Source organism: Jaculus jaculus, chromosome 12, assembly GCF_020740685.1.
Source record: "Jaculus jaculus isolate mJacJac1 chromosome 12, mJacJac1.mat.Y.cur, whole genome shotgun sequence".
Lineage (NCBI taxonomy): Eukaryota > Metazoa > Chordata > Mammalia > Rodentia > Dipodidae > Jaculus > Jaculus jaculus.
Window position 1 is genome coordinate 30168397 of NC_059113.1, and position 71334 is coordinate 30239730.

The following is a 71334-nucleotide window of genomic DNA, read 5'->3' on the forward strand; positions in this document are numbered from 1 at the left end:
CCATTGCAGAGCTGGGACGGGCTAGTGCAGGCAAAGCCCGAGAACTCTGGTGTGCAGCATGCAGGTCAGGTGACCTGTCATGAAGATGGCTTGAACTCAAGGCCTAGCTGGGTGCCAGCTAGAGTGTCTTCCAGTGACTTTGGTCAAGTCTTTAATCTCCTAAGCTTTCTCTAACATGAAGTAAGGTTACCACTGGGTCTGCCTACCAGGGTGTGCCCAGAATCCACAGAGGCTTTCAGGGTCTACACTAGAGCCCAGCAGATGCCTAATCTGAGCTTCACCCAACCCAGCCACACTTATCCCAACGCAAATTCCAAGGTGGCTCATTTCGTCCTTGGGGAAGCAGGAAAATAGGCTTGGATTCCAGTATAGAGTCTCAGGAGACCTCTAAGACTAAGGGAAGGGAGGGCCCCACCAGACTAAGCCGTAGCTCCAGCAGTCCCCTACTCTTCCAAGCCTCCCGAGGGGAAAGTTCCTCCAAGACCATGGTGAGTGAGACCAAGGTCCCCTACACCCAGACACCAGAGACCAAAAAACACTGCCATTCCTCTGAATGGCAGGAGCTCCCCATCTGCTCATCTGGAATGCTCTATGTCTACTGAATGAGGGGCACTGGGCCACGTGCTGGGGCACAGGGTTAGAGAACTATCCGCTCAAGGAAGCAGTTTGGGCAACTGAAGGGTCAACAGAGGCTTTGGGGCCCTACACGTCAGCCTGGCGGATGTCCAGTCACTCTCAGGTCCAAGCTTCGCCCAGCCCTTCCTCACAGGCCTTGACCGTGGAGATTTAACATGAGCTCTTGACGTAATGAAAGTTTTTCTTTTCTTTTCTTAGAGGCTAGGATAGTTCAGTTGGTAAAACACTTGTCACTCAAACATAAGGACCAGAGTTGAGAGCCCAGCACCCACATAAACACATGGCAGTGCACGCTGTGATCTCCATGCTCTGGAGCCGGGGACAGGCAGAGCTCCAAGGCAAGCCACTCACTAAATCACTGAGCTCTGGGTTCAGGGAGAGAGCCTGTCTCAACAAAGAAGGTGGAAAGTGATTGAGGAAGATGCCCGCTTCTGGCCTCCACATACACACACACACATGCGTGCAAGCATCCCCACTGATACAGACATGCATACTATCAACACACACACACACACACACACACACACACACACACACGATTCCCATAAAACATGCTGGTGCCTCCTCCACCAGCAACAGTGCTTGTCCGTCCTCTGTCCCCCACTCCAGCCTCACCCCAACCTCATGACATCATCCAGTCATTCAGCCAAGCTCAGGCTTCCTTGGCCCTTTCTCCTTTAAAAGATTTCTTTTTCTAGTGTGTGTGCATGGTGTGCATGTTGGATATCTTCCTCTTAACTCTCTGCGTTATTTATTGGCACAGAGTTTCTCACAGAACTCAGAATTCACTGCCAGCTTGTCTTAGGGATCTGCCCATCTCCACCTGCCCAGTGCTGGTATTACAGGTGTGTATCACAACACCCAGCTTTTACATAGGTGCTGGGGACCAGAACTCAGGTCATGTGCACCAGGTACTTTACCCACTGAGCTATCTCCCCAGCCACCCTCCTCTCTTTTTCTTTCCTTTTTATTATTATTTTTTAACTTATTTATTAGAGACATAGAGAGAGAGAGAATGGCTGCACCAAAGCCTCTAGCCACTGCAAACAATCTCCAGATATATGCACCACCATGTGCATATGGCTTATGTGGGATCTGGAGACTCAAACCTGGGTCCTTAGGCTTTGCAGGCAAGCGTCTTAATTGCTAAGCCATCTCTCCAGGCCCCTCCTCTCTCTTCTTGAGGTGGGAAGAGGGATGCCCATCTCAGAGCTGGTCCTCCCCCTGCAAAGGAACCCTGTGAGAGTCGCGGAAGGATTCCTGCTCTTGGCACACACCCGCAGGGCCGACTGCTAAGTGCTCCTCTGCAGAGAGAAGAAGGGCAGGTCGACACAGACCAGAGAGCAAGGCCAGGGGGAGGTGGTCTGTGGTAATGTGTGTGCAGGCTGGAAGACCACCCCGGGGTCTGCACGCTGTGTTCTGTCCCTTCACCCCAATGTTGCAGCCCCGTCCCACTCTGCCCCTGAAGACAGACCCCAGGGAACCCCATGATCCGGCATGCAGGGACCAAGGACTTGTGGATGCTCAGCCCATGGCAGAACCAGGCAGGGGACTGACCGTGAGACACACACCCTGACAGAGTGCCAAAGAGATCAAAATGCATTTAATGTGGTCTGGTCTCATCATGGCCTCCATCTTTAGACACGGCTATGTATTGAAAATAACACGACAATTCTCTGGTTTCACCATTTAAAATAGATTTGACATTCTATGACCTCACACAGGGCAAACACCCATAGAAGGGGTCTACGATGGGTCCTTCTTCACGTTCCCCCAGCTCCCGGCCCTCAGCTCAGCAGCACCAGCATGGGCTCGGGGCACCCACCAAGTTCTGCGTGGCTCTCACAGGCTGTGTGCAGCACCCGTCCCACTGGCACTCATTCATGCCACACACTCCAGGACCCACACCCACATTCACATGCACCCATGGACAAATACTCACTGTCAGATTCCTCACACTAGCCTGCACCAGTGCACAGCCTATATAATCAGGCCAGGGCAGAGACTCAGGTTAAACTGACCACATCCACGGCCAGCATCTGGCCTGGCCTGTCCAGTTGATGAACACTGAACCAGTCCTCCCGCCCCACAGTAAAGACACACACACCTGTGAGTAGACAGATTGCCTGTATAACACACCAGTACAAAACACATGTGTATTATCAAGTCAGGGAAACAACTGTGTGCACACTCTGTGCGTTAAGTGCACAAGCACCCCAGTGTCCCCTTCTCACTCACTCCTCAGGGGCCAAGCTTTCCTGCTTGGCACAGGCACATGGCTCCCCCCAACAGCTTCCTCCATTGGGTGCACTAAAGAGGGGGGACTAGTTTGGTCTTTAGCACAAGCAATAAATAAATGAACAGACACATACAGAAGAAAAGAGGAGAGGAGAATTAGAAAAGGCAGTATTGGTCTGCCTTTGGTGAGATTAAAGGCAGCTTGGCCTGTTCTCCCGCAGTGTCCTACAGATTAGACCCTTCTGGTGGGCCTGTGCCTAGGAGGAGGATGGGCCAGAAAGCCAAATGCATCAGGCCACTGAGATGGCCTGGAACAGGCCTTGCGGGGTGGGGGTGGGGGGTCAAGGAGTCCTTAGACTCTGCTCTGGATTCAAGGAGTACAGACCCACTAACCTAAAAAATAGCAACAGAAGCTCAGGCCCCCACAGTGGCACCCAGTGGCCATGGGCCACATTTGGCCCTCCCCAACCCTCAAGTTGGCAACTGGACAGGGGTGGGTGAGAGCCAAGCACCCCCACACTGAATGCACCCTCCGGGCCCCAGGGCCAATGCTGCAAAATCCTGTGGAACCAGATAGAGGAGCAGAGGCCTGTGCAGCAGGTCCCGGGAAGAAAGCTGCCCTGGGTTGAATCTTTCAGGACAGAGATGAGCAAGGCCACCTCCGAGCCCCCTGCACAGGTACTCTAGATGGTGGAAGAAGCCGTCACAGCCAAGAGCTTCAGGGAGCAGGGGCCAGGCAGGGGCCCCACCACAGGCTCCTGAAGGCTGAGCAGGAATCCTTTCTGCTGTGACATTACCCATCATGTGGACAGGAAGGAGGAAGTGACAATTCCTCTCCTGTTCTAGACTCTCTTCGGCAAGGTGCCTGGCTGGGCCTCAAGGATGGTCTGCCCTGTTCTGCTCTTGGTGGGTGCGGGGAGGAGTGGCAGGAAGGGATGTGGCTGTGAGGCAGGTGGGCTGCAGCCTCTGTGCCTTCTGAGGGCAGGCAGAGGGGCTGGAGGGGACGTCGACACTGGAATCAGGAGCGCGAAGGAAGGGTGCGCACGCACTCCTGACCAAATAAAAAAACACAAACAGACGATTGGAGCCAGACAACCCGGAGTCTCTAAGGCACGACTCATGCCCAGTGGGGGTGGGGCTGACCCACTTCCTCTGAGTATGGGAACCAGCGTCTCTTCCCAAGGAGCACCCACTCCGGTGTTTCTAACGGCCTCTCACTGCAAGGGGGCGGAGGTCTTGGGCAGAAAATGGAGAGAAAGAGAGAGAGAGAGGCAAAACAGGAGCATTGGTGGGGAAGGGGTGACCCTTGAGGGCAGGTCCTATGCCCAACCCTGATGCACCGCTGCGGGGTCCAAAGTCAAATTCAAAACAAGCAAAGTGGGTTCATCCCCACCCCTCCCCCACCCAGCCACACCAAGAGCTTTATTAGGATAACTAACATGGTCACAAGCAGCCTCATTCACCCCTAAGCACACGTGGGGGAAGAGACCAGACCTCCGAGAACCTTCAGGGCCCTTGATCCAGCTGCTCGCACCGCGGCCGATCAGTAGAATTCTAATTGTCCCCTCCCCCCTCCCCGATTTAAAAAAAAATTGTTTCCAATCACGTGTCAGTGTTTTGTTGTTGTTTTTTTTGTTTGTTTGTTTTTGTTTTGTAAACAGTCATATCCAAGCTAAAGTTGAGAAAGTCAAAATCCAGTGTTTCCCATCCAGTTAAAAACTAGCGAGGTATGCATTACATAGCCTTCGACTGCAGGGACTACCAGGTCCTCTGCTGAGCGGGGCCACTGCAAGCCTTCAGCAGAGCCCCGGGGACATCCTGTGGCTTGGCCGCCCTTCCTCAACCCCACCGGGAGGCCACTCTTCTGCTCGAGCCTCTAAAACCAAAGGTCACCCACTCTCCCACCAACCTCCTGAAACTACTGTGAAGAAACATAAAACTACTAAACGCTACTGAGTCTGCGACCCTCGGCACCTGGCCGGCTTTGCTCAAACGGGCCCTCCCCACCCCCAGGAACACAGGGCCTCTCCCTGTTCAGGGTGTCGCGGCACCTAAGCCAAGGGGTGCTCAGATCTCCGACTCTCGCCTATAGGGTCGCTGTTCAAGGGTGCCACTGCTGGCCTGAAGCCTGTCAAAGTCATGCCGGGGCTGGGGGCTGAGGCCATCCCGACTGTGGCCGTCCTGGTCCACAGCCACCTCGTCCTCCTCATCGCGGCTAAGGAAAGCCAGCTCGTTCTCGTAGCAGAAGGAATTGGCACTGGGCAGGAGGAACTTGTTCTCCACGAGGTCCTTGGCGCTGCAGCGGGGTGTGGAGGGCACCTCATAGGTCTTGTGGAAATGGGAGTAGTCGATCTTGTACTGGTTCTTCTCCTCAAAGAGCACGGGCTCGAACCGATGGCCCCATAGGATCTCATTAGCCAAGTAGGAACTACGGGCCTGTGTGGTCATGGCCGTGGCCTCCACCATACCTTCCAGGATGACCACAATCTCAAAGTCATCTGTCTCCAGGTCCTGCCTGCTGATACCGAACAGTGGACTGGCCTCGTCGATCTCGTGCAGGATGGTGATGGGCGACACCAGGAAGATGCGGTCCAGGCCCTTATCAAAGCCCACGTCGATGTCGATCTGGTCCAGGGGGATGTACTCGCCCTCCTCGGTGACCCTGGGCTTGATGAGCTGGGCCCGCACGTGAGCCTCCACAATGTGGCTCTTGCGCAGGTTGCCCACGCGCCACATGAGGCACAGCTTGCCATCACGCAGCGCCACCACGGCATTGTGGCTGAACAGCAGCGTCTGCGCTCGCTTCTTGGGCCGTGCCATCTTAGCCATGATGGCACCGATCATAAAGGAGTCGATGATGCAGCCCACGATGGACTGCGCCACCACCATGAAGACGGCCACCGGACACTCCTCGGTGACGCAGCGCAGCCCGTAGCCGATGGTGGTCTGCGTCTCGATGGAGAAGAGAAAGGCTGCCATGAAGCCGTGAACCTGCAGCACGCAGGGGGTGCGCCCGCGGCCCTCGGCTGGCTCCAGGTCACCGTGGACGACAGCAATGACCCAGAAGATGACACCGAAGAGCAGCCAGGAGGCTAGGAAGGCCAGCGAGAAGATGAGGAGCATGTAGCGCCAGCGGATGTCCACGCAGGTGGTGAACATGTCGGCCAGGTAGCGCTGCGACTTCTCGTCCATGTTGGCGAATTCTATGTTGCACTGGCCGTTCTTCTTGACGAAGCGGTTGCGGCACCTGCGCCGCGTGTGCACCTTGCCGTTGCCAAAGCCATTGGCACCTGACATGGTGACCAGGTGCAGCCCGTCCTCTTCTGATGACACGATGCTATAGGGGTTGGCCCGGCTGGCTGCAGTCATCCCGGGGTCTGGGGGACCCTGGCCTGCCTCCAAGCTGGCTCCAGGCAGGGGCACTCCTGCAATAGAGAGAGGACAGTAGGTCTGTCTGGGTAGGCAGCCAGGACCCATCCTCGCATGATGGTGACAGACGCGCCCAAGACCCCATTTACCAACGGCTGAGCCACCAGCTTCCCTCCCACCTGAAACCTGCTCCCCAGTCCACCTTCTCAGCTTGGAAAACACCCTCCCTCGCCTCCCGGCAGCTCCAGCTAGGAGCCCTGGATCCATCTCACTTCCCCTTACTCTACATCTAGGATTCTGCTTTCAAAATACATGTCTCTTTCTCCCATGCTCATTGCCTGACTGGGATCACCACGTCATCCGTCTTCCTACATTGGCCCTGCCACCAGTCGCCGTGGCAGTCACGGGATCCTGCAAACACTAGATCCGACCCTGTCCTTCCCCTGCTCAGAGCCAAAGGGCCCTGGGACCTGAAAGACCTTGGCAGGCAGCACGGTGACCCTCGCTTACCCGGCTTGACACCTGCATCCGTCCCTCCCCCCACAGCGGAACCGCTGTTCCACCTCCACGCTGAGGCCACAGGCCTCACTGCAGCCGTGGAGGACGGCATCCCCGGCACCGCGTGGCTCTCCAGCGTTTACTTAAGTGGGGCATTGATGACAGTAATAGCAATGGGAGTGGCCCAGGCCAGTTATCTCCGCTGAGACCATCAGCTTCTGGACAGCAAGGCCTTTCTGTCACCTACTGTCTCATCTCAAACATCATCACACCAGATATCCCAAGCTCACCCTGCCCTACCGTCACAAAACCCACCGCACCCACGGGCTGTGCCTGGTGACCTCTCTATGGGTGGCAAGGTGGGGTGGGTGGCCACCCAGATCAGATTCACTTCAAGTGGCCCAGTGGTCTTCTCCCATCCCTGCTGAGGACCACAGGGCCACTGAGTTGGCACATGGAGGCACTCACAAGTGTCACCTGTTCCTATTACCGCCTTTGGCTCCCCACAGGGGGGACCTACCTCCATGCCAGCCCATCAACACATACTTCTCCCAGAGCAGGCCCACAGCCTGGCACCCTGGTCAATAGAACAAACCTGGCTTTTAAGCCCACGGCACAAGCTGTGTACCCTCCCAACTGTCCCACACAGGCCCGTGCCAGGCTGGGCCAGAGGTCTTAGCATTGTCTGTGCCTATAGATGTCACCTCACCCTGACTCAGCTGGGGGCTGAGTTGAAAGCAGGGGGCACCAGTATAGCAAAATATTGAAGAGCTGGGCAGGTACCTCCCCATAATGGGGGCAACACGAGCGCAAGCATCACCCTGACTCACCCCAGTTTGGAGCCCAGCAGAGCCTCAATGCCCTCAATCACCTGCTGCTACATTGTTGGGAAGACACTGAGTTCTCAGGAGAAGGTTCCAGGGTAGAAGGGTACCCACAGTGGGCTGGATACTGCTCAGAGCTGCAAGCACACCCCTAAGGCCCTGGGGACAAGGTCTGCCCCATTTTTCAGACAGGAAGTCACTTGACTGAAGCCCCCAGGCAGAGGTGGCCATTCCAGACTCAAGTCTACCGGGCAGCGCAGCTCCTGGCCACATTCACAGAAGCCAGGCTTTTGGCGACACACGGCCTGTGGCCTCTGCACTCAGCATCTGACACAGGTGATGGTGGAGACCACAAGCCCAGTCAGGTTGGGAAGCGCTCCCAGGTGTACGCCATAAGCCACAGTACTGCCCAGCCCTGCCACCCTGCGACCTGGCAAGTACAAGACGCACAGCATGGAAGCCGGAGAACTACAGAGAGAGCCAAGGCTAACAGACGTGAAGGGTTCAGAGAAGTCAAGTGACTCCTTTCTGAGCCACACAGCCCCCAAGCAGGAGAGCCAAGATTCAGACTACTTGGATCTAAGGCAAGATCTCTCACCATAGAGTCCCAGGCTCTAGGGCCACCTGTCCTCACTCTGCCATCCTCCCCCACAGCCGCTCCAGCTGACCACCTCACCATGGATCTGTGGCGCTGAGGCCCAAGGCCGTAATGGTAGCTGTTGCTTCTGTCTGGGCCAGGAGGCAGGAGACTGGCAGGGCTGGGGAACCCAGAGGCCGTGCTGGGAAGATAGCTTAGCCCCAGGTATCTGGGCCCTCCTGGAAAAGGCAGCCAGGGTTGGGGCACTCAGACGCCGGTGGGAGGCTGTCCGATCCCATGGGCGGAATTTGTGTGACTTGGAGGCCTTGAGGGATGTCCAGCGGGTCATGGCTGCTCCAGTTCACACTCGGAGCGGCTCGTGGCCTGCAGGAACCAGAATCGTAATGATCAAAGGCGAGGGGCAGGGGTGGGGAGGACAGGCTCCTACTCCTGGCAGGCGGCTGAAGCCACTCCTGGCACTCCTGCTCAGGACCCACCTAGACAGGGTCACACAGACCTGGGAACTCCCACTTCTGTTGATGTTCCACCCAAACCACCGAGAAAATCAGCACAGTCAAGTTCACGCCTGCTCCCCCACCTCTCAGGGCCAGAAACCAACTCAGAAAAGTCACCTGTCCCAAAGCACTCAAGGACGGTGCGCATGAGCAATGGCTGGCTCACAGAGCCCTAGGGTGTGGGGAACCCCTTAGTAGTATTTAAGAATACAGCCAGAAGGACAACGCATAACTTCTGAGCAGAGCCCAGCTACAAACGGGCCAAGTGTCCCATGGGCCCTCCCACATAAACACAGGCATGCATGGCAAGAAAGTTGCACAACTGTATAGTGTTTAAGAAACGCAAGCAAGGCCTCGGCCATAGACACGCAGGCCTGCTAAGCTGTTGCCCAACAGGCTGCACGTGGTGAAACGAGGTTAGAAAAGGAATCGGGATTTGTTTTGCTGGAAGAGGCCTTGACAAGAAAGGAAGCCAGCACCCCATTTCACAGATGGGAAAACCAAGGCTGGATGGTGAGGGGCCTGGGCATCAATGGAAAGGAGAGGCATGCTGGGATACAGTACCTGAGCTAGACAAGGAGAGGTGACAATGGGATCAAAGCAAGAGCAGGCAGAGCAGGCAGCAAAAGGCACAGACCCCACAGGAGGTCTACAGGCTTGTGACCGGCTTCTGGCTAGTCCCAGCGCCTACAGACACAGCCTTCCAATATGCAGCTCACAGCGCCGGCCAGGACCTAGGCTGGATCTTTGGGAGAAGATATGGGAAAGCAGCTGCCACCTAACCCAGGGTGGGGCTGGGAGTCACTGGGAGGTGCCTCCGGATGGAGCAGGACACCTCATGCCAGTCCCCAAGGCTCTGGGCACCTCAAGTTTCAGTAACATCCGGGAGGAATGAGGCCAAGCAAGGCCTAGGCCTACAATCCCAGATGCCAGCAAGGTACTGACTGGAAGGACGTCACGGGGGCCACATGACCTGTGCAAAGACATCAGTCTTAGAAGGCGAGGGCCAGCGGGGCCCCAACCTACCCCCTATGAGGTGTTCTCCTGAAAGTTAAACAAGCTTATTCATTCAATCCATGCAGCCACACTGTGACGACTGACCGGTGAGGAAATAGATGTTCAGAGAGACTGAGTCACTTTGTTGAAGGCCACACAGCATTTAGGGAGTGGAGTTTCTACTCTGGGAAGAGAGCTAAAACCAACATCCATCCCCAGGCCCTGAGGCCTGCTGGATAGGTTATCTTACTTCAGTACCAGTTCTCCAGACCTCACAATCCCATTTGGTAATAAGACATACAAACTGTCCCCAAGTTGGTAGTCAAAACCAGACTAATCAAGCCCCCAACCCTGGGAGACTCCCGAGAGACCATTTTGTGCAGGGAAGGCCAGGGTGTGGTCTGAATGGGCCTCTTCTACTTGTGGCTGTGGCAGACGTGTCTAATCAATCACAGAACTGTTTTCCACTCAATCCAGGAATAGCCCCAGAATCTCTCCCAGTCCAGACGCTGCTCATCGGGATTAGCATGTGAAGCTCCAAGAGGGCTCCCTGGCTCAGTCACATACGAAATATAAGACTGGGTAGGCTATGGGGTACCGTGTTCTCTCACAGCAGGCCATGCTCAGAGAACGGAACCACAGCAAGGCTGGGCAGGCGGCGGAGAGGGGCTGTCACATGGATGGCATGAGAAGAGCTAGGGGCACACAGTCCAGACAGAACCAAATGTGGGGGCGCTGGAGAGATGGCCTAGTGGTTAAGCGCTTGCCTGTGAAGCCTAAGGACCCCAGCACGAGGCTCGATTCCCCAGGACCCACGTTAGCCAGATGCACAAGGGGGCGCACGCGTCTGGAGTTCATTTGCAGTGGCTGGAGGCCCTGGCACACCCATTCTCTCCCTCTGTCTCTCTCTGCCTCTTTTTCTCTCTCTGTCGCGGTCAAATAAATAAAAATAAACAAAAAAAAATTTTTTAAGAAAGAAACAAATGTGGGGATGGAGAGCTGAAGGGCTGAGTTTTTTTGTTGTTGTTTTGTTTTCCTGAGTCTGAGAAGGTCTCATGTGCCTAACCACCTTTCCAGATGTCTTAGCAGAATCCTTAGACCCTCTCTGCCCCTATGCTCACCCATGACCTCCAAACATATGGGCTGAGTGTAACGCTGGCTTCCTGCACCAAGCATAGACAGGAAATGGCCATGCTATGTTGGGGTGGGCCGATTGGTGCTGTGTTCCCACTCCCTAGCCCTCACCACTTCAGGGCCCTTACACTGACTCGAGTAGTCACGCCAGTGTCTCTGCCTGGAAGCCTTCTGGCCACTGGAACACACACTGCCCATGCACAGGGTAGGCTAGGAACCAAAGAATAGCTCCCTGCCCCAGGGATGGAATGGCTCAGAAAGTGTGCACTCTAAGATGTCACTCTGGTTAGGGCCCTAACGAGATCTAGCTCCAGTTGCCCCCACAGTAAACCCTATCAAGTCAAGCCTCTTTTTTTTTTTTTTTTTAATTTTTTTAAATTTATTTACTTGAGAGCGACAGACACAGAGAGAAAGACAGGTAGAGGGAGAGAGAGAGAATGGGCACGCCAGGGCTTCCAGCCTCTGCAAACGAACTCCAGACGCGTGCACCCCCTTGTGCATCTGGCTAACGTGGGACCTGGGGAACCGAGCCTCGAACCGGGGTCCTTAGGCTTCACAGGCAAGCGCTTAACCACTAAGCCATCTCTCCAGCCCAAGTCAAGCCTCTTATCACTCTCTTTCTGTTCCTTCTTTGTCTTGCTTCCCTCTTGTTTTCTGGGTTTGCCTTCCATGAAACTAGTTACACTGAGACTTTTGTTTCCTGGTCTCTCTCCATGGAGCCTCGGATGCCTCTCTTGTGCAAAGTTTCCTGAGCCCTAACTTCCGCTCCTGGATGTCCACACCAGCATGTGGACAGTACAGTTCTTTCTATTCCCCAAGGTCATCTCCTCCTTCTTCTCCCCTCCCCTGAGCTTGAAGCCCTTTGGTCCAGAAGCTCTTTCCACCTTGTTTGAGAGTTGATCTTGCCCAGACCCCATTTCTGACCTGCCTCAGAGGTCTGGAAAGGCGGTGCAAGCCCTGACACAGGTGAGGAACTGGGAGAAGCTCCTGCCCAGATGAAAGGCTGAAGGCGAGGGCAATGAACAGAGGGATGGGTGACTGCACCGTGAGTGAGGAGATAGGTGGGTGGTCAAGCAGATGGATGGATAAACCGGGCTGACAGGTGGGCGGCTGGAGAGGAGTGACCAGATAATGAATGGTTTGGTGGGTATAGGGGTAGGTAAATGGATGGTTAAGCAGAGAAACAGGTAGGGGAAATGAGTAATAAATAAATGGGAAGGGCAAGTGCACAGGTTCATGAATAGATGAATAGATGGGTGGGTCAGTGGGCAGATGAATAGATGGGTGGGCAGGTAGATGGGTGGGGTGAATGAATGAGTGGGTGGATAGGCACATGGATGGCAGGTGAATGGGGGCATCTGGAACTAGTTGATGGATAACAATTAAGTGAGAGGTCCAACAGGTGACTAAGTGGACAGAAGAGACTGATGAGGGGTGTGTGGATGACCACAGGATGTGTCTGGCTGGACAGTGATCTACACACGTTACACATCAGGACCTCAATTTCACCTAGAATTCAGTCTCTAAGTCCCATGACAGATGGCAGCGACTGTCTTCAGGAATAACCAAGCTGTCATCCGCTGACACCAGATGGGAGGGTTCTAATCCCTAGCAAGCCCTAAAGTGAGCAAAACAGAGCACAGCCGGGTCACTGCTGATACTGCTGCTCTTCTTAGGGGCTCAGAGGCCAGAACCTCCCATATGAACCACTGTCTGTAGCCCCTTTTAAATTTCTTTTTCTTTTTGAGAGAGAGAAAGGAGAGAGAGAGAATAGATACATGCCAGAGCCTTTCAGCCTCTGTGAACAAGCTCTGGATGCATGAGCCCTCTTGTGTGCATGTAGAACATTGCACACTTTTGTCACTGTGCATCTGGCTACGTGGGACCTGGAGATTTGAACATGCGTCCTTGGGCTCTGCAGGCAAGCGCCTTAACTGCTAAGCCATTTCTCCAGCCCATTTCTAGCCACTTATTCCAGAGCCTCCATCTTATAAGCTTTCACAGCATTGGAGCCCAATCCACAACACCACTCAGAACCAGACCTGGACCAAAAAAAAAAAAAAAAAAAAAAAAAGACCTTTGGAGAAAACCACCCCTGACAATTTTAAGTGCCTGCTGCATACCAGGCACAAGTTAGGTGCCTCACACATACTGTCTCACATGGTCTTTATGAGGCCACAGGACAGGCCCTTCCCACTCTGGAGAAGCAGCAATGCTCCTGAGGTAGCAAAGATGCTCAAGGGCTGGTGCCTGTGCTCCAACTACCCCAGCTAAGCTTTCCCAATGCCATCCCTGGCAGCTGTGGACAGCTGGACAGATGACATTTGGACTGCTGGGGCTGACAGTTGGTGTGTGGGTGGGTCAGTGAATGAGTGCAAGGGAATGGGAGTGGGGCAAGTGGCACAGATGGACAGAAAGGTGAGTGAATGGGGGCACAGTGACCATATGCAGTGGCAGGCAGGGACTTGCCTGGACACACACACACACACACACATCCCACATGGTGTTTACAATCTGCCAGAATCAATTTTCCCATCTGTCAGAGGGGCCCCTGACTCCCTGACTGACTCCCCTGGCTGCCTGCTGAGTGGAGCTGGGAAGAGGATGGCTTACCAGACAGGCTGGAGAGATGCTGGAGGTGAGCACCTTGAGAATGCCCTTGTCTTTCCCCCTCCCAGAGTCCATGGTAACAGCTTGTCCATGGAACGTTCAAGTCTGGTGTGTTGCACTGGCTTTTCTGCCTGGGGTTAAGGGAATAGCTGGTGAATCACCCCCCCCCCAATTATAAGCCTCTGGGGCAAGTGACAGTGGTGAGATTTGTGATGCATGGTTAAGTTCAAGTTCCAGCTTTGGGCTTGAGAGATAGCTTAGCGGTTAAAGCACTTGCCTGTGAAGCCTAAGAACTCACGTTCAAATCTCCAGGGCCCACGTAGCCAGATGCACAGTGACACCAGGGGGCGCACGCGTCTGGGGTTTGTCTGCAGTGGCTGAAGGCCCTGGCATGCCCATTTTCTCTCTCTCAAAACAAATAATAATGGGGCTGGAGAGATGGCTTAGCGGTTAAGCACTTGCCTGTGAAGCCCAGGGACCCAGGTTTGAGGCTCAATTCCCCAGGTCCCACATTAACCAGATGCACAAGGGGATGCACGTGTCTGGAGTTCGTTTGCAGTGGCTGGAGGCCCTGGTGCACCCATTCTCTCTCTATCTCTCTAACTGCCTCTTTGTCTGTCACTCTCAAATAAATAAATAAAAATGAAGAAAAAAATTAAAAAATAATAATAATAGTAATAAATCCCAGCTTGAATACCATAACCCCACTGAAGTAGGGTAAGGGGAGCAGGGTGAGGAGATAAGAGTATGACCTGATATAATATACATGAGATGAAATAAAGTTTGGGGGGAAAAAAAAGAAGACCTCAGCTTTGCCTGTTACAAATTGCATGACTCTGGATGAGGCACTGCCACTCTCTGCAAGCTTCCCTGCCTTCAACCCTGGCTCTCTCATTCCTCACCATTCCTCCCACACCATTCATCTCTCAGACCTTTCTCTCTCAAAAAAGAGCTGGGCCAGGCATGATGGCACATGTCTTTAATCCCCAGCACTTAGGAGGCAGAGGTAGGATTGCCATGAGCTCAAGGCCACCCTGAGACTACACAGTGAATTCCAGGTCAGCCTGGGCTACAGCAAGACCCTACCTCAAAAAAAGCCCCCCAAAAAGTGGTGGGGAAGCTGGGGAGATGGCTCAATGGTTAAAGGCAAAGCCTACTGGCCTGGGTTTCATTCCCCAGTACCTATGTAAAACAAGATGCACAAAATGGCACATACCTCTGGAGTTTGTTTGCAGTGGCCAAGAGGCTCTGGAATGCCCATTGATCATTCACTCTATTTCTCTCTTTTTTCATAAATGAATGAATAAATAAATAAATAACTTTTTTAATGATGGGAAGGAGAGGGGAGATGACTCAGCAGTTAAAGGTGCTGGATAGCAAAGTCTGCCAACCTGTATTCAAATACCCAGTACCCACATAAAGCCAGATGCATATGGTGCATGTGTCTGGAGTTCATTTGCAGCAAGAAGCAGCCCTGGTGTGCCCATTCTCTCCCTCTCCCTCCTTCGTCCCCATATTAACAAAAAAATGATGGGGGCTGGGAGAGATGGCTTAGCAGTTCAGGCGCTTGCCTGCGAAGCCTAAGGACCCAGGTTTGACTCCCCAGAAGCCACATAAGGTGGTGCACGCACATAAAGTCACACATGCGCACAAGATGGTACATGCGTCTGGAGTTCGATTACAGTGACTAGAGGCCCTGCCATGCCAATTCTCTCTCTCATACACACTTAATCTTGCTCTCGCTCTCTCCCATTAAAAATATTTAAAAATATGGCTGGAGGCATGGTTTAGCAGTAAAGGAGTTTGCCTGCAAAGCCAAAGGACCCAGGTTCCATTCCCCAGGACCCACCACATTAGCCAGATGCACAAGGTGGCACATGCATCTGGAGTTCATTTGCAGTGGCTGGAGGCCCTGGTGCTCTCTCTCTCTCTCTCTCTCTCTCTCTCTCTCTCTCTGTCAAATAAATAAATTAAAAAAACATATATATAGCCGGGCATGGTGGCGCACGCCTTTAATCCCAGTACTTGGGAGGCAGACGTAGGAGGATCACCGTGAGTTCGAGGCCACCCTGAGACTACATAGTGAATTCCAGATCAGCCTGGACTAGTGTGAGACCCTACCTCCAAAAAACCTATATATACATACATGTACTTAAAAATAGATGATGGGGAAACTGAGACTCAGGAAGCTGGAGTAGATTTCAAACAGCTGGCAATGTCAATGGCAGGGACATGAGTCCAGGCCTCTGATCTCATGCCTTTCCTGTGAGCCCACATTGTGCCTGACCTGTGTGCTCAGCCAGATGCTCTTCTCATTCCAACCTGAAGACCCACCGTGGGGGATTTTTCTTCCCATTGGACACAGGCAAATGGAGGCTGAGAGAAGTTAGGTCACCCTCAGTCACCCAGGCCAGAGTTCTGCAAACAAGGTAGATTTCCACGGGGCAATGGGAGGCAAAGAAGATTCTGGAGAAGTGACAGATGTCTTGCCCACTTCCTGTTGGGACCCTCCAGCCCCCGCCTTCCTCATTCCTGACTCCCTGCTGGGGCTTCCCCCAGGCTCACAACTCCACTCTACACCGGGAAACTGAGGCTTTGAGTAGACTCTCACAAGGTCACAGAGCCACTGAGTGGTGGTGTCTGGTTTGTGGAAGCCTTGTCCAGAGCTCCTCCCCACCCAGCAGCTGCCACAATAGTCCAGCACACGAGCTGACCCTTCTCATTCATGAAGCCCCTTCCCAGGTGGCAGCTGGCAGCCCAGACAGGTGGAGTGCGGGCAGCACTTCCTCAGAGGACCCAGAAGGCCAGGCAGGCCCACAGTGTCCAGTTCGTGAGGGCAGCGCAGGGCTAATCCAGGTCTCTTCCTGTGCCAAGCCCTATGGCCAAGGCTTGGCACTGGGTAGGCACTTCCCTTCCTGAAGCTCAGCTTCCTCCTCCGAAAAATGGGGATAGTGACTCTGTCAGGCTCCAGCCGGTGTGGCCATGAAACCCAATGTGAGGCCAGGAAGTATGGGCTGGGCACAGAGCCTGGCCTAGCAGGGTGTGGGAAGCAGCATAGCCAGCCACTGTGGCCCCGCTGGAGGGACTCTCTTCTAGCCTCGGAGCCTCCAGTTGCAAAACAAGGACACCTCACACATCTCAACAGGGTCACACAGAGTAACCAAGTCCTCGTCCTCATTCCTGACAGACAGGCAGTGGCCACACAGCAAGTGCGGTTCTTGCCCAGCATTCAAAGGGGCTGGTTCCGGATGTGACGCTTCCCCTGGGCAGCTGAGACTAGAAAGCTGAGGTTACAGGCGTGTGCCTGATCCTGCCTTGGAAGACTCCCAGATATTCCCCATGGCAAGGACCCAGCTGCCTTGACCCTCAGAGCACAGGACATCCGGACCACAGATAAGTGTTCGACAAGCCTGATTCTAGGAGCCTGGAGATAAGCAAGACTCACAGAGACATGCTGCAGTGGGTGGCCAGAAGGAGTGTCCAGTGCCCTGTCAGCCAGGATGAAGCCAGGGCAAAAGGTTCTGGCCCTTCCAGAGTGGAAAGACAGGCGTCAAATGGCAGGGAGTGTTTCTGTGATATTTTATCTTGAGGATGTTCTTTAAGGAGGAGGAACATGGTGTCCTTGGTGCCAAGACCCTGGGCATCCCTCTGCCAGGACAGCCACTGTGTCATAGTCCCATTTGGGTCTTCACTGAGTTCCAGAGCAGGGGACACCTGGAGGGTCTTGGGATTATAGAAGGCTCCAGGTCTGCCAACTTGTGATGTGCCCTGTTCCTCTCCAGGTATCTGACTTGCAATCCACCTTCCATGGGCCTGTTCAATGCCAAGCTCAGTGCTGGGCATCAGGGGCTTGAAGAGGACAGGGTGGACACTTAACTTCCTAGGACACAATACCCACTGGGGAGACAACCAGGCAGCTAGGTTAGAGCTGCCTTGGGAGATCACAGAAGGTCTCCCTCAGGGGAGACGGATGGAGAGCTTCCTGGAGAAGTGGTACTGAACCTAGAAACAGCATTGGGTGGGTGGGTGGGGCAAAGAGTCCAGCTTGAGATAGATAGATAGGCACAGTACCTTAGGAGGAGGCAAGAGCAGTCGAGTTGGCAGGGTGAGGGTCATGGAGGGGAAGGGTCAGAGGTACTTGCAGGCCTCAGAGTTCTGCAGATCTGGAAGCAAAACCCAGCTCTGCTGCTCACGCGGGGCCTTGGCAAAGCTCCCCCCGGCCCAGAACTTCTCTGTGCCTGTCCACAAATCCAGAGACCTTCCAACCCAGTAGCCCAGCTTCCTTAAGAACTTGGGGCAGGAGAGGTGAGTTACAGAATCAGACAGGTCACATCATCGTCATCCTAATTACCAGGGAAGGTGAATATGTCCCGACTGCCAAAGGAAGCAGGCCCAGGGCCAAGGCAATGCAAACAGATGAGAGAAAAACCAAGGTCAGAGAAGCCCTGGATGCCACCCTGACAAGCTTGGCCTCAATCCCAAGGGCTTTGGGGGATCTCAAGAGTCCTAAGAGTTCTGGGGCAATATGGCCTGGATTCATGTTCCTTGCTGTGTGGCCTAGAGAAAGTCACCCCACCTCTCTGAAGCTCAGTTTTCACACATGCAAAACAGGCTAATAACAGTGCATATTTCATGGGGGTGGGATGGCCTCTCAGTGAGTCAGCACATGCGGGTTACCCAGAAAGAAACCTGTCCACCCACCCTACCCATCACAGCCCAGAGAGCGCACAGGCTCCTTGTTAGGGTGTAAGCCAACCCGCACTCAGGCAGGAAGAAGGAGCTGAGGGACCCGGTGGCTAGGACTCACAGGAGAGGGGCCTAGGTGCCAAAGGCCTGTTGCTTCTAGTTTCCTTACAGGTGTCTTTTTTCAAGCTTCAACTAATCCAAGTCTCAGGCACTTCCTGAGCACTCAGAAAGAGACCAGAGAGCAGGGCACAAGGGGACACGCAGCAAACCACAAAGGAGAAGACTGGAAAAGTTGCCCACATAAAAATATTCCTGGTGTTACTTATCAGCCTATCTTCTGTTCAAAAAAAAAGGCACATGATGAACCCTTGATATACTAAGGACCAATGTGCTCAGTAGACATATAGTTCTTATAAATGAACAGGAATGACTAGACCTGGGGCTGGGCTCCCACCGAGGCTCTCATGACCTGCAGCTTCCCAACACTAGCCCTGACACAGCTCCAGTGAGGAGGTCCTTCAGGGCACAGTGCCCTCCTCTGCCTTCCAAAGCTCAGTGCATCCTGCAGGCTGAAGCAGTGCCTTCTCTTTGAAGCCTCCCAGGGTTTCCAGGGCTCTTCCACTCCCTCACCAGGTTCCCGCATGTTTCACAGGGTCTGGCTTTTCTTTGTTTGCAATTCTCCAGGTGGGATGGACAAAAATGTCTCAGAGGAGGAAAGGAGGCACAGAGAGGAAACTCCCCCCATCCCCACCCCCTTGGAAGTAGTTGCACCGGGCAGAGCCCCTGACTGAGAGGCCCTGGGCAGTGGATCAGTGTGTCTCAGAGCTGGGAAGGGTGGCGTGCTGGAGCCGGGCATGCTGGGAAGAGGGGAGAAGACAGAGAGCATGGAGGATGGCAGGATGAGAAGACAGTGGCTCACATAGGATTCAGTCTTCAGGCTTGACCAAGGACTCACAGCCTGCTGGAGGATGCGAAGCACTGGCTCTTCCATTCCTTGTGAGCCACTCCAGTAACAGTCCCTGTCTCAGAGTGACGCTCCAGGGACTAGCTTCCCACCCCTCCCTTGCCACATGCCAAAGCCCCACTTCCCCACTCAGTCTCAAAGTCCCACATGTGCTTCCACACCCAGGTCCGATGCCCCTGCCCACTCGTGCTACCCCCCACTTCTGGAATCACCCCTGCCTAGCCTTCCCAGGCTCCTCCACCAGGTCAGGGCCTCCTGAGGGCAAGGTCTGTGTCTAACTGCCCTGAACGGTCCCACCACAAGGCCACATTCCTGGAGTTGGTAGAAGATGGGGTGGAAACAAAGATTCTGCTCTATACCCCAAGACTGCCCTTAAGGCCTGCATGCAAGGCGAAGGCAAGGTCCTATTCATTCAAAGATGTCTGTCTAGCCACTAGAACCATAACGGGGAGAGGTTCTCTGGTGCAGGAAATCTTGTCAACTTGACTGGATTTAGAAACACCACTGAAAGTCATATCTGGATGTGTCTGGGAGTATAACATGGTGCTCAGGGTCCAGGAAAATCCTTGAACCTCAAACCCTAGGTTCATTTCTAATTTTTTTTTCTTTTTGTCTATTTTTTTAGAGAGAGCAAGAGTAAGAGAGAGCACATAACACAAGAAACACTAAAAAGCAAGACGATATAAATCCACCTAAAAGTATTAATGCATCATAAATGACCTCCAGTGAGAACGAGTTAGAGGAAATGCCTGAGAAAGATTTCAAAAGAATGATTGTAAATATGTTCAAAGAAGTCAGAGAACAAATCAAAGGAGTCAAAGAGGAACTTAAAGAGGAAATCAAAGGAATCAAAGAAGATGCAGGGCACCAATTTCATGAAATAAAGAAGGCAATACAAGACATAAATAAGGAAATAGAAATAATAAAGAAAAGCCAGTCACAATCACTAGCAATGAAGAACACAGTTAATGAAATAAAAAACTCTGTAGAAAATCTCACCAGTAGGATGGATGAAGGGGAGGACAGAACATCTAAGCTAGAAGACCAGGTGGCAGATCTAATACAGTCCAACAAAGAGAAAGACAAACTTATAGAAAAGTATGAGTGGGAATTTCAAGATATTCGGGACACTATGAAAAGATCAAACATAAGAATTCAGGGCATAGTAGAAGGAGAAGAATTCTACTCCAAAGGCATAGTAGGCGTCTTCAACAAAATCATAGGAGAGAGCACAAAAGAAAGAGAGAAAGAATTGGTGCGCCAGGACCTCAGCCACTGAAATCAAACTCCGGATGCTTGCACTGTCATCTAGTGCACCTATTCAACCTTGCACTTGCATCACCTTTTTTGCACATGGCTTATGTGTGATCTGGAGAGAGATCCAACATGGGTCCTTAGGCTTCACAAGCAAGTGCCTTAACTGCTAAGTCATCTCTCCAGCCCTCATTTCTAATTTTTTTTTAAATTTTTATTTATTTATTTATTTGAGAGCAACAGACACAGAGAGAAAGACAGGTAGAGGGAGAGAGAGAGAATGGGCGCGCCAGGGCTTCCGGCCTCTGCAAACGAACTCCAGACGCGTGCGCCCCCTTGTGCATCTGGCTAACGTGGGACCTGGGGAACCGAGCCTCGAACCGGGGTCCTTAGGCTTCACAGCCAAGCGCTTAACCGCTACGCCATCTCTCCAGCCCTCATTTCTAATTTTAATCAAAGAATTAAATAAGAAAAATACTAAGAATGATAATTACTAATAAGGATAATTATTACATTTATTAAGGGAAGTATAGAGCCAAGGAAAGGCACCCACATGGCTAGAGATCCCTCATGGAGGGCCTGGAAAAACTGTGGAAAGAGAAAAGAAAATTCAAGGAGCTCCTGCCTTGTGGGGAGCTGGAGGGGATAAAGAACCCATGTGAGTTGTAAGGGCTGGGGGCACTTTCCTCGACCCAACCCACAGCTAGAAGTTCCCAAGTGGTCAGGCAGCTCCAAGAGCATGCCCTTCCCTTGCAAAGGTATTCATAACTTTATAGTGGTGGGCTGTCTTTCAGCTCAGGTGAACCAGAGGGACAGCTGGTTGGTTAGGGTTGGAGGCCATCTCGGGAAGAGGCCCTTACACCAAGTTCCAGGGCCTGGACTTGACCAACCACAGTATTTACATCCCATGAAAGACCACCCTCCCAGGACAGGTCCTGGTTGCTTGTGGAAAAATGGGTCTAGGGAACTAAGCAAGAAGTCAGTTCATCTTTGATTTCCAGCAAGTGTAGACTTTCTTGCCTTTTTTACCTTCAGGAGTCCAGTCACCCTAACTGTGCTTCCCCTCATTCCCTCCCCCCTCTCAGGAGAATCCACTCTGACTGCTGTTGGAGGACAGGGCTCAGTGGCATCAGATCTCAAACTACTTTTGGCTGAACAGGGGTGTAGAAATGTGGAAGTTAGAGGGTCTCTCTCAGAGAGGGGAACTGTTCTAAAGGACCCCGAAAGCACATTGATGGAGTGCAGGAAGACAGTCTTGGAAGAAAATGCTGGGGAGAAAAAATAAAAGTAAGGCGTTAATGAGAAGAGGGCACACAGAAAACTGGTTGCCTTTAGGGTTTTTTTTTTTTTTTTTTTCTTGTGGACTTTTAGGCCTTGAGGAACATTCGAGGGAACCCAGGTGGAAGATCATAACCATTACAATCTTAGTAGTTATTTTGCTAATCTTTGGTCCTTGTATACTCAACTGCTGTTTTAATTTTATTTCTGCTTGCTTACAGACTGCTCACACCCAGATGGTTATACAGCAATCCAACTCCATCTATACAGGCCAGCTTGAACACCCATGTAGAGCAGAACGCTCGCCACTTCTAACGGGGCTACCTGCTCCCCCTACCTCACAATGATAGACACCTCTGTCTTTGAGATAGGCCCCAATACTTATGTTACTAATGTTTACAATTTTTATACCAGGCCAAAGAGATCTAAGTGATATGGTATCTGACTGACAGGTTTCTCCCTTGGAATAGTTACCCTTTCTGGGAAACACTCTAACTGCCACATGTCCATGCCCCATTCAGCAGGAAGTAGTTCAGGATCTGACATCATCATCCCTTTTCTTCTAACAGCAGAGTGTCTTCTCATGAGAGGAGGAAATGTGGGGAGGTGCCAGAGAAGGCAGTTAGATTCATTAGGCAGAACCAGCATGACCTTTAAAGGGAGGGGCCTTAGGATATCACACCCTCACCACACCTATCTCAGATTTCCCCACCTGCACCTGTCATGGAATTAGATCGCCTTCAAGTGCCCACCCTGCCCAGGCATGGGTGGATTTCCCCTCTAAGCCCAGGCCAATCGGCTAGGACACCTGGTGTAGGTGTGTCCAGGTAGGATAGTACAAACTCTATATTCTTCTGAATCCACGGAGAGAGTGGGCCATTTTTCCTCTCTCTCCAGAGCTGGCAGAAACTTTTTTGGGGTCTTCAGATGGGAAAGAGACACCTTTTTTTCTCTCTTATTACTGTCTTCACTTTTTCTTTTTAAATATTTTATTTTTATTTATTTATTTGAGAGAGACACAGAAATAGGCAGGTAGAGAGAGAATAGGTGCGTCAGGGCCTCCAGCCACTGCAAACAAACTCCAGATGCATGTGCCCCCTTGTGCATCTGGCTTACATGGGTCCTCAGGAGTCGGACCTGGGTCCTTTGGCTTTGCAGGTAAACACCTTAACTGCTAAGCCATCTCCCCAGCCCTTCACTTTTGATCTTCCTTGGGCACATATGTTTTTAAAATCCCTTCTCATGTTTTTGGGTTTTTTTCCTAAGACCCATGTTCAGTTACTTGGGCTCCTGGGCTACATGCAGCCTACATGTGCTTTTGGGCTCCATGTAGCATACTTCTCTTCTCCCCACTTTATCTTCCTTACCTCCCTGTTTTTTCCCTTTCCCCACTCCTTTATTAGATCTGAATAAAATGTAGTATTTTAAAAATCATTTTCTTGACCCTGGAATTGCCAATTCTTTAGTTAGTTTGCAGATAAGAACTTATGGTTTGGGGTTCCAGAAAGTACCCCAGAACCCCAGTTTCTCCTGTTATAGGAGGGTGTTTCCAGAAAGTGGGCAGTAAAGGCCACCTAACCATATATGAGTGGTTCCATTCCTGTGGGCTGGGGTTCAGGACCAAATGAAAGGAGAAGGCAAGCTGAGCACCGACCAGCATTGGTCACTCTCTAGAAAGCAATGTAACCAACTGCATCCCCTCCTCCCATCATGCCTTCTCCGCCATGATGGGCTGGACCCTCAAACTGAGCCAACATGAACCCTTCCTTCCTTAAGTTGCTTTTTTTAAAAAAAAAATTTTTTTGTTTGTTTTTATTTATTTAAGAGCAACAGACAGAGAGAGAAAGAGGGAGACAGAGAGAGAGAGAATGGGCGTGCCAGGGCTTCCAGCCACTGCAAACGAACTTCAGATGTGTGCGGCCCCTTGTGCATCTGGCTAATATGGGTCCTGGGGAACTGAGCCTCGAACCAGGGTCCTTAGGCTTCACAGGCAAGCACTTAACCGCTAAGCCATCTCTCCAGCCCTTAAGTTGCTGTTGTCAGGTGTTTTGTCACAGCAATGAGAGAAGTAAATAGTATGCCCGGGTGAGCTGATGATAACCTGTCAGTATCTTTCTATCACTCCTTAACTCCCTGATAAGGAACACCACTTCAAAACGATCAGTACGCTTTCTGCTCATTTCTTTCAGTCATCTTCAGCCTTGCTCTGTAACACCAGCTCCCCTCCCGGCTCACTGAAACAAGGACAGCGTCATGGAATGAAGCGTCACCCAATTCTAGAATCACAGATAAAGTAAAGGAAGACAAGATAAGTGACTGCAGATTTAGCAGATCTGATGAGCAAGAAAGGAACGGGTGCCTCCAAGGCTCCTGTCTCCCCTTGAGGGCCTAAGAACTATAGGCTAGAGCTCTCTCCTCAGTCAGAGCTGATAGAGTCAGGATCGATAGAGGCTGTCCTGACTGTAGTTCCCTCCCAACCCCGGCAGTGTGGTGGCTGCAGCCTCAGCCTGGTGCAGCTGGCATGTGCACCCATCAGCTCCTCCTGACAGAGGCCTTGCCAGACAGCAGCACAAGTCCACCAACACCTGAAAATGCCCGTGTCCTGCTAAGGTTAGCTCAGTTCTCCTGGCTGCCTCTGTAGCAAAAGCATCACAATGAGAAAGTGGATGTCAAAGGAACCCCATCTGTGAACAGCTCGGCACCAGGTCAGATTCATGAGGCATCAGGTAGCCTGGGACCAACGTCTGCCTGCCTGCTGCCTCATGCCTTCACCTGCTCATTCCACAGACAAGTTTTTGAGCACTGGCTCCACACAATAAACTGGTCCCGTGCATAAGACACCTCCGTTCCTGCTACTGTTCCTTGTTGTTGTTGTTGTTGTTTTTGAGGCTGTTTCATGCTAGCTCAGGCTGACCTGAAATTCACTATGTAGTCTCAGAGTGGCCTCGAACTCACGATGATCCTCCTACCTCTACCTCCCAAATGCTGGGATTAAAGGCGTGCGCCACCACGACCAGCTTACTGTTCCTTTTTACAGAGGTAAGAAACCGGAGAGAGGGCAAGTACCATGCCCAGACCCACGCAGCAGAGCAGGGGTGGGAAGTCAGGACTCCAGAGCTGCAAGTACGGAGACTCAGAGCCACTAGACTTGAGAAATCCCGGCCACAGGCCTGGCTTAGGAAAACCTCCTACAGGAAGTCTTCTCTGACTACATGGCTCCCAGCCCTTTAGTGGTATCTTGAGGATGTGGGTGCTACCAAAAGCCCAAGCTGGTGCTTTGGGGTGCTGTGTCCAACCCCTGCTGCCTGCTCTCATGTGAACCCGGCTCTTTAAGGATTAAGTCAATTGAGGGGAACAGGGGTTTGACCAACAGGTCTCCATCCTAAAAGCCCCAGGAACAGCCTATGCCTGCCTGGCTCAGGAAGAAAAGTGCTATTTATCATTTTTGTACCTACTATGTGTGCCTCTCAACAGCTCTGAGAATCACCACTCTTGCCACTCCCAAGAAGAAAGCCCAACGGGGACACGTTATATGTGAGATGAGCATCCGGGAGAAGCCACTGGGCACGCTGCTGATGTGGTGTGGGCGTAAGTCGGGCTGCTACTCTGTCCTCCTGCCAGCTCCATGAACAGGGCAAGGGAAGGGGTACACTCTCTATGTCTGGCCCTGGTCACAGCCTACTCTAGCTGGCGCACCTTCACCTCAAAGGTGCAATGTATGTGATCAGCTCTTGCCTCAGTTTCCACAGCTATAAAATGGGACTAAAGCATGCTGCCTTCCTGGCACAGCTATTGGGAGTTAATGGTACTGTTCTGTGCTCACTGCCCACAATGGGGTCCAGCACAAAACAGGCACCACTTGCTCCAGTTCTCAACACTACTGCTGTGTGTGGTATCTCTGCTGACAGTGTGTCCAAGTGAAGCACAGACACACAGCCTGAGACAGGACACAGGCTCTTCCAGACCTTTCCCCAAAGCCAAGACTGGTGTCAAGGGCTTAGGAGCAGGAAGCATATTCAACATGAGCCAGAAAAGGATGGCAGCCAGTAATGCAAGCACACTCAGTGGTCCCAAGGAGCCACGGGCCCCAGCCCCTTAGGCGTTCCCCCTAGGTTATCCCACCATGGGAAGGAAGGCCCTTAGAGGATCTTCAGGGTGCTGTGGGCGTCAAGGGCTGCAGTCCGGCCTAGTGCTGGGCACCATGAGTGGCCACGGGCAGTGGGGCAGGCATACTCACCTCCACAGTTGTCCATGCAGGTGGCTCTGGTGCCAGAGGCTTTGCCCCACACCAGTGGAAGCATATGGTCACCAAGGATATGGCTGGCCAATGGCTCTTTCCTCACACAGAGGTCCATTGTCTGCAGTCTGTGTGTGGGTGGGGGGTGTGCACGCACAGAAGCCTGTGTCTCTATAGACGGTAGATCTGTTCACACCCATGTGGGGCTGCACACCTGGGGCTGAGTGTCTGCTCTCATACACATTTATACACAGGCACACATGCACATACACTGTGTCCAGGGTCATGCACGCAGGATGTGAGTTGCAGGCAATGCTACAGGGGTGTAGAGATGGTCTGGTCACCTCAGCAATGGGGACAGCCTTGGTTCAAACACACACACACACACACACCACTGGACACAAAGAGGGTACGTGAGGAAAAGGATCTGGGAGAAAGAGAGACATCCTACAGCCCCAGGTCAAGTCAAACAGCCCTAGCTAAGATCCCAGGTGTGGGGTCCACCCACTGAGGAGACTGTGCCCCAAGGTGTGAGTGCCATGAGAGGTGATGCTGCTGGACGTGAGTGGGGTGCGCTCCTCGGGTCACTAGGCCCCAGAAGACACCAGGCACTTTGCAACCACAGGCACCCTGGGCCAGAAGTCACTAGCCCTGGACAATTAACACACTAATTGCACACGCTGCCCCACAGCCAGCGCATTAGCTCAGGTCATGCGGTGATTTATTCACGAGCTCTCATGCCCTGCTTGTCCTCATGGCCGGCTCACAGCCCCAGTTGCCTCTGCTGGGCAGGGAGGCTGGGAGGGAAGGAGGGAAGAAGGGAAGAACGAAGGGAGGAAGGGAGGGTGGGTCAGCCCACAGATGCCTTCCTATCCATGCTTGAAAACATTGCAAGCTATTTATATTTCATCAGACAAGAGTGCTGGGGATGAGACCTCTGGCGAGCTGCTCCCTGCAGGCAGCAGAAGCTGTAACCCCGGCTCCAGCAGCCAATGGCTAGGAAGTGTCTCCCCTCACTCGTTATCTTCTTTGGGGTGGCCACTGCTGGACAGACCATGGCTGGAACCTTCGTCGTGGGAACGAGGACTCCACCTGAACTGCCTTCCTCTGTGCTGAGCAAGCCATGCCTGGTTGCTCACCTCGTTCAGTAGAAGAGGCAGGTGGTGTTGAGAGAGGCCAAGAGACTCACCTGATGCCACGGAACTCGTAAGAGGCAGAGCTGGAGGCTTCAGAACCAGTGTCTTTAAGGGCACAGCCATGTGGCCTCCCTAGCTTGGTCTCAAGCAGTCTGTGGGATTCACACCATTATTGTGTTTTCCAGATGGACATACTGAAGCTCCGAGAACACGAGACTTGCCTAGGGTCACACAGCCAGGAAGGGAAGCAGTTATGTGACCCTGACTGTGCGTCTCCAACCAGACCCTGGATGACCTCCAGGATAGTCTCCCCTCACACCCACCAGCAGAGCCCGGCAGCACTGGGACAGCAGAGCAAAATGGTTCAGGGTAGCCGATCCCCGCTGCTGTCTGAACTATGGCCTGGGAAGCGGGGGTCCCCTCCCTTGCAGTCACCTGCCTTCATGTCCAATCCATCTCTCAGACACCACCTGGAGGCCTTGGCCAGATATAACTCCAGGGCCCAGCTATCAAAGCAAGTCAAGGGGTTGGGTGTGGTGGCACACGCCCTTAATCTCAGCACCTGGGAGGCAGGGGTAGGAGAATAGCCATGAGTTCGAGGCCAGCCTGGGTTACAGAGTTCCAGGTCAACCTAGGCTAGAGTGAGACCCTGCTTCAAAAAAAAAAAAAAAACAAACCAAAAAACAAAGCAGGTCAAGTGTGTAAGACTCCCTGGAATCATGTGACAATCTGTTGTCATCATCCTCTAAGAAGGGGCCCCTCACTCTGGCCAAGAAGGCTACTGCATATTAACATGAGCCCACAGGGTACTGGAGCCCCGTCTGCCCTCCAAGTCACCATGCCCCTGCTGGCTTCTCTGGTGAGGCACTGGAATGCCAGTCCTGTGTCCCAGGGCCTCAGTGACCTTCCTATTGGATTCTGACAGCCCTCCCGAGGTGCGAGGTGGCTGTGAGGACTAAGCGCTCATGGGGCCTGTGCATTCGCCATCCAACAGGGGTTGACACACATACTGTTCACAAAGCACGGTACGCAAGAGGCTCTGACTAGACTCCCTGGCTGTGGAATGTCGGGGTCCCAGCTGACCCCCTCTGAGCCTCGGTTTCCCTGTATGTCAACTGTAGGTTTCTCCCATGTCTCTGGAAGACAGAGGAATGATATGAAGCCTTGACTCACTGAAGGCTTCAAGCCTATTCCAACACTATGCCAGGGCTGCATGCAGCCCAGCACCTGCTCATCTTCTGGGGTTCTGTAGCAGTCACGGGCCAGGCCTGGCAGGGACCCTAGTACAGGATGGGACAGCTGAGCTGGCTGCAGAGACTCAGCGGTCTGGGGAAGACCACACCCTGGAGGTGGCCCTGCCCTCCACATGAAGAGGCTGTGGTCATTCCCGGACCTCCATCAAACCCCAAATGCTCTCTCCCCTCCTGAGGCCAGCACACAACTTCTGCTGCTTGATCATGGTGATAGCTTGGGCAAGGTCATTACACCTCTCCAGCCTCGGTTTCTCCATCTGTAGCAAGCGGCAATAAGACACGATTGTTGTTCTGTTCACCAGGCTTACAGGGAGGTTAGAGCCAGGTCTAGCTCGGACATACTGCCATCTTTATCCTATGTATCTATGTACTGGAGGAACATTCTCCACTGTGGCCCCAACGAGGAGTCTCTAAAAGAAAATAGATGGACATTTTCTGATGGCATCCCACTGGCAACATGGAGCTCCTGCAGTGCCCACCTTCAAGCCCTTACCAAGGCTGTCATTCCCAGCTTGGTCACACGGGTAGCCACTGTCTTCACTGTCCCCCACCTCTGGCCTCCAGCAGCACTTTGGGTAGCAAATCCTGTGTCACCCAGTATAATACAGGCACAGTGAGGTCTCTGTGTCTGCTTGCAGAGTGATAATCAAGATGAGAGTTCATGTTTATCCAGCAAAACTTGCATGTGTCAGACTTTACTCAAATACTAAACCCTGATTCCTGCATCTAAGCCTCAGAGAGCACTGGAAGACAGACATCATAATCTTAAAGATATAGAAACTTAGTCACAAAGAAGTGGTCTGCAAACACTGGACACTTTGGGTCTCCTGAACCCAGGCCCCCTCTCAACACACTCAGCAGAGCAGGAAAGGCCAGCACAGTGTCCTCGGTCCTTGACTGAAAAAGAAAAAAAAAAAAAAAAATTCTGGGGGCCATGGGCTCCAAGGACTAGCCCTTGAGGAATGTTCCCAGCCTCAGACCACATACCAGACACTTGCCCCATTGCTTAGGATGGGGCTGGTAACAGACCTGAACATTGGATTGTGCACCTTAGGCTGCCGTGTTCTCATCTGCAAAAGCATTTGGGGGCCTGAGCGATACAAATCCAGTGCCTGTCATCAAATGATACTCAGCACTCAGCTGTGAAATGACAAGGTGAAGGACCTTCACAGACCCACCCACCCGCCTCCCACCACTCAGGCCCCCGGCCCTCTACCCTACAGGACCATTACGGGGCCCGGACATGATCGATGGCCAGCAAGTGCTGTGTCCATGAACCAGAGAAGACTCCTAAGCCAGAGGGAAGAGCTTAGACAAAACAGGAACTGCTGAGGCCAGGGGTCAGGGGGCCCATGGCAGAGAAAAGCCATGTTCAGAAAAAGGCTGTGAGGGGGCTGGAGAGAGGGCTTAACGGTTAAGATGCCTGCAAAGCCAAAGGACTCAGGTTAATTTCCCCAGGATCCACGTAAGCCAGATGTACAAGGCAGTGCATGTGTCTGGAGTTCATTTGCAGTGGCTAGAGACCCTGGCACGCCCATTCTATCTGCCTCTCTTTCTCTTTCCCTCTCTCTCTCTCTCTCTCTCTCTCTCTCTCTGTCAAATGTATAAACAAGGAAAAGGCAGTGTGGTGGGGGAAAAGCTGCGTAAAGATGGGAAGAGGTAAGCAAGACCAGCTCTGAGTAAGATCAGCCACAGGAGACAGTCTGGGAACCCTGAACCTGGGGTCTGAGCACAGGATCCCTCAATTATGGCTCAAGAGAGCACCCAGGGGGCTGGAGAGATGGCTTAGCAGTTAAGCGCTTGCCTGTGAGGCCTAAGGACCCTGGTTTGAGGCTCAATTCGCCAGGACCCACATAAGCCAGATACACAAGGTGGCACCTGCTTCTGGAGTTCGTTTGCAGTGGCTAGAGGCCCTGGCGCGTCCATTCTCTCTCCCTCCCTCCCTCCCCCACTCTCTCTTTCTCTGCCTCTTTCTCTATCTGTCGCTCTCAAATAAATAAATTTAAAAAAAAAAATAAAAAAAGAGCACCCAGAAAATCCCCTAAACTTCTGGGAGCATGTGTCCCCATCTGTGGAAAGGGGACACGGAGTCTCGGCATCGTGTGGTGCTATGATGTGGGTGCAATCTGTCAGCGCCCATGAGCTTCTAGGCAATGCAAGCTTTGGCTCCACAGGCCTCCCAAGCCCAGCGGCCCATGCTCCCCTCCAGCCAGGGTAGGGCAAGAGCAAAGGAGAGAGCCTGGGCACTGGGGACGGCAGGTACAGACCTCCAGGGAGGACAAGGAGAGCCCAGAAACACACAAACTTGAGGCTGCAGGCTGGGCCTCAGAAGAGCAGCTGTGCCCACAAGGACAGAAGTCACTGAAGGTCAGAGCACAGAGCAAGGGGAGTGGCAGGCCCCTGGGCCCTGGGTCCTTGGATCCGTAGGCACTGTCCACACTGCCTCCTCCACCTACAGCTGTCAGTGTGCCGCTGTCAATACAGCATGCCACTCACCCTGCCTATGAGGTTCAGACTTATCCCTGTGCGCTCACGGTACTTACTCTACCATGGCCACACACACTCGCAGGACTCCCACCTGTGTCTAACCATCCGCATCTTCCACGTGACCCGGCGCCCACACTGACCCCCATCTACATGGGCCATCTGTGACATCACCCTCTGAATCACTGTTCAGGCATGGGCGCCCCTGTTTAAGGCTACCGGGTTTGAAGAAGGCAGGGTTCCATGACACTCATCCCCTCCCCAAAGCAGTACCCACAGGCTAAGGGGAGCCAGATGGCTTGGAGCCCCTCCAAATCCAGCCTGTGGGCAGAGTCCTGGGTAGGGGTTGCTGCCGGTCCTCAGGCCTGACAGGCTGATTAGAGGCTGGGGACCAGCTGGGCTGCGCACTCCTCCACTGTACCCCCCCACCCAAGCAGCTGTGGCTGGGGGTGGAGCCCAGATGGAGTGGCTCTGTGGGGCATCTGTCCATCTGTGACTCCCGGCCTTAGCGTCTCATTACAGGCGCCATACTGGCCTTCACACAGCGCGCACGCAAACCATGTCCACAGCCCCCAAGGGAGCCCACGCTGAGTGATGTGTAAAGGAAAGGGAGACATGGACGAAAGGAGGCCTGGGCCCTGGGAGAGGGGCGGAGGTGGTGTCAGAAAACTAGGGAGCTAGGGGCCACATGGGGCGGTGTTCTCAGGGAGAGGATGGGGTCAGCAAGGAGAGAAAAGATGGAGGTGACAGTAGAGGGCAACATGACCTTGCCCTGAACCTTCTCAGAGGCATCGCGGGGGTTGAAGACCACAAGGAGCAGTAAGAAGAACAAAAGAAGCCCCTTTAGGAGCTCTGTGGACACCAAGGGCCCCCCAGGGGCACAGGGATGAAGAGATCCAAACCACAAGCTGCAGAGCCAGGAGGCTGTGTTCAAGACAGCAGAGCCTCAGAACCAAATCCCAGCTGTGTTCTGAGTACCACAGGCAGGACAGAAACAAGTGTGTGAAGAGAATCACATGCATCATTGTTCGTAGCAGCACCAGTTCCCATAGCCCTGGTATCCAGGACCGATGAAGGGCGTGGCCTGACCATACAATGGGACATAGCTGCCATCAGAAGGAAGGAGACCGGGGCCCACTGCAACGTGGCAGACCTTGGACAGGGATGTGGGTGAGGGAAACAGACAAAGCGCCCAGGTACGCTACATCCGGAGGAGGCAGATCCAGAGACCAGAGGCAACCTGGGGATTGGGGGCTGAAGGCAGGAAATGGGGAGTGGGGAGTTGTTAAAGGGTTTACCTTAGAGCCACACAGCTGGTAAGGGCACAACGAGAATGTACGCAACGCCCTGAGTTGTTCACTTTGAAATGGCTCGTTTTACAGGCTGTGGAGAATTAAGAAAAAGAAAAGGTTGGGGGCTGAAGAGATGGCTCAGTGGTTAAGCCACTTGCCTGCGAAGCCTAAGGATCCAGGTTCGATTCCCCAGTACCCACGTAAGCCAGATAGATGCACATGGGGGAGCATGCGTCTGGAGTTCGTTTGCAGTGGCTAGAGGCCCTAGTGTGCTCATTTTTTTTTCTCTCTCTCTCTGCCTCTTTCTCTCTCTGTGTCTATCATTCTCAAATAAATACATAAAAATAAAACAAAAAAATTAAAAAGAAAAGAAAAGGTTGGGAATGAGGCAGCACACAAAGGAGATCTGAACCGAACCCCAGCCCTTCAGACCCAAGCTCTGGCTCCCAGCATTCAGCAGAGCCACACGACCTTCCCTGAGTTAGGAAGTGGGAAAGAAAAAGAAAGGAAGGGAGGGAGGAAGGGAGGGGGAGGGAAAGAGAAGAGAGAAAGGGATGAAGGAGAGAGGAGACAGAGATGCTGACTGGGCATGGGAAGAGTTGGTCCCCAATGGGCTCACCACTTTTACCCCTACTCTACCCTCACTGGTCCAGCACCCCTCCTCACTTATAGCTTCCCTTGCCTCTATTCCTTTAGACACCCTCCAACTCACTCCCTGATTTCCTGAGGTCTCTGCTCACATGGAGTTTATGGTCAGTTGCCCCTTGACACACAAGATCTATGGGACAGCTATTTTGTCCCCTCCAGTGTCCTGAGATTATAGGCTTACTCCCTGGAAAGACCATCCAGACACATATGCATGCATGCAAGTAAGTAAAATAATTTTTAGGATCTGGAGAGATGGCTCAGTGCTTAAGGTGCTTGCCTGTGAAGCCTGAAGAGCAAGGTCTGATCCCCTAGTACCCACATAAGCCAAATGCATAAGGTGGCGCATGCATCTGGAGCTTATTTGCAGTGAATAAAGGTCCTAGTGCGCCCATATTCACTCTATCTATGTATCTATCCATCTATCTATCTATAATCTCTACCACTCTGCTTGCAAATAAATAAAATATTTTCAGATAAAATAATGAAAAACTTTCAAATTTTATTTTTTTAATCAAACATGCCCAGGTTGTATGACACTACTTCACCATAGCCTTGGTTCTAACACACAGCACACGCACTTTGCACTGGACATGCCATCCCGCCACACACCACCCACGAATACTGCCCAAAGCACCTCAGCTCAGATTCTATATTATGAATGGCAGTGTTTTTACTATGCATGCAGTTTTCTGTTTCTTACAGAATGTAATGGTTTAATTATAGAAAACAATGACTTTTTATATTTTATTTATTTGTATCCTTGAGAGAGAGAGAAATAGGCAGAGAGAGAAGGAGAGAGGGAAAATGGGCAAGCCAGGGCCTCCAGCCACTGCAAACAAATTCCAGATGCAGGCCCCACCTTGTACATCTGGCTTACGTGGGTCCTGGGGAACTGAATCTGGGTCCTCAGTCTTCATAGGCAAATGCCTTTACTGCTAAGCTGTCTCTCCAGATTCCTCGTAAGCCAGACACGCAAGGTGACACAAGCACACGGCCACACGTGTGCACAAGATGGCGCACACGCCTTGAGTTCAACTGCAGTAGCTGGAGGCCCTGGCGCACCAATTCTCTCTCTCTCTCTCAATCTCATAAAATTTCTTTTGAAAGTTGGGCTGGAGAGATGGCTTAGCAGTTAAGTGGTTAAGCACTTTCCTATGAAGCCTAAAGGCCCCGGTTCAAGGCTCGATTTCCCAGGACCCACATTAGCCAGATGCATAAGGGGGCACACGCATCTGGAGTTCGTTTGCAGTGGCTGGAGGCCCTGGCATGCCCATTCTCATTCTCTCTCTCTCTCTCTCTCTCTCTTTCTGCCTCTTTCTCTCTCTGTTGCTTTCAAATAAATAAAGAAATAAATTTTAAAAAATAAAAAAATTTTAAGTAAAATAAAAATAAGTAGATTGTCATCTGACATATTTGTATACTTAGATTTTCTCTTAAAAAAGCAGATCTTGGGCTGGGGAGATGGCTTAGTGGTTAAGGTGCTTGCCTGCAAAACTAAAGGACATCAGTTCGATTCCCCAGGACCCACATAAGCCAGATGCACAAGAGGGAGCATACGTCTGGAGTTCGTTTGCACTGGCTGGAGGCCCTAGCATGCCCTCTCTCTCTCGCTCTCTCTTTCCCTCTCTCTCTGTCAAATAAGTAAATAAAAAAAAAATAAAGTTTAACAAAAAATATTTTTTTAAAAAAGCAGATCTTGGGGATGGAGAGATGGCTTAGTGATTGAACGCTTGCCTGTGAAGCCTAAGGACCCCAATTTGAGACTCCATTCCCCAGGACCCATGTAAGCCAGATGCACAAGAGGGCGCATGCGTCTGGAGTTCCTTTGTGGTGGCTGGAGGCCCTGGTGTGCCCATTCTCTCTCTCTCCCTCTCCCTTTCTCTCTCTGTCTGTCACTCTCAAATAAATAAATAAAAATAAAACCAAACAAATTATTTTTAAAAAGCAGATCTTGCTTAGCATGGTGGTGCACGCCTTAAATCCCAGCACTCAGGAGGCAGAGGTAGGAGAATCACCATGAGTTCAAGGTCAGCCTGAGATTACACAGTGAATTGCAGGTCAGCCTGGACTAAAGTAAGACTCTACCTCAAGGGGGAAAAAAAGGGCAGATCTTAAATGCTCTCACAGCCAAAAAAAAATAAGAATGTGAGGTGACTGACATGTTAATCACCTTGGTTTAAACACTTCATAAGCTACACATAGATATCAAAACATCATGCTGCACATAACATAAATAATTATTTATGGTTTATTTTTTTTAATTTTTTTGTCTATTTTTTATTTATTTATTTGAGAGTGACAGACACAGAGAGAAAGACAGATAGAGGGAGAGAGAGAGAATGGGCGCGCCAGGGCTTCCAGACTCTGCAAACGAACTCCAGACACGTGCGCCCCCTTGTGCATCTGGCTAACGTGGGACCTGGGGAACCGAGCCTCGAACTGGGGTCCTTAGGCTTCACAGGCAAGCGCTTAACCACTAAGCCATCTCTCCAGCCCAATTTATGGTTTTTTGAGGTTGAGTCTCACTCTAGCCCAGGCTGACCACTATGTAGTCTCAGGTTGGCTTTGAACTCAAAGCGCTCCTGCTACCTTGGCCTCCCAAATGCTGGGATTAAAGGCACTGGGCAGAGAGAATGGACACACCAAGGCCTCTAGTCACTGAAGAGGGAATTCAGACTCATGCATCACTTTTTGAATCTGGCTTTATGTGGTCACTAGGGACTCCAACTCTGGTCATTAGATTTTAGGAGCAAGCACCTTAACCATATCTCCTGCCCACTACATATAATTTTTATGTTTATCTATACTTAATAAAAACAATTTTAAAAATACTGACTGGAATTTCATTAAAAATAGTTTACATGAATTTTGGCTTGGGATTAGGACAGGGTATTTTTTTTTAACAATTTCTGAAATAACCCTAACCATACCTCTAACATTTTGTACTATGTATTTATGCAAAGTGGATTTCTCAGCATTGACGGCTATAAATTTTAAAATCTCTATCAACTCTACTCTGAAATACATTGCTATAGTTGTATAATATCAAATGTTCAGACAATATTTAATTATTTATGTAAAAATAAGCACATCCATCTCACAGAATAATAATTTGCTTCCATCTTTTAAAAAAGATTTTTATTTATTTATTTGTAAGGAGAGGGAGAGAGGGAGGGAGGGAGGAGGAAAAAGAGAATGGGCATGCCAGGGTCTCACGCCACTGCAAACAGGGTACCAGAGAATCAAACCCAGTCCATCAGACTTTGCAAGCAAGTGCCTTAAGTACTGAGACATTACTCCAGCCCTGCTTTCACCTTTTATTAGTGTGCGTTTTGTATGCTTGCAGAGTATGTGTGTAGTATGGTGTACTGATGTGTGGATCACACACGTGTGTGCAGACATGTGTGCCCCTTGTGTATGAATATGGAAGTCTTTTTATTATTTAGTTATTTTTATAAGAGAAAGATGCAGAGAAAGCAAGAGAAAGGGAGAATGGTCACACCAGGGCCTCCAGCTACTGTAAACGAACTCCACAAGCATGAGCTACCTTGTGCATCTGGTTTTATGTGGGTGCTATGGAATTGAACCTGGATCCTTAGGCTTTGCAGGCAAGTGCCTTAACCACTGAACCATCTCTCCAGCCTGGAAGTCCTTTTCTTATCACTCAGTGATATGTTTCCTTGAGATGGGGTCTCTCTCGCAACCTGGAGCTGCTATCCATCAGAAAGCCCCAGCAGATAGGGCTGCCTACCCCCCAGGACATGGGGCAGATGGAGAGGCCAGTGCCATTCCTGTGTGAATGGGTATGCAAGCTTGCATAGGGACTTAGCTGTATCCATTGCCCTGTACCAGGATTCCAGCTCCAAAGGGCTTGAGCAATAGTCTATCTATCTTCTAGCCTGGCCCATGGTCCACAGAAAGAACAAGACTCACTGGACCAGACCCTGTTCAAAGGATGAAACCATGGACAAATAGAAGGTTCTGGGTTATTCCGGGTAGGTATCAGCTCTGCCAGTGCCTCCCCTGCTTCAATCCTAGGTTTCTCTCCCTTACTGTTCGATATTCCTCTGTCATCTGGAATTTTGAGAGCTCTAAGGCATGGCTAGACACTCACCCAGCACAATTATAGTGTGAAAGGGGGAAGAATGAGGCTCCAAGAGATGACACTACTCGCCTCAAGCCACCATCAAAAGGGACCGCCTCACAGAAGTCTAGGCCTACCTGGCTCAGGGCCAGCACTGCTACTCCAAGCCAGACATGGTTCCCAGACAAGACACGTCCTGGGACAAGAGCCCAGGCCTGGGCACCTCCTGCCAGCCCACAGAATTCTTCAGGACACTGAGGCTTCTCCTCATGGCTTTGGGTGTGGACTGACATCTAGATTGGCCAAGTGCCTGCCCACCCTCACTCCTCATCTGGCCAGGACTCTGAGAACTAAGACAGATCGTGTTGGGAAAGCACGGAACACAGTACCTGGCTGCAGCAGATCACACGAGCAGTCATTTTGTTGTGTCACATCTCATGGCGACGTCATGCTACTTCCTGAGTAACACAGGCAGCTAACCGTGGACGATGCTAGAGCCTCCCCCACCCAAATATCCTGACACTGGCCTGGAGCATGTAGAGAGGCCAATAATACGGGTGCCATCAATCCTCGTGGCAGCTCAGAGAGGAGTCCCAACTGCCTCCTCCTGTGACAGTGAGCTTTTGGGGAGACCCAGCTGCTATGGTCACTGCCCTTGGGCTCCAGGCGCACAGGACTCAGAGTATGCCACAACCTCACTGTACCTTAGTTTTGGAATCTATGAAGTGGCTGCAGCTCCACATCCCTTGGGACAGCTATGAAGACCTCAAGAGATGAGAAAAGAGCTAGCGGGCCGGCAAGATGGCTTAGTGGTTAAGGCACTTGTCTGTGAAGCCTAAGGACCCAGGTTCGCCTCCCCACATAAGCCAGACACACAAGGTGCTGCATGCCCACAAGCTGGTGCACGTGTCTGGAGCTCAACTGCAGCGGCTAGAGGTCCTGCTGCGCAAACACTCTCTCCCTCCCTCCCTCAAAAATAAATAAATAAAAAGTAAAAGATCTCTCTACCAAACTAGCTGAGGGCTTAACCCAGGGGACAGGATGGGGATCTGAGAATACCCTCCCTGCAAGAGCATGCAGCTTCAGGAACGAGCTGCAGGAAGGGACATGCTCCATCTAAGCCACAGGACACGCAGAGCCTCACGGCCAGAAGTCGGGGTGCCAAGCAGTGGGGGGAGGGGCCCTCCAGGTGGCCGTGACACGCACGAGCTCTGCTGGAGTACTCTACCTATGGAGTGCTCTCAAAAATCACAAAGGTGCGCTGGAGACATGGCTCGGCAGTTAAGGCATGTTGTCTGCAAAGCCTAAGGATCCAGGCTCAATTCCCCAGTACCCACACAAACCAAATGCACAAGTTGGTGCATGTGTCTAGAGTTTGTCTGCAATGACTAGAAGCCCTGGAGTGCCCATATTCTCTCTGGTTCTCTCTCTCTCAAATAAATAAATAAATAAATAAATAAATAAATAAATAAATAAATAAAATATTTTTTAAAAGATCAGGGGCTGGAGAGTTGGCTTAGTGGTTAAGGCACTTGCTGGCAGAGCCCAAGGACCCAGGTTCAATTCCCCAGTACACATGTAAAGCCAGATACACAAGGTGGTATATGTGTCTGGAGTTCGTTTGCAGTGGCTAACGGTCCTGACATGCCAATTCTCTCTCTCTCTCTCTTTCTCTCTTTATCAGCCTCTTTTTCTCTTTCTCTCTCTCAAATAAATAATTTTTTAAATACATTTTTTAAAAATCACAAAGCCTTAGTCTCTTAAACCTGGCAGAACCATTTCCAGAACCTTCTGTTTGGATGGCCCAGGCACAAGGATTTGGCAGTGGATCCAGTCTTGGGGATGAGAAGACACACAAAGGGAGACTTGACTCCAATCTCAGCCTGACAGATCCAAGTTCTGGCTCCCCAAACTCAGCAAAGCACATGGAACCCCTTGAGTTAGGAAGTGGAAAAGAAATCCTGCTGGGAAAGAAGGAAGGGTCCAGTGGAGAAAAGGACCCTGGATACAACTGATGCAGGTAGGCCAGAGGGAACCGGACCCCGTGGGAAAGACATGGCAATGCATCTGCAGGGAAGAGATGGCACCCAAAGGTAAGAAACTGGGGTGCAGGCTAATGGGATCTGCTTTGATTTTTCTCAAAGAAAGGCGGTGACATCATCCACAGAGTCCAGTCCAATCTTTGGGAGAGGCATGTGCCCAGGACTTAGAGGGTGAAGGAGGGGCCAGGCTCTAGACCAGGACGGGGAGAACAGATTCAAGAGGCCCAGGGTGAACGCTCACAGATCTCACAGGGTCGGTGTGGCTAGTGGACTGCCCCGCAGCTAACTGCAATTGTGCTCAGGGGCTCTGTGACCCTTCTGCCTGGGGGAAAAAAATGTCTAGACCCTTCTGTTTGGATGGTCAGGTACGAGGACCTAAGGATCTAGCAATACAGCGCCATGTCAGTGAGTGACAGCCAAGGCTGCACAGAGACCTGGGAATGAAGGCATCAGAAAGCAGATTAGCTGAGCCCAAACTCAGCCTCTTGCAGGAAACACAAGACAGATCTCAAAACCATCTTGCCACAAAAGTTGGCATCTCCCACTCCTTTCCATGAGCCAGGACTGGATGTGAACTTTGATTGTTCAAAACAGTCTCATGGGGGAAAGACCACTACTATCTCTGTGCCTCGGAGGAGACTGAAAGCATGCAGTCCATCTGCCCAAGAACCTACACATGGCAAAAAAAAAAAAAAAAAAAAAAAAAAACTGGAACCCTAATACTACATGTCTCCAAAGCATGTTATCCAAAAAGCACATTTTTTTTCTTTATTTTCTTTCTTTTAATTTTTTTTAAAGATTTTGTTTTTCTAGTGACAAAAGTTGGGGCTTCGTGCCTGCATGGCAAACATGCTGGCTGCCTCTGAGTTGCACTCCCAATCCTCTGTTTTTCTATTTTTGTTTGTTTATTAGAGACAGAGAGAGAGTGTGTGAATGAGAATGGGTGTGCCAGGGCCTCTAGCCACTGCAAACGAACACCAGATGCATGCGCCACCATGTGCATCTGGCTTACGTGGGACCTGGAGAATTGAACCGGGGTCCTTAGGCTTCGCAGGCATGTGCCTTAACCACTAAGTCATCTCTCCAGCCCACAGTCCTCCATTTTTCTTAAAGAAGACAACATCAAACCAGGCACAGTGACTTGGTCCTGTAATCTCTGGGGAGATTACACTGGGGAGGTTGAGGCAAAATTCAGAAAATTCAAGGGCAACCAGTTCTCCATATAAAACCATGTCTCAAGAAAGAAGCAAAGGGGCTGGGATGATGGCTCAGCAGTTAAAGGTGCTTGCTTGCAAAGCCTCCCAGCCTGGGTGCCACATACAACAAGGGATTCAAAAGGAGCCTGGTGTGCATTTGCAGCAAGAGGCCTGGTGTACTTGCCCTACACACACACACACAGAGAGAATTATTTTAAAAGAAGAAAAGGTAAAGTGAAACATGGGACATTGTTTCAAAAATCTGCCCAACTCCCTCAAAAAAGGTACGTCCTCCACCAGGAAGCTGTGAATATGCGCTCTGCAAATATAACTTATGATCTGGAGCTGAGTTGATCCTGGGCTAGGGTGCTTCTAAATCCAATGGCAAAACCTCTTATACAAGAGACAGAAAAGACACAAGGAAGCCGTGTGACAACCAAAGCAGAGAGGAACGATGCCTTGACAAGCCCAATGTATCAGGGTTGCTGGCAGCCACCGGAAGCCAGGAGAAGCACCATCCAAGTCCCTCAGAACTCTCAGGGGAAACCTATCTGTCTCCAGAACAAGGGGACAATATAACTGTACAGGATAAGCATCCCACATCTCAAAATCAGAAGCCTGAAATGCTCCAAACTCCAAAACATTCCAAGTGTTGCCGTGACCCCACAGGCAAATGATTCCAAGCTGTACCTGGCTATCCTGGCACTCAGGAGGCTGAGGCAGGAAGACTGAAAGTTCCAGACCAGCCATGACAACTAAGTGAGACCCTGTCTCAAAACAACAACAAAAATAAACTATTTTAAGCCTTTTATTGACAACTTCCATAAATATAGGCAATATACCATGGTCATAATCCCCTTCTCCCACTCCCAAGTTCTCTTTTCCAAATTCCACCTCCCCTCCCAAACCCTTCCCCCAACCAAATCCCTTCTTTCCAACTAGTAGTTTCTCTTTCATTTTAATGTCATCATTTTCCCCCTCACATTATGCTCATCTTGTGTAGGTAGTGTCAGCCACTGTGGCTCATGAATATCAAGACTATTGTGTGTCTGGAGGACAGTATTGTAAGCAGCCCTCTCCTCCCTTTGGCTCTTACATTATTCCTGCCACCTCTTCCACAATGGTCCCTGCACCTTCAAGGATGTGACAGAGATGTCTTGGTGCTGAACACTCCACTGTCATTTCTTAGCACTCTGGTGAGTTTTGAGTCACGCAAGTGGTCAATGTCATCTGAAAAGAAAAGCTTCTCCAACCAAAAGTGAGAGTAGCATTAATATACGGACATAAACATAAGTGGCATTAGAGGGCAGTTTGGTGGGCATAATATGAGCATTTAGCCAGTCAAAAGTAGTAGTTTCCCACTGCCCCTCCTAGGGCTTATGACCTCGTCAGCCATAGGCTTTTGACTAGATTTTTCAGTACCAGACATGAATTTCCTTCTGTGGAGCAGGGCCCAAATCCAACCAGAGAGTAGGTGGTTCTCCTCATAACCGACATGCCACCATTGCACCAGTTGGTAAATTTTGTCTGGCAGGTCAGCCATAAGTCTTGCAGTTAAGACCACTGATGACCTTTCTCCTCCCAAAGGCTGTGTGCTACATAGCTCTTTCCAGCATCCTGACAGCTAGTTAATAGGAAGGAGGCTCCCTCCCAGGTCAGCTCCAGCTTAATTTCTCAGTGACCTACAACCTAGGCATGTGGAGTCTTCAGCAATCAGGTTCTGGTGGCCATCCAAGAGCCTCGGCAATAGCCTCTAATGTTTTGGGGGCATCAGGAGCCTCACTAGACCCTAGCTCACCCAGCACTGAAATTTTTCTAATGTGGCTTCTGAACACAACACAAACTATTTTTATTGTATTCAGTTATTTATTTGAAAGTGAGAGAGAAGGCAGCTAGAGAGAGAGAGAGAATGGGTGCATCAGGGCCTCTAGCCACTACAAATGAACTCCAGATGCATGTGCAGTCTCGTGTATCTGGCTTTACGTGGGTCCTGGGGAATCAAACCCCGGTCGTTAGGCTTTGCAAACAAGTGCTTTAACTGCTAAGCCATCTCTCCAAGCCCACAAACTATTTTAAAATATTTTTATTTAGTCATTTGCAAGGAGAGAGAAAAAGATAATGAGAAAGAATAGGCATACAGGGCTTCTTTCTACTGGAAAAGAATTCCAGATGAATGTATAACTTTGTGTATCTGATATTACCTGGGTTCTGGGGAATCAAACCGGGGCCAGCAAGCTTTACAAACACATGCTTTTAACCACTGAGCAATCTCCCTAACGTAAAAAAAAATTTTTTTTAAAAAAGAAGGTTGGGAATGTAGATCAATGGTAATGTGCTTGCCAAATATGCACAAGACCCAAGAGGTTGGGGAGATGGCTTGGCTCCGTGGCTGAAAGCACTCGTCAATGAAGCATGGGGACCTCTCGGGCCCTCGTGGAAAAGCTGGGTGTGGCCATATATACGTGTAACTCCGGTTCATGAGGAGCCAAGACCAGAGAATTTCTGGGTTCACTGTGTGGACAGCAGGTCTGGGTTGAAGGAGAGACCAGGTCTCAAGGAAAGAAACGGTGCAAGTGAGTGATAAGAAAAGGATACCCTAGGACACCTTCCAGCAAGCTGTTGGTCAAGGAGGCCATTGCCAAGGCTCTTGGTTGCCCACCAGAACTAGGTGGTAAGACCCCATTGCTGAAGACTGCACATGCCTGGGCTGCAGGGTCACTGAGAAATCAAGCTGCAGCTGAGCTGGAAGCCTCCTCCCTGTTGACGACCTGTCAGGATGCTGGAAAGAGCTATGCAGCCTGTTGGGTGAGATAATTCATCACTAGTGTTAGCCAGCAGTGGACCCTGCAAGCTTTATGGCTCTTCAGCCAAGCCAAATGTATCAACTAGTGCAACGGTAGCATGTCTGTTTTGGGGAAAATCAATTGCTGCCTGATTGGACTTGAGGCCTGCTCTATGAGAGGGAATTACTGCCTGGTACTGAAAACCTAATCAAAAGTCTATGTCTGGGAAGGTCATATGTTACTGTCTGGCTAACTGAAAAATTGGATCCACCAAACTGCCCTCTACCTACTTATGTTCATGTCCATATAATAATGATACTCTCACTTTTGGTTAGAGAAGCTTCTCTTTTCAAAAAAAAACCCACCTGAAGTGCTGAGAAGAAGGGACAGAGGACTGTTCAGCACTGAGTGAGTCATCTCTGTCACACTCTCCAAGGCTCAGGGACCTCTGTGGACGAGTTGGTGGAAAGAATGTAAGAGCCAAAGGAAGGGGAGGATTGCTTTGCAAAACTGTCTTCTAGACACAAAGTGGATAGTCATGACCTCACAGTGGCTGATGCTACCTATATGAGACCTGCAAAATATGAGGGAAAAATGATGACGTCAGAATAGGAGACCAGGGCTGGAGAGATGGCTTAGCGGTTAAGGCCCTTGCCGGCGAAGCCTAAGGACTCATGTTCGATACTCCAGATCTCATGCAAGCCAGACACACAAAGTAATGCAAACTGCACAAGGTCGCACATGCACACAAGGGGACTCATGTGTTTGGAGTTTGATTGCAGTGGCTGGAAGCCCTAGGGCGTCAATTCTCTCATGCGTACACTTTCTTGCATGAAAAGGCCACTGTCTAAATGTATATACTATGCTCACCAAACTTCCCAGTAAGCACTTCTCTTAATGTTCATACCCATATATTAATGCTACTCTCACTTTTGGTTAGAGAAGCTTCTCTTTTCAGATGGCAGTGACCTTGGGATGACTCAGAAGGCACCATGGTGCTGAGAAGAAGTGACAGAGGAGTGCTCACCACTGAAATATCTCTATCACACCTTCCAAGGCTCAGGGTCCATTGCAGAAGAGGTGGCGGAAAGAATGTAAGAGCCAAAGGAAGGGAAGGGCTCCTTACAACGTGCTCCTCAAGACACAAATTGGCCTGGATATAAATGACTTCACAGTGCCTGACACTACCTACACAAGATCATCATAATTGGAGGAAAGATGATGACATCAAAATAAAAGAGAGACTGGTTGAGAGAGGGAGAAAACATGATGGAGAGTGGAATTTCAAAGGGGAAAGTGGGGAGAAAGGGAATTACTATGGGTTATTGTCTACAATTATGAAAGTTGTCAACAAAAATAAATAAATTATTAGTTTTTTTAAAAAAGGCCAGTCTAAGCTGGGTGTGGTGGCACACGCCTTTAATCCCAGCACTTGGGAGGCAGAGGTAGGAGGATCGTCATGAGTACAAGATCGTCATGAGATTACGTAGTAAAAAACAGGCCAGTCTGTTGGGCTTGCATCAAAAAAAAAAATTTTTTTTTTTAAATAGGAGATCAATTGGAAAGAAGGGATTCAGTGGAGGGCCGTTTAGAAGTGGGAAAAGGAAAGTCAATGAGAAGGGATTATGAACATGATATGTTTCTATATGAACAGAGGTTTTCAATAAAAAGTTACAAAAATAAAAGATACCTGGCATTCTCCTCTGGCCTCCACACACACACATAGTGTGCATACATTTTTACATACATGTGCATACACCACAATGCTCTACACACACGCACACAAGAATGCATTATAAAAAAGCACGAGGGCTGGAAGATGGCTTAGCGGTTAAGCGCTTGCCTGTGAAGCCTAAGGACCCCGGTTCGAGGCTCGGTTCCCCAGGTCCCACGTTAGCCAGATGCACAAGGGGGTGCACGTGTCTGGAGTTCATTTGCAGTGGCTGGAAGCCCTGACATGCCCATTCTCTCTCTCCTTCTCTCTGTTGCTCTCAAATAAATAAATAAAAATAAACAAACAAAGCGACACAAAAGGGAAATTCTATACCTTGACACTTTGTCTTCTACAAAGTCATTAAAGATAATGCATGCAGGCTCTGTGTACAAAGTGTAGATGAAACACAAATGGATTTCATGTTTGGACTTGGGTCCCCTTCCCAAGATATCTCAAGGTATCCTCAAGATACCCAGCTGGAGCTGCGGCCAGCAGGAGGCAACTGAGTCAGGGTGAGCCAGAGCCAATGCATCTGCCACAGGGTCAAGGCCAGGATCCCAAGGGGCTATGACTCTGTTGGCCAGGCCCAGGCTAGCTCACGACCAGCACAGAAAAGGAATATGGTGGTGGACATGCTCTGTCACACCGCCCTGGGGGGCCTGGGCCATTCCCAGACGACCACTAAGGTTTCTGGGGACACTCCTCGTGGACCTCAACTCTCCCAGAAGCCAGGGAGGGGCTTGGCTCCTTTGATGGGGCAGGTGCTCCTGACAGCTTGAGGCCCAGCAGGGGAACTGTTGGCACAGCCAAGCCTCCGGCTACATGATGGAGGGCAAGAAGCCGCCCTGCCCTGATCACAGAGCCAAACTCACAGGGCAGGAGAAGATGGTGCGCCACAGGGTTGGATCTAGTGCCCATTTCACAAATAGGGAAACAGGCTTGAAGGGGAAGGGCATCAGGCATGGTCATTATCACCTCTCCTGAAATCACAGTACTATATTATAGTATATCACTTCTAGCCAGGGGCCCCATTCTCCTCAAACTAGGATTCAGGGATGAAGATGGGGAGGAAAGCAAGTGGAGGGTACCAAGAGCCAGAGCTTACAGGCAGAGGGCTGTCAGGAAAAGGAGAGCCAGGGAAGCAGGAACCCTCTGAGAAAAACCGTGGGCATCTCCCCTTCGGGACTTGTTCTGTCTTGAAGCTGGCCAGCCCCACGTGCTGGGGGATCAGACCTGCTGAGAGTTTGGAGAGCTGCGCGGCTGGACAGCGACAGGCTATCTTCCCACAGGGGCTGGACTGGTGGCTGGGGGGGGGGTGCATTAAGATGCATAGGCTCCCAGGCTCCCCAGGCCCTCTAAGCCAGAATTCTGGGGCCATGGATGATTTAAATTCCCCAAGGGATCCAAAGAAGGAGGCCCCCAGGCAAGCCTGAGTCTAAGCTGCTCCAATGCTGCACATGCAGGTCCCCTGCCTCAGCACCACTAAAACTTTATAAAGAGTCAAGGACAGATGAGCTTGGCGCTTTCAAAGGTTCCACACATAGCCAGGATGCCATGGTCTGCAGACTGTGTAACTCAGCCCTTAACTCACACCCACAGGAGATAGTACCAGAGCCCTGGGACTGCAGACACTGGACACCACATGGCCAGGCTCCTGGTGTGGGAAACCAAGGAATGTGTTATATGGGCGGGAGGAGGGAGGAGGAAGAGGGGACTACAGATCTTACGTACTTTCAGCCACATAAACACATTTACACAGTCACTGAAAAAAATCCCAATCACTTTGAGAACATGAAGCATTTGGTGGCGGGGGGGGGGGGAGGCAGGACTATACTTTCCACTCTCACTGTTGTAACTGGACCATGTACGCGCAGCACTACCGTAATTAAAGACCGTAATAATTAACAAATGAATACAACCAAGTCCGCGACTCCTTCTTCGCTTTGCTATTTTATCCTTGCCACCCTCAGAGATGTTAGCCCCACAGCAGGAGGGGGGCGTGGAGAGGGGGCAGGGAGGGCCACACACCCAAGGCAGGAGAGGACGTTGCCTGACAGGGGTGAGTGTTCTGGGTGCACGTCCACGGTCCCAGCCTCCCTGCACTGGGCGCAGCGTGCACACGTGCCCAAAGCTATTTGTTGAAAGCACGAATGATGCTAAAATTTGACATCCTCGGGGCCTGCGTCATAGCATTTGACAAGTCAAGACCTCTAGGATTCTCTGAGAAGGGTCGGGAGAGAAGAGAAAGAAATGAGATGTCCAGGCCTCAAGAGTACTATCTAAGTTGGGGGGGGGGGGGTGGGCAGGTGGTCCATGACCAGCAGGTGGCCAAGTTACTCTGAGTTTGTAATGCTCTAGCCCTCCCAAGCCAATTTCCACCAGGCTAAGGTAGGACTTTCACCTGCCACCTGGGGACTTAGAGCCCCCAGGGACCCAACCATGCCTCTGCCCTCCATGTGACCTCCCCAGACCATGCGAAGCCCTCATGCCCTTTCACAGCCTCCCACAGACCTGAGCAGGAGGCTAGTCTTATCCTGAGGTCGGGATCCCAGAGGCAGAGGTCAGGGCAAGGAGGGGACACGGCTGCTGCCACCCAAAACACCAGCTGCTGGAAGTGATTTATTTTTGCTTTAAGTGATGGAGAATTGCAGGGCTGGAGCAGCCAGCTCAGGGGGGCCTCGAGCTGCAGCTGGAAGACGGAGGTGGGCAAGGGTAAGGACACGCCTCCAGCCTGGGCCTCGCGGCTCCTTCAGACCTCTCTCACTCTATCCTCTCAGCCTCTCTCACACACGTAGCAGCCAAAGCATCCCACTTTCTTCGCTCATTCCCCCCTCACCTACACCCCACCACCAAGCTTCTTCACAGCTCAAAGGAGGCCGTGGAAGGCAGAGGCTCCCATCTTCCTTCTAAACATGTTCTGTGTGACCCCTCTCTGGACGCAGGTCTAGCTCCCACACTGAGGGTGCCATGTCACTCCTACCCCCACCCACAAATACCCTCCAAGATGGGGGCAGGGAGAGACACTCGAGGTTCCAGTTTGCCCTTGATTTGGTCTCTCACTTGTCCCCAGGTGATCCCCCATCCACTCAGGGGAGAAAAGAAGGTCTGTGCTGGGCCACCAACAGATCACAAGAAAGCATTAGGTTCACCTCACAGACAGGGACACTGCTAATGCTGATCACATTTTAAAAATTAAAAAGTCAAGCCAGGCGCGGTGGCTCACGCCTTTAATCCCAGCACTCGGGAGGCAGAGGTAGGAGGATCTCCAAGAGTTCGAGGCCACCCTGAGACTCCATAGTGAATTCCAGGTCAGCCTGAGCCAGAGTGCGACCCTACCTCGAAAAACCAAAAAAAAAAAAAACAAAAAAAAACCCACCAATTAAAAAGTATATATAAAACCTAGATGTCAGCCAGCCAATGGGGCACATGCCTTTAATCCCAGCATTTGGGAGGCAGAGGTAGGAGGGATCGCCGTGAGTTCAAGGCCACCCAGAGGCTACATAGTGAATTCCAGGTCAGCCTGGGCTAGAGTGAGACCCTACCTCGAAAAACAAAAACAAAAACAAACAAAACCTAGATTTCATGCTCATAAGAAAGCAAGGGAGTTGCACTGATCAAAATACCAGCAGCAGTAGCCGGGTGTGGTGGCGCACGCCTTTAATCCCAGCACTCAGGAGGCGGAGGTAGGAGGATCGCCGTGAGTTCAAGGCCACCCTGAGACTCCATAGTGAATTCCAGGTCAGCTTGGGCTAGAGTGAGACCCTACCTCAAAAAAACAAAAAAAAAAAAAAAAAAAAAAACCCAAAGGGGGGAAAAAAAATACCAGCAGCAGTGGGAACGTGGCCCACCCACCTCCCCCCAAGGCCAGGTGGGGGAAGTCAAGCAGGCAGCAGAATGACCCATCACCCAGAGGAGCCACAGTTAACCAAGAGGCACCTACCTCCCTGGGCCTCAGTATGCTCATACCTACAGTGGGACTGGTTTCTCTCCTTGCAGGCTAAGTTAAGGATGTTCACAGCCAGACTCAGATTTAGAGTTCGAGAAGGTGCCAACAGAGGCCCCAAACCTCACTCCTCTTGCTCAGCCCCAGGACATCAGGGTCAAGGACTCAAGCCCAAACTCTAGACCCCAGGTGGGCCCCAACAAGCTCTGAAGATGGAATATAATTCCCACTACCAGGCTTCTGCACATGCAGTGTGTCAGACAGCACACATGTAGCTGAGGCTACCCCCGTCCAGAGAAGGTCAAGCACACAGCAAGTTCTCAAACAATGAAGGCCCTGGCAGAAACCTCCACTTCCATAGCCTTTTTTTGTTTATTTCTTTTTTGTTTATTTGTATTTATTTATTTGAGGGCAACAGACAGAGAACGAGGCAGAGAGAGAGAGAGGGAGAATGGACGCGCCAGGGCCTCCAGCCACTGCAAACGAACTCCAGACGCGTGTGCCCCTTTGTGCATCTGGCTAACGTGGGTCCTGGGGAATCCAGCCTCGAACCGGGGTCCTTAGGCTTCACAGGCAAGCGCTTAACTGCTAAGCCATCTCCCCAGCTCCCCCATAGCCTTTCCTGTTTGTTCCCATCCCTCTCCAAGTTTGAGTCTTCCAAAGAGACCCGGGCCACAGGTGACCCGAGGTCTGTTAGCAGGCTCTCGAGGGTACACAAGACTGAACCCACCAACCCCAAAGCAGCGCTGATGCCCAGCAAGGGGGTGGCTAGGAAGGACTCGAAGGCCTGCTGGTTATGCTTGCATTCCTGCAACGATAGCCAGTGCTGCCGAGCAGAAGGCCAGGGAGAGCACAGGACCCAGGTCACCTGGGTCCCCATGTCCTCATTGACGCCACCTCTGTAGCTGTCACTTTGGTAGATACACAAGAAAACTAGAGCTGTGAGACATCAGCCCCTGAGACCACTTACACAGCAATCTACCTCCCCTCTGTAGTCTGTTTCCCACTGGGCCACAGTGACAGATCCCTAAGGATCAGAGACCAAGTGCCCACACTCCGCATTTGTGGGCTCATTTCTGCCCAGCCCACCGTCCCCCAGAGGCATGTGTAAAAGGCTCCTCCTGCTTCCCATCCAGAACCTCCCTTGCTTGGCTTCAGTGCCACGTCAGGGACGAGACACCGACGCTGTGAGTACGTGGCCTGCTCCACCTGCCTCTCGGACACTCCTCATGTCCTCAAATCTTCCCCAAACAGTGAGACCCACTTATGCAACAGCCAATTATAAGTGTGCTGGACACTGGCGTCTCCACTCCAGAACACACAGCCAACACAGCTTGTGAGGTCGTCACTGAGGCTTCGGGGGGGGGGGGCATGTCGAGAGCCCCACCTGCACGCCAGGACTTCACGGCATCATGAGGAAGCAACTTCCCGAGGGCTGAAAAGGCAGGCAGACCCCAGGGCCTGGTGGCAGGGGTGGAAGATAGCCTGGGACACAAATACCCTAGGCAAGGCTGTCTGCGGATGGCAGGAGGGTGTGGCCTGTCTCTGGGTGAGCCCAGAGCTCCTGGGTCAGAGGCACACAGGCCACAAAACAGCTCCAAACCTCTTGGCCTCCATCACTGTCTATACAGCGGAGCTGATGTTGCTCTCCGCACTAGCGGGCCATTAGCAAATTAAATCAGCTGGCCAGGTGCTGGGCCTTCAGCTCCTTCCTGGGGCCAGCTCATCTAGAAAGGCCTCCACTCCGCCTCCATGGATCCTCTGAAGTACCGGCAGCCCTGCCTGTGGCCCACTTTCAGGCAGCTCCCTTCATTCTTATTTCATCCACTGCATTCCCTGCTGTTAGGCCCCATCACACCACTAAGCAGAGGGGCCTGCCCAGCCTTCCCCCCCTGCTGCCCACGAGCCACCCCCTCCTGGTCTCTCCTCAGTGCCAGCCACTGGCAGAGCTCCAATGCCAGGCCACAGAGAAGAGGCAGGTGTGTCCATGTGTCACTCACAGTAAATCCCTGCCTGAAGCCTAGCCACAGGCACCAGCTGCACCTGTCAGAAGGGAGGGTCTTGCCTAGAGCTGAGCTAGGAGTATGGAATTTGGGGGGGGGGGGGGGGAAGGGGAACCGAGACGGACTACTGGCCAAGCACCTCAGTATACCTCTGTGGCTCTTGCCAGGCCTCAGGCAGGGGCTGCCGGGAGTGACAACACAGTCACTTCCGCCCAACTCGGTGCCAAAGCCTTTGGGTGCCATGCTTATTCATGCCAACTATGGCCCCAGGGCACTGGAAGCCTAGCCAGGCCTGAGGGAACTAGCTGCAGGCTGTGCTCGTCCCAGTGCGGCAGAGCCCCAGGGTGCTGCTGTGGCCAACTCTGTTACAGTTACATTGCTACTGCCTCTGTCGTTTCCCTGCTGGAGGGCCACCCAGGATCACTGCATCCTGCTTGCATAGGGTAGAGGGACACAGTAACCCTCATCAGGAAGGTTCTTTGACATGGGGAAAACAAGACAAGGTTTGGCTTTAAACCAAACCTGATGCATGCCTTTGGAAGCAGAGGTTCTAGACAGCCCTTCACCAGGCTCACCCCTATGGTGGACCCTGCCCGGGCAGCGCGGTGGCCCTGCGAGACTGGACATGGGGATTGGACTCAGGAAGGGTCCAAAGGAGGTAGACAGCTTGGAGCTCTAGCTGTGGCCCCTTCCAATGTGCAGGTTCATTTTCCTCATGCCCACCCAACCCAGGAGGAAGGGGAACCCCAAGGAAGCCAGGGACTCAAAGGCTCACACCTGCCAAACCTACGTCAACAAGACACTTAACAGGACACCTGCTATATGCACACAGAAGGGTTCCAGTGGACAAAAGGGTTCTGTTCTGTTGTCCAGCACTCTGAAGGGATCTTCTTTATCCCCAAGGGTGGTTGAACATCTCCCCATTCCCACCCTGCTCTCTTGGGGGACTCATCCCCCGGCCAGGTTCCCCTGTTATGGCAACAAACTTTGGGTCCTCTGGCTGGTTGGAAGAGCCTTTGGAACATAGTGACTGATATTGGTGAGAAGTCTCGGGGGATGGGGGGTCCTGTGCAGGCACTGACGGCCTCATAGAGGTGGGGCTCCTCAAAAAGAAACCAGGTACTCAGATCTGCCTCCCCTCCCTGACTCCTCACCAGCACATGGCTGTGGCCCAGGATAAAGGTTGGTTGAGGAAGCCCCCCCCCCAAAAAAAAAAATGAGCTGACTAGTTCAAGATGAAACTCGAGTCTGGTCCCATGGATCAGCAGCCAGGGGCTGGCATCTCAGAGATGGGGAGCCCTTGTGGATTCCAGTCTTCAAAGATGAGGCTACTGATCTCAGCAGTGTGGGCCCAGGTTGGGGAGGAGTATGTAGCGGTCGAGAGGTCCCCAGTGTTGTGCCCCAGGGCTCTGGCCTGGGGCACCGGGGACTAAGGAGGAAAAGAAATGGCCACAGGCAGTATGGCACTCTGGAGTAGGCACTCCCTGGGAAGCCAGGAAGAGGCAGCCCTGGTCCCACCAGGCCTAGGCAGTGGTGAGACAGAACCTCCCAGAACAGGAAGCCAACACCAAAGTGTCACTTTGCTATGAGCTCCGTCCCCAACACGGTCTTAACGCATTCACATGACAAGTGCACAAACCCAAGGCAGGCACACTCACAAGCCCCCACCAGGCGCTCTCATCCCAGCTGCCTCTCCCCCTGGGCCCAGCTCCTCCCACAGTACTCAGAGCAGAGCTGTCCGCTTAAGAGAGACCCTCCTTATCCCTGAGTCCCTGTGGATTTCTCACGGGCCGACTTTTGAAAAGGCTAAAGGGAGCCCCTGGACTTGCCGGCTGGCTCCCGCGGGGGGGGGGGGCGGCGTGGAAATCATATCCAAAATATTTTTACTCTATTACCAGCAAAGAGCAATGCACAGAGAAATGACTCCAAGAATCCCCAGGACTTGGCAAGAGGGGGGGGGTGCATTCTTGGGCCGTCAGTCAAGCCTGCGATGCGCACCCACTCTGGACCCCACCTAGATGACAGGTCTCAGGGAAGGTCACACCTAAGACCTCCCGCAAAAGTGGCTCCGCCTGCTGCTGCTTCCGAGCCCCCCAGCACCACCACCACCATCAGCAAAGCAGCCAGAGTTGGGGCGGGGGGGGCGAGGTCTCCTCAAAGTTTCCTGGAGGGCCCCTTCCACCACGGGTGGAGGTGAGCCGGGTGCAAAGTTCCGTGGTGGCGGTAGCCCGGAACATGGCAGGGAAGAAAAGCTCGCAGTCAGCATTTCTTTTACCCAGGGAGAGGAGAAAAAAAAGAGAGAGAGAGAGAGAGAGAAGGAAAAAAAAAAGAAAGCTCCCTGCCCCACCTTCCCAGGGGCTGCAACACCTCGCGCTCAGCCCGGGCCGGCAAGGGGCCTGCGGGGAGGGCTGAGACGGAGCCCGCGGGCCGTGCGCCCGCCCGGGGCCGCACACCTACCTCGGTCCGTGGCACGGGCGCGGCGCGCCCCGCGTCCTCCGAGCTCCGGGCTGCCGTTCCTGGTCCTGGTGGCCGCCGCGCTGGCTGCATTGCCGCCGCCGCCGCTGCTGCCGTCTCGGCCGGCCGCCGCCTCAGGGCAGCCTCCGGGGGCGCTCCATGCCGAAGGGGGCGCGTCGTTGCCGGGCGCCACCGGCCGGCCCACGGGTCGGGGGCGCTCGCCTGGACGGCGCCCCCGGCCGCGCGGAGCTTGCTCCGGTCGGCGCGGCCGGTTTCAGTCGCTCAGTCCCGCTGCGAGCGCGGCTGACCCACCCCCTCCCCCGCCGCAGTTATCTGATCCCGGGGCAGGGCCGGGCGCGCTCCGCGACGCCCCCCCCACCCCCGGTGCCCGGCACCTCCCTGCGCGCTTCCACCGCTCCGGGGACCCCCTCCCTCGGCGACTGCTCTCGGGGAGGCGGCGGCGGCAGCGGGGCTCCGGGAAGACGGGGGAACGAGGAATGGAGGGCGAGGAGAAGGAGGCGGCGGCGGCGGCGGCGGGAGGCAGGAGCTCGGCGCGCACCCAGCTCGGCGCCCCGCTGCCACCGTTGCCCAGCTCCGCAACTCCTCCAACTCTCCGCCCAGAGCACGCCCGCCCCGCGCCGCCGCGCCGCCGCCCGCCGCCGCTCCAGCACACCACGGCCCTGGTCTGGCCTGGTGCCCCTTCCTGGCCCGGGGCCGTCCCCCTACCACACATGCCAGCCACTTGCGCGCTGGGACGCGCGCGCGCGCGCACGCACACTCGACAGACACACACACACACACATACACACACATCCTCCCGGGGACACGCGCGCACACACAGGTGCATGGCGAGCATACACTCAGACTGCACACACAGGCAAGGGAATCTGGACGGGGCTGCGCACAACAGCTTAGTTATAAGCTCAGGCGTGGACCCCACACGTGCACAAAAAAAAAAAAAAACGCGTGCAGTGAGCAGCATGGTGGTGCAGGTGCCCGGGTACACGCACTCACACTTAGCCAGATGTAGGGTGGGGTTGGCATGTGCACACACGCTCACATCTGAACTCACACGTTCCCGTGGGTTCTTTTATCCTTGCACACCAAGCAACATGGTGTACACACCCCACCCCCGTCAATGGCATATCTCCCCTCCCTATCTTGTGCTGCTGGGCTGCTCCAAACCTTGCTTGCTTCTCTGGGCTTTGCTAACTTGATTCCCATGCTATCCCCGCCCCCCATTTCTTACCCACCCCTGGAGAGAAGGCTCGGGCTTCCTCCCCTGATGCCCTACTCTCCCAGTCTCCTGGGGCCTATTGTTTGGGCTTCCCATTTCTGCCTCTCATAGAGCCTGGGCCTTTCGGCATGGCAAAGAGACCAGCCTGGCTGGCCTCAGGGAAACCATTTTATCACGGGCCTGACCCCCAGCTCAACCGTAGGGCCAAATATCCAGGCCAAGGTAGGTCTATGCCCAGAGCAAGACTCAGAGAGCTCCCAACCCCTCGCCCTCCAGCTCCCCCGTAATGTGAAATACAATTACGCCTCTGCATGGCGGGCATACTGGCTGCAGGATCCTAGCCAAGGAGCATGGCTCTGTGGCCGCCCAGATGCCCCGCCGGCGGCGGCTGCTGCCAACTCCACCAGAGTTCCACCGGGTCCACCAGCTTAGCTTCAGACAGTCCACCCCTCACACAAGTCCCCCAAATATCCTACCACCTCAAACTGTGCTCATTTGAGACCCAGCTCTCTACAGAGTAACCCTGCCTGTGAGTCCCTTGAGCACTCGGTGCCTGGGTTGCCTACGGTCTCGTGAAGATCATGGGAATCCCTGCCTTGTGGAGCTGCGGCAAAGGTTAAGTGAGATGAGATGAATATGTGTACAGTCGTTAGCGTGGCTGCGAGTTGGGTGAAACACAGCTGGGATATATATACCAGTGCCAGGTCTGTGCTTGGTTCTGTGCTAAGGACCTGGCTAGTCATTCTGCTGTTACAGTGACCCTCTGGGGAAGTGTATAAAGAGTCTGTGACACACAGAGAAGTGGCTGCTTGTCTAGTCACAGCACTACTGAGTGGTGAAACTGGGGCTGAGAACCACACGCCGGTGCTGGTGTCCTTAAGATGGCCCTGCCTCGCCACTGCTCAGGAACACATCAGAGAGAAAGCAGGTATCCCAGGGGACTCCACCCCCTCACCCCAGGTGCGCCTTAGACAGGCAAATGATGTGAGTGACTACAAGAGGAGATGGAACCTACCCTGCCCTAGTACCCAAAAGACAGAAGGCACGGAAGGTGTGCAGCCTCCTCCCAGCCTCTCTTCCCCAGCTACTCAACTGTCCCAGAAAAAGTGGATCTAAGTCACCTTCCAGGAGAGGCCACCATGGGTGTCCATAGGTGCCTGAGACATGCCCTCAACTGTGGACAACAGAATGGACAGACCACCACTGCAGACGTCCTTCAGGTCTAGAACCCTGACAACACTTGGCGTGAGCCCAAGAAGTACTCAGGTTGGGGCAGCGTGTAACACACACACACACACACACGCACGCACGCACACGCACGCACACACACACACAGCTTCTACCCAGGTGCTTATCGGACAAGGACCTAAATGGCTATGTATTCCCCACTGACTCCATTATCAGACCCATTTCACAGAAAGAGCAAATGTCTTGCCCAATGTCATCCAGAAGAAAAGACCCCAACAGAGCTTAGGACAATGGCTCAGCAGGTAAAGTGCTTAGTGCCCAGACATAAGGACCTGAGTTCAGATCCCCAGTATCCATATTAAAGCCAGGTGTGGCAGCATATGCCTGTGACCCCCAGCTCTGAGGAGGTGGAGGAGAATCTCTGGGGCTCTCTAGCTAGCTAGTCTAGTTGAATAGGTGAGCTCCAAGTTAGTAGGAGACCCTGTCTCAGAAAATAAGGTGGAGAGCTGGAGAGATGGCTTAGTGGTTAAGCGCTTGCCTGTGAAGCCTAAGGACCCCAGTTTGAGGCTCGATTCCCCAGGACCCACGTTAAGCCAGATGCATAAGGTGGCGCATGCATATGGAGTTCATTTGCAGTGGCTTGAGGCCCTGGTGCGCCCCTTCTCCCTCCCCCCCTCTTTATCTCTCTGACTGTCTCTCTCAAATAAACAAATAAATAAATAAGGTGGAAAGTGATTGAGGAAGACACCAATATGAACCTATGGCCTCCACACCCACGCATACACATATGCATGTACAGCTCACTCACACACACACACTCACATTCACACACTCAAGAAAGAGAGAAAGGAAAGGGAGGAAATAAAAGAAGGAGGAAGGGAAGAAGAGAGGAAGGAAGGAAGGGAGGGAGGAAGGAAGGAAAGAAGGAAGGAAGGAAGGAAGGAAGGAAGGAAGGAAGAGAAGGAAAAAGAAGGAGACTGGGCAGCTGGCCCAGTGGTTAAAGACACTTGCTTTCAAAGTCTGCTTGCCCAAGTTCAACTCCCCAACACCCACACAAGCCACACATGCATCTGTGGTTCAGTTGCAGAGGCAAGAAGCCATGGCATGTGCCCATATGTGCATGCACACACGCATGCAATAGAAAAAGAAAGAAAAGAAGATAAAGAAAGGAGGGAGGGAAGAAAGAAAGAAGGGAGAGGGGAAGGGGAGACAGAAAAATGAGAGAAAAACCAGCAGTCTCCCAAGGCCCTGGCCTACAGACGCTACATTCCACTGTCCCAATCAATTCTTCTTTTTTTTTTTTTTTTTTATGAGAGAAAAAGAGAATTGGTGCTCCAGGGCATCCAACCACTGCAATCAAACTCCAGACACGTGTGCCAGCTTGTAGGCATGTGCAACCTATGGGCTTGCGTCACTTTGTGTGTCTGGCTTACATGGGACCTGGAGAGTCAAACATGAGTCCTTAGGCTTCACAAGCAAGTGCCTTACCCACTAAACCATCTCTCCAGCCCCCCAATCAATTCTTAATCACAACTGCATCCCTTTCCAGGCTGTCATGCATCCTTTGTCAGGCGCACACCCATGCTCCAGACGTGCACCAAAAAAAAAAAAAAGTACCAAGGAGAGAGGGGCAGGCACACAAGAGGCTTCTCTCTATTCAGGATTCTTTTTTTAAATTTTTTTTGTTTATTTTTATTTATTTGTTTGACAGCGACAGACAGAGGAAGAGGCAGAGAGAGAGAGAATGGGTGTGCCAGAGCATCTAGCCTCTGCAAACAAACTCCAGATGTGTGTGCCCCCTTGTGCATCTGGCTAACGTGGGTCCTGGGGAATCAAGCCTCGAACCAGGGTCCTTAGGCTTCACAGGCAAGTGCATAACCGCTAAGCCATCTCTCCAGCCCCAGGATTCTTTTTTTTTTAATTTCTTTTATTTATTTAGAGAGGAAGCAGCAGAGAGAAAGACAGAATGGGGGTGCCAGGGCCTCTAGCCACTGCAAACAAACTCCCGATGCATGCACCCCCTTGTGCATCTGGCTTATGTAGGTCCTGGGGAATCGAACCGGAGTCCTTAGGCTCCACAGGCAAATTCCTTAACCTCTAAGTGATTTCCCCAGGCCCATCTAATCAGGATTTTTGGTATGGGCACAGGGGTGGGCTCATGCACTTCCCAGCCAGGGTTGAGGCATCCTGCCCACCTCCAGGGTTGAGGAGGAAATGTTCAGGAGTGGGCCCAGCCCAAGCCCTGCTGCTTCACGTGCATGCATCGCTCGCTCGGGTCCCACTTCCTTCTCTGTAAAGTAGGAATGACTACAGCCACAGCAGTAACAATAATCATGCCTTGTGTGTCCCAGACATGAGCCGAAACCGTGTGAGCTCTCCTATAACACACACGCAATCCCAAGGCCCTCAACAGAGAGCCTGCATGGGTGTCCCTGAATCTAAGGGAGTTCTCCAGAGCAAGGGTGTGTCCATTCTTTTGTTCCCTAGCTGAGGTTCACGGTCAACAATTTATCCGCAGGCCGGGGCATCCTCAAAGCCTCAGGTTGAGGTAACCAAGGAAGGCCCTTAGCCCAGCCCATTTGGAATTCCTACCTTGTGAGAACAGCCCAACTCACAAAGCCATCCAGAGAGAGCACCTGAAGGCTGGGGCGCGCTGTCTCTGTGGGGAGCAGGCCAAAGGCTTCGGCCTTTCTGCACGGTACTTTCCAGCTCTTATAACAGCCCATGCCTGGGGAAACCAGATGGCCCACCCCCGATTTCATAGCTAGCCTGGTAGACAGCAGCACCGGGTACTGCCCAGGAATATCTCTTCCAAGGGGCTCGCCACAGTTTATTCTGCCCACCTGAGATGTTGGCCTAGCCTCTGCCCACCATAACTTCCACCCCCATGGGCCTCATACTTCCCAACACAGTGACAAGCCACTAGCCTGATCCTGTCACTGGGCCTCAGCACCTACCCTCAGACTAGTGTTGCTGTCTCTCCCATTGCCCATCCTTCAGAGCAGCTCAAGGCAAGGCCACCACCAGACCCCCACCCCCTGCCCTGCTTCCCCTTTCTCTAGCTATCTGGCTGTATGGTCACCTCACCAACTGGCATATCAGCCCCATGAGGACAGGGAAAGGTCCCTGTGCGCAGCCCAGGGCAGACATTCTGGGCATGTGAATATGTCTGCAGAAGAATCATGACACACGATAGAGAATCCCATGAACAGGTTCTCCTGCCCAGTGCTCCTAGTCAGTCACACCTAATGTACCAATGCAGTGACAGGACTGTCTCTGTGTGTGTGTGTGTGTGTGTGTGTGTGTGTGTCTGTGTGTGTAAGCCATCCGTGGAAACAAGCCTGGCTTCCTCCTCCAGTGCTTGCCCGGATTCCAATCCACACCCCACCCCCAGGAGTCAGAAAGAACTGTGGCTGCAGGCACTAGGAGAAGCATTTGTGGTAGGAACCCAGGGCAAGAAGTCAAGAAGCAGAGAGCAGGCATCGCACCTGAGTCCCGTCTACAGTAAATGCTGTCAGTTAGATGGAAAGAGGCCATCACTCAGTCTGTAAGCCACAGAGCACAGCCCAGACCTGGGAGCTGTGCCCTTAGCCTGGTCTCTTTCTACAGTACCATTTGTCCCAAGATACTCTTTGATGACAGAAACCTTGACAGGGATGGTGATAATGGCCAGTGCCAGCTGGGCACCTGGTGTGTGCCAGACATCACTCACCTACTCTGGAGCTGATGGGCAGGTAGACACTGCCCTAGTTAATAGAGAGATGAAAGCAATTGCCCAGGGCGGACAAGGATCTTGTCCCCAGGGGAACTGTGGGAGAATGGCTGAGACCTCACGTGCCATCACACACACACACACACACACACACACACACACACACACACACACACGCAGGGATATGTACCCTTCCCCTGCCCAGTGGGCTCCTGGCTGACCCAAAAGCATTGATTTGAGGCATGGAACTTCTGGAACCATAGCCTGCCTAGGAACAGGGCACTGAGTTACCAGCTCCTCTCACCTGTCTGGAAATAGACATTGATGGCAGGTAGGCCTCTCTGAGTGGGCCTGGGCCCTCCTCCCACTCCCCTGGAGCTGCTTCTGTAAGGAGAAGCTGTCAGTGGCCAGGATGCAGTGATCAGGGGCCAGGCTACAGTAAAGTCTGGAACTTTCCACCATGCCCCATCACTCATGGGTATCTGGTGGCCTGGAATTCCACAGTCCTTGTCCAGGCTGTGTAATTTGAAGAGGCAACACTGATCCAAGTCTTCCCTAGGTTTAGGCCCCTTCATGGTCTAACCCACTCTTAATCCCATAGTCCCCACTGCCCATGTCCTGTAGGATCAAACCATCCATCCCCACTGTCAGGGGAAGTGATCACTACAGTGGGATGAGCATGTGATCAAAGTCAACAAATGAGAATCTGCCCCAGGACTTTTGCTGGATTTGTGGGGAAAAGGAAGAACTCTGTTTCCCAGAACTGTTCAATGGAAGGCACTACTGTGGACACCTCCACCACACGATGTGACATGTACCTCAATGAAAGCAGAGCTGAGATACAGAGAGAAAATAGATCCTGGACAACTCTTTTGAGGTCTCCCTCACCCTCCCACAGGCCCACCCCTAGACTTTTATATATATTATATATATGTATATATTGTATTACTGACAACTTCTATAGTTTCAGACAGCAAACCATGGTATTTCCCTCCCCTCCCCCACTTTCCCCTTCATAACTCTGCTCTCTGTCATATCCCCTCCTTCCCTCCATTAGTCTGTCTTTTAATTTGCTTTAATCATCTTTTTCTCCTATTTCTCTCTATTATGAGGGTCTTGTGGAGGTATTGCTAGGTACTGCGAGGTCTTGGATATCGAGGCCAATTTCTGTCTGGACCATTGTATGTAGGGAGTGGAACCTTTGGCTTTTGCATTCTTTCCACCACCTCTTTCGCAATGGAGGGTGTGAGATGTTTCAGGGCTGGACACTCCTCCATCCATTCTTCTCAGTACTATGTTGCCTTTTGGGTCATCCTGGTGGTCATCACCATCTGAAAAGAGAAGCTTCTCTAACCAGAAGTGAGATTAGCATTAATATATGAATATGAACATTAAGTGTAGTGCTTTCAGGGAAATTTGGTGAGAGTAATATATGCATTTATCTAGACAAGAACAGGCTTTATACCCCTAAGGCTCATGATCACCCCTACCATAGGCTTTTGATTAGGTTTTCAGTACCAGGCATTTATTCCTCCCATATAGCAGGCCTTCAGTCCAATTAAAGAGCAGTTGGTTTCCCCAAGAGCAGACATGCCACTATTGCACTCATTCAGTCATTTGGCCTGTTTGGCCAAACTTGAGGCTTCCAGTGTCCACCATTTTCACTGTCGATGACTTCTGTCTCCCACAAGGCTGCATACAGCTTGCAGTTGGCTGGGCTACAGGGAGAAGGTGTTCTGCTCAGCACCAGTTTGGTTTCTCAGTGACTCTGCTGCTCAGGCATGTGAAGTCTTCAGCAATCGGGTCTTACCATCTCTTTCTCCTGGGAAACCAAGGACCTTGGCAATAGCCTATAATGTTTTGGAGGCAACAGGGACCTCCCTGGCCAACAACTCACTGGAAGGTATCCCATTCCTGGCACTAAAAAGTTTCTAGTAACAATCTATGGTTTCTGGATGTGTCATTATTCAAGAAAGTAGATTTTCATGTGTCTTATTCAGAATATCTTGAATTTTGATTGACCCCCCCTACACCCTTCTTTTATACAATCTCTTCCCCTGACCTAGTTTAGGCCTTTCCCCTCCCTATAATCTGTTCTTCTACTTACATATATACAATATTATCCCCTAAAGTCCTTTCCTCTCCTCCCTCCCTTATAGCCTTTTTCTAGCTTATGGGCCTCTGCTACTGATTTTTGTTTCCAGCTCACACACAAGTCTATACATTTGTAGCTAGAATCCATATATGAAAGAGAACAGGCGACTTCTGGCTTTCTGGGCCCGGGTTACCTCACTGGACTTTTTATTGTGAGCTCCAATAATCCTGGTTTTAATTCAAGAAATTTCTGGTAACCTCAAGAGACTATGCAGACCATTGATGTGAAAAGGGCATCGAGGCCTCCAAGGCCCCCACCAGCTTTCGACTTTCACTGTCCTTCTGTGCCTTGGGTAGGTGCTTGAGAGCCGGCCTGCAGACCCACGGTGAGGTGATCGCAGAGAGGGTACAGTGGAGAGAGTACTTTCCCTCCCACCCTTTTCACTCTCTTCCTCTAAAGCTGGGAGCTTCCAGGAAGGCGGACAAGGCCTTCAGGCCCCAGGAGGACAGGAATAAAGGGCAATAAAGGGAGGGAGGGAAGTGGCTTCAGTCTCTCAGAGTTATTTATAGCTTTCCCAAGGAGGCCTCCTGCCAGGTTAATCTGGCCAATTACCCAGCCCCTCTCCACCCCCTGGGCACTGCCTTTCCCCAGGTGGTCCCCACTTGGGGCCATCATTTCAGGGACACGGGCCTCTGCCCCAGTGCCTGCCACAAATCAGCCAGCCTCTGGCCCTCCTTCCTCAGCAGGGCCCCCAGGCTCCAGCCCTGGGCTACTGGTGCCTCTTCACAGGGCTGAATGAAGTGGACACAGGCCTATCTGTGCCTCCTGACCTGGAGAGGGATCAGGAAGCAGATTAGGGAGAGCTCTGGGATCCTGTTAGTGGGAAGAAAAACTGTAAGCATAACTGCATGAACAAACTGAAAAGCCAGGAGTTTGGAGATGAACGGGTTAGTAAGTGACTGGGTCCTTCTGGGAGGGGACCTTGTCTCGTTACTTCTCTGCCTTCTTGACCTGCCTTTCAAGAGTTGTGGACTGGGGCCTATCTGATGGGAACTGGACTCCACTGGAAGGCATGGCCCAGCCCACAAGCTCCACTCAGGAGGAACTCCACGCAAACTAGATGTGAGGCAAACTGGCACATCCAACAGCTTCGGGGCCATTCGGTTTGAATTCTGTACTGAAAGAATTGATGGCTTCAGCAAATTTTTTCCAGTCAAGCGATTCTATAAATGGAATGAAACCCAATAATTGGGTGATGGAGATAGGCAATGCTTCCTGGGGGTCAGGAAGGTGGAAACCAGACTTATCGTCCTGCCCTGTGGCCACATTCTCCTACCTGTCCTCGGGTCAGCGTAGTACAATCGCTTTCTTCAAGTGGAAACATTCCCTCCTAGAAGGACAGAAGTTCCTAAGACTGGGCAAGCAAAGAAACTTACAAGATTCAGGAATCTCAGAAAGTTACAAGACTCGGACTAGAGAAGATGGCTTAGCAGTTAAGGCATTTACCTGCAAAGCCAAAGGACCCCAGTTCAATTCCCCAGGACCCATATAAGCCAGATGCACAAGGTGGTGCATGCATCTGGAGTTTGCAGTGGCTGGAGGCCCTGATGCGCCCATTCTCTCTCTCTTTCTTGCTCTCTCTCATAAATAAATAGAATATATTTCTTTAAAAAAAGTTATATGATGGGCTGGAGAGATGGCTTAGCGGTTAAGCGCTCGCCTATGAAGCCTATGGACCCCGGTTCGAGGCTCGGTTCCCCAGGTCCCACGTTAGCCAGATGCACAAGGGGGCGCACGCGTCTGGAGTTCGTTTGCAGTGGCTGGAAGCCCTGGCGCGCCCATTCTCTCTCTCTCCCTCTATCTGTCTTTCTCTCTGTGTCTGTTGCTCTCAAATAAATAAATAAAAAATGAACAAAAAAAATTAAAAAAAAAGTTATATGGGGGCTGGAGAGATGGCTTAGCGGTTAAGCACTTGCCTGTGAAGCCTAAGGACCCAGGTTCGAGGCTCGATTCCCCAGGACCCACAGTAACCAGATGCACAAGGGGGCGCACGCGTCTGGAGTTCGTTAGCAGTGGCTGGAAGCCCTGGCGCACCCATTCTCTCTCTCTCTCTCTCTCTTTCTCTCTCTCTCTCTCTCTGTCTCTTTCTCTCTCTGTCACACTCAAATAAATAAATAAAAATGAACAAAAAAAAAGTTATCTGGGCATGGTGGCGCATGCCTTTAATCCCAGCACTTGGGAGGCAGAGGTAGGAGAATCACTATGAGTTCGAGACCACCCTGAGACTACATAGTGAATTCCAGGTCAGCCTGAGCTAGAGTGAGACCCTACCTTGAAGAAAAATAAAAAAGAAAAGAAAGCTACAAGACTCACGGGGTGTCCTCCTAAGTTTAGTTAAGCAGCAAGCAATTTCTGGGGACTCTTTGATGGAGCTACCTATAAGCCGGATTCAAGATTTTTGTGTCACCATGCTGGGGTGGGCTTCTCAGTGATGCAGCAGCTGTCTTTGAATCATTCATTCTCCTGTAAGGATCCCAATAAACTCATTTCTTTAATTTGTCATTGGTACCCTATCAAAGGTGAACAGGCATTTTCGTTCACACCCTCCTAGCCAACCCCCCCACCCAGGAAAAGTCACACCACAGTCCATCTGGATCACAGCGTTCAGAGCACCTTCTAACTGAGTCTACTGGGGTGACTGGTCAGGCTTCTTAAGCACTTAGCAGTCATGTTGGGCAAAGATGCTAGCTAGTTACTGGCTTGATCCCTACCTTGCTCCGAGTCTGAGCCCACTCCCAGAGAGTCCCCATCTGGAGCCTGTTCTCCCCGTGTTGGTAACAGGCTTGGGATTCAGGGACTGCAGACAGCTCAGGGGCTCTGTGCCCAGCCTCAGAGTTCTAGGAGCTGGCATTCCATGGGGTCATTGTCATGTGACAGTCCTAAGGGTGAGGATTAGCTAAATCTATCTGGACACAGAAGGCATGGGGCACAGGGCTCAACCAGAATGTTGCAGGGTCGCAGCCCACCTTGCAAGAGCCCAGCCCTTGGGAAGAAAGAAACAGAGGGCTGGATTGGCCACCAGTCCCAGGGACCAGTTAAAGCTGGATGTTCCAATTTGGCCTGGGCAGTTCTTAAGGATGGGGTCTAAGAAGGAAGCACATGAGACTTCAGGTCCTAAGTCTTTGTCTTATTCTTCAAAGTCTGCTTCCTCAGCTGGAGAATGGGGATGAGATCCCCAGGGGATGGGTCACTACCTCACCCCAGTGCTCTGACACAGCGACTAGGAGAAATCCCTCCGGAAGCCTGGGTGATGGGCGCACAGCAGCAGGGCGTGGTGAGAGAACTTGCTTAACCGTCTCCAAAGATTTCCGCCTCCCAGACCATCACATGCCTTCTCTAGGCATCCACCACGGCCTGGGTTTTGCCATCATAGCACTCCACGGACATGATCACTGTCCAATTCTTCTTGTCTCTTAGAATGAGAGCTCTTCTGCCCTCCCTCCCTCCCTCCCTCGCTTCTCTGGCCACCCTCTGTCCTGAACTCCAGAACCCGCCTCCCTCCAGCCCTGGTAATCTGGTTTCCTGCCACTCCATTCACCGTCAAGCTGTGAGTTGCGCAGCCCGGTCCTGTCTGTGGTGATTAATAAACACACAGATGGCCTGGATCGTGAAGAAACTCCAGGGAGCCTATGTCCTTTCCTTGAGGACAGCCTTGTCTCATGCCCCTGGACCAGGAGGCTTGTAGATCCCGGGGCGGGGGTGGAGGGGGGAGCTCTTGATTTTCCACTGCCTCACAGTTGCCCAGAACTCAACTTCAGCCAGCACCCTTCCTGCTGGCATTTAAATTCTTATCACAGGACTGTTTGAGGGTCCCCAAGCTGGAGGAAACCCTCCCCCAGGCTGGCCCATCCACAGCATGTGGACAGCTATTATCGACTGCATTTGAAATCCATTAGCCTGCCTGGGGATGAGAATGTAAATATAGAGCCACTGTGCCCTGGAGATGTCCCTCTGCGAACACAGAGGATTCAGCAGGGACCCTGTAACTGGGTCAAACTATCTCTTTCTCTCTCTCTCTTTCTCTCTCTCCTCTCTGTCTCTGTCTCTCTCTATTATTTGTTTTGAGATCAGAGCTTATGTAGCCCAGGCTGGCCTTGAACTTGCTATGTTGTCAAAGACAACCTTGAACTCCTGATCCTCCTGTCTCTACCTCCCAAGTGTTGGCATTACAGGCTTGTGCCTTATGCAGGTTTTGAACGTTACCTTTTTCTTTTTTCCCCTTTTTGTCTTAAATGTTATTGACAATTTCCATATTACAGACAATTCACGATGGTCACAATCCCTTCCCACCACCCTCTCTTTTCCCCCTCCCAAACCCCCTCCAATGAATCTCTTCTTCTTTTCAACTAGTCTGCCTTCTATTTTGAGGTCATCTTTTTTTCCCCCCTTTGAATTATGCATGTCTTGTGTGGGTAGCATCAGCCACTGTGAGGTCATGAGTGTCATGGCCACTTTGTGTCTGGATGACAGTATTGCAAAGCATTCCTTCCCTTCCTCTGGCTCTTACATTCTTTCTGCCATCTCTTCCACGATGGTCTCTAAGCTTGAACATTTCTTATATCCCACTTCTGGGCCACCCATTTCACTAGGAGAGCATTGCCCAGGCTCTGGGATGGGATCAGACTGGGGTTCAAATCCTGTGTTGACCTTAGGCAACATACTTAGCCTCTCTGTGCCCCAGTTTGTTTGTTTTGTTTTTTTTCCCCACCTCTAATAAATCAGGGACTACTGTGGTGAGGGGAAGACCCTTGTCTTGGTGGCTGGCATACGGCAAGCCTCTGTGGACACTAGCAGCTGTTCCTTCATCATTGTCATTTGCTGTGTGTGGTTTTGCTGGTGCTGCTGCTGGCCGTTCCTGGTGGGATGCTCCACGGGCCGGATGTGGGGTGGAATTCGGGTGCATGAACTAGAATATGGAAGTGCCAGCATTTCTACCAACACCAGCCCAAGTTTAGCGCTTCGTATGCTATGGATCAAAGTAGTAAATTCCAGAGGTTGGCAGCACCTGGGACTGTCACTTAAGAAGGTCACAACCCACCCAGGGCCAGCAGACTCCAAGCGTCCATCTTTGAAAGCAGTGGATCCTTACCTCAGCTCTCAGGCGGTCTTACCTCAGGAACGAGGGTTCAGGACTCTTAGCCGCCACCAAAGCTCTCCTGAGTTAGTGGCTCCAGGTTCTTAGTTACGTGGAATTTGAAGAGTGAATCTCATGGACAATGAAGGATGAGTTTGCTTATTTTATTTTATTTTTTGGTTTTTTGAGGTAGGGTTTCACCGAGAGCCCAAGATGACCTGGAATTTACTATGTCGTCTCGGGGTGCCCCTCTTCTTCTTATTTGGTCAGCTTTATCTAGGGTTCCTGACTTTATTGTGTTAACCCTAACATGCACTTTAACCATTGCATTTCTTAGGCAAAACTGCTGTCTAAGAACAGATGAATTGTAGCCAAGGGCACAGAGTAAGATTACTGACTCTCCTCTCTCTCACTTTCTAAATAAATAAATAGACTGGAGAGATGGCTTAGTGGTTAAGGCATTTGTCTGTGAAGCCTAAGGACCCAAGTTCGATCCCCCAGAACCCACAAAAGCCAGATGCACAAGGTGGTGCATGTGTCTGGAGTTCGTTTGCAGTGGCTAGAGGCCCTGGTGCACCCATTCATTTCCTCCCTCCCTCTCTCTCTCTTTCTCCCTCCGTAAATAAACAAATAAAAATAAAATTTACAAAAAGATTTCTGACTCTCCAGGGTGCTCTCCTTAACTACCTAGCAAGCTTCCTCCCGACTCCCTATCAAAAGTAGTCAGGGGGGGGGGGAGGGAGGGAATTACCATGGGATTTTTTTTATAATCATGGAAAATGTTAATAAAAATTTAAAAAAATAATAAAGTAGTCAGGTTTCAGCACATCCAGACAGGGGTGACAGTCCCCATGTCACAGGTGTACTTTTATTTAGAAGTAAGGTTATTATTATTATTATTATTATTAATGAGAGAGAATGGGCTCACCAGGGCCTCTTGCCACTACAAATGAACTCCATACGCATGCACCACCTTGTGCATCTGGCTTTGCATGGATCCCGGGGAATCAAATTTGGGTCCATTCGTTTTGCAGGCAAGCACCTTAATTACTAAGCCATCTCTCCAGCCCTAGAAACAAGTTTTTAAAAATGTGCTTTTGGGCCAGAGAGATGGCCAAAAGACCCAGGTTCAATTCCCCAGGACCCATGTAAGCCAGATGAACAAGGTGGTGCATGCGTCTCGAGTTTGTTTGCAGCGGCTGGATGCCCTGGTGTGCCCATTTTCTCCCTCTCTTCCTCTCTATCCCTCTCTCCCGCTCTCTGCCCCCCCCTCTCAAATAAATAAATAAAAATAAAAATAAATGTGTTTTCATCTAAAAATGTGGGACCTTTGGGTGCCCTTTTTTGGAAGATAGTGCTTTCAGGGCTCACAGCCCCCAGACTTCTGGTGCTCAAAAACAGAAAGGGGCAGGGAAGAGATCAAAGAGAGGCACACAGGAGGACATTAGATAGTGGACAGGACAGCAAGAGAAGTCAGGGTCAGTCATGAGGGCCCAGAAGGCAGAGCGCAGCCTCTCCTGCAGCAGCAGCAGCCGTGGTGGCATCAGTGTAGAGGTGGCACAGTTTTCCCTATGGGCCCAGAAGTCCTAAGCCAGACACAGTGCCCTGGGGGCTGGCGGGTACTACTTCACAAGAGGGTGCCAGTAGACAGGACTCTGTCCCCAGGGTGGCCTCAGACAGGGGAGGAGGGGACCTCTGGGCAGCTTGTCAAGGTGGGGGGGGGGCCGTGATGGCAAGATCAGGCCAGCAGGACAGGACCATGAGATCAGAGCCCAACTGGGCACCATTGTCCAGGGTATCCTCCTGGGCCTTTGGCTGTGTCAGGGCTTAGGCACAAAATGAGTGCAGTGAGCGAACCCAGATGGGGAATTCAGGGCTGCGTCAGCACATAGCTCACTGGGCAGGCTGCCCTTCTGGCCTCTCCAGTACCCCTCATTCTCTGTCTCACCCTACCCTGCATCACTACAGTGGGCAACCAGAGGCTGTTTGAGTTACTTTCAAACAATTTCAGTTTACCCCTCACTGTGCCATGCTGGCTCCAAGGCGTTCCTGCCATGGGAAATACAGGCTGCTTCTCAATGGAAAAGCGGGTTTCAGAAAGCACCATAGGCTCTGGCCACACCCCACGGAGTGCAGAGGGCCGCATGCCAGCATCTCAGCATGGTCTTTGTGTGCATCCTCCGAGCTCCCTTCATTGCAGAGCCGGGAGCCCACTCTGGTGCTTGACCCCTGGCTAGACCTGGTGAGACAACTCCTGGCTCGCAGCAGCCTATTGGATGGAGGAAATTAAAGGGTCTGGTAAGACTCCCCCCAAGTGCCCAGGAGTAGGGCTACTCCATGGTCCATTACAAACATCCCCTTGCTTGCACATGGCGGGCTAAGAGAACCTGTTAAAAACTTCTGCTTGGGCTGGAGGGATGGCTTAGTGGATAAGGCGTTTGTCTGCAAAGGACCCAGGTTCAATTCCCCAGTACCTGCATAAGCCAGAGGCACAAGGGGGTGCAGACGTCTGGTTTGTTGGCAGTGACTAGATGCCCTAGTGTGCCCATTCTCTCTATCTGCCTCTCTCTCTCTCTCTCAATAGATAAATAAATTTTTTTAAAAAATTGTCAGCTTCATGGGTCTGGGGTGTGGCTAAATGGTAGTAGCACTTGCCCAGCAAGCCCTGGGTTCATCCCCAGCACAGGAAAACCTCAACCCCAACCATTCCTGTAACTCCCAGTTTAGCCATAGCCTCAAGGCCCCTAACCTCTCAGCTTTTATCTCCTATCCTCTCCCCCCATACTTCCGTTGTTTTGGTTTGTTTGTTTTTGTTTTTGTTTTTTGGTTTTTCGAGATAGGGTCTCACTCTAGCTCAGGCTGACCTGGAATTCACTATATAGTCTCAGGGTGGCCTCGAACTCATGGCAATCTTCCTACCTCTGCCTCCCCAGTGCTGAGATTAAAGGTGTGCGCCACCACGCCCGGCCCAAATTATTTTTTAACACATCAGGTCTCACCTTCCCCAGGGCCTTTCTACTTACTCCTTCCACCAAACCCTCTCCCCTAGATGTCTGTGTGGCTTACCTTTTCACCAGCCTTGTGTCTCTGTTCATGTGTTCCTTCCCCAGTTGTACCACCCTCAAGCTGGAGAGATGGCTCACTGGTTAAGACCCTTGCCTGCACAGCCTGATGACCTGGATTCAATTCCCTAGTACCCACAAAGAGCCAGATGCACAAAGTGGCACACATATCTGGAGTTTGTTTGCAGTGGCTGGAGGCCCTGGGGTGCCCATTCTCTCTGTCTCTCCCCCATCCCTGCCCTGCTTACAAACAAATAAATAAACAAAATTATTTTAAAAATTAAAAAAAAAAATTGTACCAATCCTACCCCATATCTCTTTCACGGTTTTGTTTTTCTTTAGCTCACACCTGATGGTGTGTAATTTACTCATTTGTTGTGTGAGTTTTCAGTGTCCTTCGGGAAGTCAGGAGTGCTTGTCTTATTGACTGCTGTGTCCCTAACAACTACAACAGTGCCAGGAAAATAAATGCTCACAGGATGGCATCATCTTCAGAAAGCAGTGTCCCCATTATAAAGGGAAAGAATGGAACAGGAGTTTAGAAGCTGTTTTGCTAAAAGGCACTGACCCTCACTTGGGCCCTCAGGGTGACCACACACAGGATGGTAACCTGCATCTCTGCCTTCATGTCTCAGGGTGTACATGTGTGGATGTGTGGTATATATGCACGCGGGTAGACATCTTTGCCCACGTGTGGGTGCATGTGCGTGCGTGCAGGTCTGAGCGCATGTGTGTGCGGGTGCATGTGGAGGCCAGAGTTTCATTCCAGATGCCTCCCTCAATTGTTTTCCACCTTATTTATTGAGGCAGGGACTCTTGCTAAACCCACCACGCACCGATTCTGCTGGTCTAGCAAGCCAATCAGGCCTGGGGCTCGCCCTGTCTCTCTCTACTGAGCCCTGTGACTACATGATGTAGGTCCACGCGCTTGTGTGACAAGTGCCTCAGCAACTGAGCCATCTCCCCAGCCCTCTGCCTTCACGTTGTGTCTTCTTTCCTGTGATTCAGCCTTCTGCTTGACTCTGCATAGGCAGGCTTGTCACTAAGGAATGTCTGCCTAATGCATTTCACCCCCCTTCCAGGTTGAAGGCACAGAGACATGTCACTGTCCAAAGCCTGCAGTCACCTTGGATTTCAAAACAACAGAGCCACTGTGGACAGACCACCCTCCAGATGAGAACACTGGCCTATGATGGAGAGTCTACAACCTGGAGCAGGTCATCTTATAGAAATCATGATCGGGGCTGGAGAGATGGCTTAGCGGTTAAGGCGCTTGCCTCCAAAGCCAAAGGACCTCGATTCGATTCCCCAGGACCCACGTAAGCCAGATGCACAAGGTGGCGCATGCATCTGGAGTTCGTTTGCAGTGGCTGGAGGCCCTGGCGTGCCCATTCTCTCTCTCTCTCTCCCTCTCTCTCTCTCTCTCTCCCTCCCTCCCTCTCTCAAATAAATAGATAACAATTTAAATTTTTTAAAAAAAAGAAACCATAGTTAGTCCCCTCAGGAGATAGCTATGAACAGATGTGATAACTACTTATCTGGACCACCTTACAGGACCCGAGCTGAGACAGTGGTGGGCTGGACCATACCTTGACCTTGAAGACCGCTTGGTGATGCTCACTTCTTGCCCTCTGCCCTAGTTCGCTATCTGCTTCAAACTAAAGCTCCTGTCAGGACTGCTTTATCTGTCCTCACAACGTGGCCATGTTAATTAAATCTCTCCTCTCCACGTTCCACGATTACTCTTCTCTTTAATTAGCATACTGGGATGGGAGTGGGTGGGGAGGGCTGGTTTGTTGGGGCTGTCAGAGCCAGGACTTATGTTCTCACATCCCCATGACAGGAAATCCAGCCTCTGAGAGAAGTGTGTCGCCCAGGGTCCACGTGAGGATGGTAGAGCTAAGGAATCGTGTGGACAGAAGCTGAGCACCTCCCAAGGGGCCCCACACTTCCCCTCCCGCCCCCTTATCACACACACCACATCCCCCCAAGCAAGCTGAGGGTTGGAACTGCTGCTTTACCCTACTGTGGAAAGTGTGGGATTGGCCACAGCTCCAG

At 51.7% G+C, this 71334-nt stretch overlaps 1 protein-coding gene across 1 annotated transcript; it reads right to left on the reverse strand.

The window, feature by feature from the left end:
• Positions 1–2217: 2217 nt before the first annotated feature.
• Kcnj12 (potassium inwardly rectifying channel subfamily J member 12) lies at positions 2218–52913 on the reverse strand. The gene is made up of 2 exons (XM_045131943.1): positions 52852–52913; positions 2218–6299 (listed from the first exon to the last, which is right to left on the reverse strand). Exon 2 carries the CDS (start codon positions 6241–6243, stop codon positions 4942–4944), a length of 1302 nt encoding a protein of 433 aa, XP_044987878.1. The 5' UTR covers positions 6244–6299; positions 52852–52913; the 3' UTR covers positions 2218–4941.
• Positions 52914–71334: the final 18421 nt, after the last annotated feature.

Bases quoted from the DNA above. Each gene is read 5' to 3' on its own strand.
- Kcnj12 (XM_045131943.1), bottom strand. From the start codon at position 6,243: ATGACTGCAGCCAGCCGGGCCAACCCCTATAGCATCGTGTCATCAGAA.